At 36.4% G+C, this 72,089-nt stretch overlaps 1 protein-coding gene across 13 annotated transcripts; it reads right to left on the bottom strand.

Moving 5' to 3' along the window:
* Positions 1 to 12,470: 12,470 nt before the first annotated feature.
* Positions 12,471 to 54,885, bottom strand: LOC127262443 (uncharacterized). 13 transcript variants are annotated; one of them, XR_007841134.1, is made up of 8 exons: positions 54,640 to 54,885; positions 54,363 to 54,502; positions 54,184 to 54,254; positions 52,987 to 53,866; positions 52,809 to 52,864; positions 52,317 to 52,448; positions 13,029 to 13,190; positions 12,471 to 12,592 (listed from the first exon to the last, which is right to left on the bottom strand). XR_007841134.1 is itself a non-coding variant. In XM_051291122.1 (8 exons), the coding sequence occupies exons 5-8, from the start codon at positions 53,180 to 53,182 to the stop codon at positions 51,259 to 51,261; spliced, it is 456 nt and encodes a 151-aa protein (XP_051147079.1). In that variant the 5' UTR covers positions 53,183 to 53,245; positions 53,318 to 53,866; positions 54,184 to 54,254; positions 54,363 to 54,502; positions 54,640 to 54,885; the 3' UTR covers positions 50,982 to 51,258. The 13 variants fall into 13 exon arrangements, 11 of the variants coding, with proteins under 11 accessions (XP_051147085.1, XP_051147079.1, XP_051147083.1 ...); XR_007841133.1 differs by lacking the exons at positions 12,471 to 12,592; positions 13,029 to 13,190 and adding exons at positions 50,982 to 51,300; positions 51,719 to 51,880; XM_051291122.1 differs by lacking the exons at positions 12,471 to 12,592; positions 13,029 to 13,190; positions 52,317 to 52,448 and adding exons at positions 50,982 to 51,300; positions 51,719 to 51,880 and having other exon boundaries at positions 52,987 to 53,245; positions 53,318 to 53,866.
* Between the last annotated feature and the right edge of the window lie 17,204 nt (positions 54,886 to 72,089).

Below are 72,089 nucleotides of genomic sequence, written 5' to 3' on the forward strand. Positions count from 1 at the left end.
AGGAAGGTGAGGGAGGGCGTATGGGAAGGAGAAACATAAAAGGAAAGAAAAAGAAGAAGAAGAAGAACGGAAGACGAAGAAGAACGAAGAGGACAAAGAAGAAAAGGGAAGAAGAAGAACAATGAAAATGAAACAGAGGATACGAACTGGGCGGTGCATTAGGGTTTGTTTAAAAATATTTTAGTTTTAATTTTAATTTTAACTTTAATTTTTATTGTATATAATAGTTTCAATTTTAAATAAACAAATTTTTTTTATTACAATTTGTATATATTAATATATAAATATTATTTATGTATATATATTATACATATATGTGATATATTAATTTAGATTATATTAGATTTACTATGAAATTTCAAAATAGAAGTATTGTAATTGTAACGAAAAAAATACCGCAATAAAAGAAAAATGTTGACCAAATCGAAAAAACCATTTGTTACGAAAATATTCAGAACAAAAAATAGCTTTTGTAACAAAACAATTGTAGCGGATGAGATTTCGCTGGCCCACGGGACAAGCTCTGGATATAAAAAGTATGAATTCTTGCAATATGTAGAATATATTTACCAACGAACATAAATGAACATAATTTTATAATTTTATAAATTTTATAATAAACAAACCCAATTATATATAATCTTACAAAATTTTGTAATAAAATTTTAAATATACGTTTTATTTTTTCATTTATAATTATCTTCTATAATAATAAAATATTATGATAATTTATTTTAAATATTTATATATATATTAAAATATTATATGATAATTAAATTAGATTTTATGATACTAAATATGAAAAATTCTAATATTAAAGTTAAATAATTTTAACTTATGTTTTTTTTACTCTAGAAATATCTGTCAGTTTTGCAATTTTCATATTCTTATACTCACTTATCAATTAAAAATTATACATAATTTATTACCAATTTTCAACATTACTTATAATTTTAAATATAAAAAAATTAGTTTTTTTAAATATTAAAATTTTAAATTTTCATACACATTAAATTTAATGATTAATATTATAAATTTTTTTTACAATTTCGTTTATTGATAAATAAGATAACTTTTTAATTATTAATATAAAAAAACCAAAAATATAAATAATCACATCTATAAGCACTTAGAAAAAAAAAACAATATATATACATATAAAAGATAAAATCAAAAAGATAAAATAGTCTATATAAACACAAAATTGAAAAAAAAAATTATAAAAAGAAACCATTCAATGAAGACCATAAAATTAAAATTATAAAACAAGTTTTTAACTGGATACTTAATTGTGGCAAGGTTAGAAATTTTGGTGGAAAATAACGAGATTGTCTTATTGATCATCAAAACAAGGAGCAACAAGGAGCATAGACAATACAAAACATAATCGATAGACTCAAATCTAAGTAATCTATTCTATGAATAAAATCAAATCCAGATATAAATCAACTAAATCTAAAACTGAATATCTAAAATATCTTAACATCCCCTCAAATTCAAGTGGTATAACAGAAACCAAGTTGAGTTTGATGAGAAACTTGAATATAAACACAAAAAGAAAACATATATAAAATTAGTAGTTGACTCTCCACCCACCGGAGCAAAAAACGAGATGACTCTCCACCGGAGCCGAAAACGACATGACTCCATCGAAGTCGAACACGAGATGACTCTCCACCGGAGCCGAAAATAAGATGACTCAACCGGAGCCTAAAACGATATGACTCCACCGGAGCAAAACACGAGATGACTCCACCGATATAGCTCGAACCGTATAAATTTATTATTTTTAGCGATATCCTCTTCATTCTCAACGGTACATTTATTGGTATTAGTTGATATGTTTGGTACAATATTAGTATACATTTATGTGTGTACATATATAAAATTTTTTGATATAGTCTATGGTATAGAAAATTAGTAATATTTATCGATATTATCTTTCTTTCTAACCATATATATTTATTGATTTTTCAGTATGGTGATGGTATACATCCAGATACATCAACAATTTTAGTATAAGTTTTTATTTTATGAAAATATTTTCATCTACTCTAACCATATAAATTTATTATTGTTATCGATATCCTCTCCATTCCTAACGGTACATTTATTAGTATTAGTTGATATGTTCGGTACGGTATTGATATACATTTATGTGTGTACATACATCAAAAATTTTGAAATAGTCTTGGTATAGAAAGTTAGCAATATTTATCGATATTATCTTTCTTTCAAACTATATATATTTATTGATTTTTCAGTATGGTGATGGTATACATTCAGATACATCAACAATTTTAGTATAAGTTTTTATTTTATCAAAAAATTTCACCATAACCCGATAAATTTATTATTTTTATCGACATTCTCTCCATTCTCAACGGTACATTTATTAGTATTAGTTGATATGTTTGGTACGGTATTGGTATACATTTATTTGTGTACATATAAAAAAAATTTCGATATAGTCTATGGTATGGCAAATTAGTAATATTTATCGATATTATCTTTATTTCTAATCGTATATCTTTATTGATTTTTAAATATGGTGATGGTATACATCCATATACATCAAAAATTTTACTATAATTTTTTATTTTACAAAAAAATTTCCACTCTAACCGAATAAATTGATTATTTTTATCGATATCCTCTCCATTCTCAACGGTACATTTATTGGTATTAGTAGATATGTTTGGTACGGTATTGGTATACATTTATGTGTATACATATATCAAAAATTTAGATATCGTCTATGGTATAGAAAATTAGTAATATTAATCGATACTATCTTTATTTCTAACCGTATATATTTATTGATTTTTCAATATAGTGACGGTATACATCCAGATACATAAAAAATTCTAGTATAATTTTTTTATTTTATCAAAATATCTTCACTCTAACCGAATATTGATTATTTTTATCAATATTCTCTCCATTCTCAACGTACATTTATTGGTATTAGTTGATATGTTCGATACGATAATGGTATACATTTATGTCTGTGCATATATCAAAATTTTTGAAATAGTCTATGGTACAGAAAGTTAGCAATGTTTATCGATATTATCTTTATTTCTAACCGTATATATTTATTGATTTTTCAGTATGGTGATGATATACATTCAGATACATTAAAATTTTTAGTATAAGTTTTTATTTTATCAGAAAATTTCTATCCACTCTAACCGTATAAATTTATTATTTTTATTGATATGCTCTCCATTCTCAGTACATTTATTGGGATTAGTTGATATGTTCCGTACGATATCGGTATACATTTATGTGTGTACATATATATAAAATTTCGATATAGTCTATGGTATAGAAAGTTAGTAACATATATTGAGATTATCTTTATTTGTAACTGTATATATTTATTCATTTTTCATTATGGCGATGGTATACATCCATTGGATTTAATCCATGCTGACATATGCGGTCCGATATTTGTGGATAGGAGGTAACCGCTACTTTCTATTATTTGTGGATGATTTTTGTCGATACATGTGAGTTTATGTTATAAGATCAAAGGATGAAACATTCCCAGCATTCAAGAAATTTAAAGCTGAGGTAGAAAATGAAAGCTCCTACGGGGTGAAGGCACTGCGGACTGACAGAGGAGGTGAGTTCACCTCTAATCAGTTCTCTGAATTTTGCAACACGGCAGGGATCAAACGGCAATTGACTGCCCCCTACACACCATAGCAAAATGGGGTAGTAGAGCGGCGAAATCGAACTATTCTTGAAGTTTCAAGATACTTATTGAAGAGTATGAATGTACCGGAGTTCTTGTGGGGGGAGGCGGTTCGTCATGCCGAGTTCCGACAAAAGGACTTGAGAATAAGACTCCGTATGAAGGATGGAAAGGAAATAAACCAACTCTTCAGCATGTGAAAGTTTTTGGATGTGTCAGACATACAAAAAGGTTAGCAAATCAACTTACAAGGCTTAGTGATAGAAGTGTTGCGATGGTGTATATAGGTGTAGAACCGGGCAGCAAAGCTTATCGTATGTTCAACCCAAAGGAGAAGAAATTGCATGTGGCCCGTGATGTGATTTTTGATGAGAAAACCAAGTGGAATTGGAATGTGGGTGAAGAAAATCAATCCACAGCAAGTACATGGTGGTCGAATGTACAAACCAGCTCAGTACCTGATGAAGAAGCACATGAACATGGCAGTTCCGGTGACAACATTGAGGGTTCGACTCCTCAGATTGATGTGGCAGACGCTCCGTCCCCTTTCATCTCGCCAGTAGAGCAAGCTGGGCCATCAAGTACGACCCCTAGTACAACCAGCACATCGAGCACCTCATATGATGCTAGTCGAGAACTGAGATCTTCTAGTTTTGACCACACACCAGTTTGTGGGTATCGAAGTCTTATAGATACTTATGATGAGTTGCAACCAGTGCAATCTGAATCGGAAGAACTATTGTTTATCGGTGAGGAACCATCGAGTTTCCAAGAGGCTGTTTCTGATCAAAACTGGTTAAATGCGAAGAGGAATGAGCTTGAGTCAATTGAAAGAAACAAAACTTGGAGCCTAACGGATCTGCCCAAAGGACACCAACCCATTGGACTAAAATGGGTGTTTAAATTAAAGAAGGATACTGAAGGTAATGTAACAAAGCACAAGGCTCAATTGGTTGCGAAAGGATATGTGCAGTGGAAAGGGGTGGATTTCAATGAAGTCTTCGAACCAGTGGCTCGATTGGAAACAATCAGAATGTTGTTAGCACTTGCAGCTAAGGAAGGGTGGCAAGTTCATCATCTTGATGTTAAGTCGGTATTTCTAAACGGTGAGTTGTAAGAAGAGGTTTATGTTTCTCAACCTAGGGCTTTATTGCTGTTGGTAAAGAACACAAGGTTTATCGATTGAATAAGGCACTTTATGGTCTGAGGCAAGCACCAAGGGCGTGGAATATTTGTCTTGAAAAAATGCTTAAAGAATTGGGATTTGCTCTGTGTCCCCAGGAACAAGCAGTTTACAAATCTCAGAAAGCAAAAACTGTGTTGATTGTTGGGGTGTATGTGGATGATCTGGTCATAATATGGTCAAGCAAAGAGCAGATTGAAGATTTCAAACAGAGAATGTGCAAGGCATTCGAAATGAGTGGTTTGGGTAACTTGTCTTACTATCTTGGAATTGAAGTGCGTCAAGACAATTGGGGAATCAAAATCAGTCAAAGGGGTTATGCAAAGAAGATACCTCAGTTAGCTGGAATGGGTGAGTGCAACTCTTCAAAGTGGCCGATGGAACCAAGGATTAATTTAACTAAGGATGATGATGGTGTGTCTGTAGATGCCGCTGATTTTCGACGCAGACCTGATCTTGCTTTTACGGTTGGAGTGGCAAGTAGGTATATGCAATCACCGAAGGAAAGTCATCTAACAACAGTGAAACAAATTTTGCGATACATAAAAGGGACAATGAATTACGGTCTGTATGATCAGATTGTTAAATTCCTCGTGGATAACAAATCAGCAATAGCAGTCATGAAAATTCCAGTCTTTCATGGTAGGAGTAAACGTATCGACACAAAGTTTCATTTCATACGTGAATGTATCGAGAAGGGTTTAATGAGTGTGGAGCATTGGAGCATGTGAGTGGAGATCAACAAAAGACTGACATTTTAACAAAACCATTGCCGCAAGTGAAGTTCATCAAGATGAGGTCCCTCATGGATGTTGAAGATCTTCAATGTGCAAATTAGAATTACGGGGGAGAATAAAAGATTTATTTCTAATTTTATTCGGAAGTTGGTTACAGATTTGTAGGAGAAGTTGACGACGGTTTATATGCTTTGTATTTTGGTTTTCGTGGTAGTTTTTCAGTATGTATGTTTTATGTTTTCTGGTCAGTGTTGAATGAAAATTCAGATCATTTAGAAGTATTGATTATTGCATAATTTTCTATATCGATCCAACAATACTTACCTGAGGAGTTGTGCCCAGCAGTAGCGTTGGAGGTCGACCCACCCACAGTGGCGGGGGTAGGGTTGGAGATCGACCCACCCACACCAGCTGGGGTTGAGGTCGACCCACCCACAGCAGCAGGGCAGGGTTGGAGGTCGATTCACCCACAGCAGCAGGGTTGGAGGTCGACCCACCCACATTGGCAGGGACAGGGTTGGAGGTCGACCCACCCACAGCGGCTTGGGTGGAGGATGCACCCTGCAGCCTTAGCATGGGTAACATTCTGAAGACGCATGGGGTTTGCCTTGTGCGCGCCATAGATTGATGAAGAAAATGGGAAAATTAACCCTTCCTACTTTGTAAAGTATCTGTGTAAAAACACCAAGTTCAGGAGATAAGAAATTAGTTCAGAAAACCTCTACAAAAATGGACTTCATATTCGGAGTTCTTTACCTCCGATTAAGAATGGCAAAAGATGAAGAAAGACGCAGGACTTTAGGGTTTAGATCAGAAATTTAGTTCAAAAACCTTTATATAAATGGACCACAGACTTGCTTTTGACCTACGATTAAGAATGGCGAAAGATAAACGAAACGCAGACTTTAGGGTTTAGATCCGGAATTTAGTTCAAAAAATCTTTAAAAAAATGGACCACAGACTTGCGTTTTACCTCCGATTAAGAATGGCAAGAGATGAAGACGCAAGACTTTAGGGTTTACAAAATACTGAGAAGCAGGCATGACCTGGGCCTTTATATATATAAAAATATGTCTTTATCCCAATAGACTAATCTTTCAAAACAAATTTGGCCTATTTAACCCAAGTTTGGATTGGCCCTATTTAGAAATATTAGTATACTCAACATGTGAATAATACACAACTAACAAATTTGGTTCGGCATCTTGCATGATAAGATCCCAGTGGTTGTTATTATGAAAACAACCCCTCGTTCAGTGCAAGTAACATCCAATATTTTTTTTAATACCTGAAAAATATGCCAATAAGTTCATTACATTACATATAGAAGTGATACAAAATAATTATTCTTTAACGGTTACGTCAAAGCAAATAATCAATGAGTTCATTTATGTAGCTACTTACTATAATATGAGCGTAGCGATTTATGGGAAGTGCAATGATCTACACCACCTACCTTGGCATAACATTATGTGATACACATAAATGCTTATAATGCAAGCAAATCGTACAAAATCAGATAAAAACATTTAAAACATATGCAATCTCAAGATCTGGCGCCATTGCCTCTAGAGCCTTTTCTGGAGACGAGGTTTTATTTCCTTTATGTGTGCTATAGCTCAATCTGAAAAATTAAACCTTCCAACATTGAAAAGTTACTCTTATGACAATATGGATTGATAGATCGATTTAACAATGAAAACCACATGAAATGAAATGAAACAAATGTAATGTAATTCAGCCCCTAATAAACCCAAGATGCGACCAAACAACTCGGTAGCCCCTATCCTCTTGCAACTATGGATCTACAGCTATTTCGAAGACAAACCTTAGATTTATTTGACTAAGAGTGGACAAGAACACATTACTCACAAACTCAAAGAACAGTCCAACAAAGGGACGTAGGACACACGGTCAGTCTGCTCGTCACGGGAAACAAGATCACCGGTTCTCAAACTTCACAAGAACCGAGTGAACTTACCTTACTGAGAATATTAAAGAGAAAAGAGAAAGGGAGAAGATATGAATGAGAGAATGATATAAGATATGAGTAAGTAATGGCTGCGCATAACAACATATGTTAGATATATTAGATCAGAATCAATGGCTTGTATGGTTCCTCACCTTGAACACCTTCCCGCGGGATAATTCCCTTCGCTCTCACACGGAAGCACAAAATATAGAAACAAAGAAAAACAAGCACAAGGTTCACTCAACTTAGTGAGATGTGTATTTCTCTCAAACTCAGGTAGTTTACAAATGAGGATGACTCTTCTATATATAGACTCTATAATGGGCTGGGCCTAACACATGTTAAAGTATATTTATTCGGAGAAGCTCTATCTATGTAAAAATATGGATAAGGATAAAGTTTGTCTATTCGGATAGACATCAACTTGGTCAAGGGGCAATCTGGGCATTCCTGGAATATTCTGGAATGTTCCGGGAGGTTACTATTAGCCCATTCGTTCTCGATAGCCTTCTGATTCAATACTCAGCTTGATGTTGGTCATGAAAAGAACCTCATCAGATGGATGTGGATCAGCCAGACAAGTGGGGCCTTAGAAAATTAGCTTGGTTCTTACATTTGGGCTTTGGATAAATTTGGGCCTCAAATATCATACGTCGAAATTAACAATACTCCCCATAGCTATTTGTCTTAAAATTTCATTGAGTGTTTACAGTCTTCATCGCTGAAAATAAAATTACACTCTTACCTAAATAAAACAAAATAGTCAGTAAATAATTTCAAAAATTGCAACACATCATTGAAACTTACAACTACTACAAAAATAGGTACTATGTTAATAATATGTATTACAATATATACTTTTCATGCACGACTCAAATTTAGTAGAATATAATACTTTTCTCCAATTTTTATTAATTCTCTAGCCATTATATCTCTAATGAAGTGAAAATGTACATTAACATGTTAAGTTCAATCATGAAATTCAAAATTCTTACACAATTGAACACAGGACCTACTATTCAAAAAAATAGTAGCAAAATTATGCAGATAACTGATTTCAGGGATTAAGCCCTTGATGAAAAGGTTTTGAGAGATTTTTAAAATATATTTAAGATAAAGTATAACAAATAATATATGTATAAAAATAAAAATAAATATCATAGGTCTTCCTATATAGTAATTCTAACAATATTGTCAAAATTAAAAAATTTCTTTGACCGGTGCGTGTTCAAGTCGGACTAAGAGAATATGAGAATTTGATATGTTTGATTAAAAAAGTAGAATGAATTAATACAATCGAAGGGCTGAAATTAATCTAGCTTCTAAAACATAATTTAGTCCAACTTTAAAAACAATAAAATATGTCTAACAGGGTAGAAATTGGATGAAAAAATGGATAGAAGTGATTGTGAAGTGTAAGCGAGTATTTAAGTGATAGAGAGGACGGAGCAAGGTGTTTTTGTATTTCCAATGACTCATGACTTTATTGGTATTTGACCTAAGGGATTACAACGGAACTTTACATCCATAACCAATAATATTATTTCTAAGCGAAGCCGTGGTCACTGGACCAATATGCAAACACATATGTCTTATTAATCATTATCAATTTGTTTAACTAGTGGCCCTATCTCTCTGATCTTTTTCTTTAATTGAGGTTAAATTAAACTCGTAACTAAGCAGGTAGATAAGGCTCTGTGTACATAATTGCTACCTATACCCTGTTAACAATGCAATGCAGCATAGTCATAGATAGTTAAGTTCCATAATATTATCAAGAATCTAATTTAAACAACTCAAGTGTGAACATGAAGATTTATCCCTAACCACATAAATTATGTCTTTTTAATTTTCTACATTACTCTCGGATTAAGAATTTATTGTATTTTTTCTGTCAGTTTCAAAACAATTAACTCAAAAATTATGAGAAATTGTGATATTTTTCCCCGCTAGTTGCGGCTCATTATTAAGGTATATAATTTCATGACATTAACTCATCCACAGTCATTTCTACTACCGGAATTGGAAATACCACATGAGGAGCATGTGTGATGATGTGGCAACACTAAAGCTTTGATGGACTTTCCAGAGCAAATGTGGGTGTTCAGGTGCACTTGTTCTAGCCTCGGCTTGGAAATTAAAATAATTTATTAAATTCAAGTTTTATTATTATTATTTTTATTTTTCAATTTTTTTTATATTTGATTCTCTCGCCAACTTTCGATAACTGTTGCATTTATCTTGTGTGTTAACTGAGTTCTGCCGAGCATTTCATATCTTCACATGAAATTCTGTTCTAATATTTTCAACATGTCCTATAATCAGTTGACCATTCCGCCATCCATTTTTGTCATTCTTGTAGCATGTTGGAATGGAACAAAACAAGCTCTGCAGCTAACGACACCATCCTTTATACACATTGCATAAATTCCTCTTTGGTGTCAGTATGACAGCGTGACAACACTCAGCATTTTTGTTTCATATGCCAAAAGAAAGAAAAGGAAGTTTGTATTAACTAGATAGGATACCAATTGTTGATCATAGTATTGAGTTTGAAATAGATTCCACTAAGTGATTTTGAGTTCTTGAACAAATAACAATGGGTTTGGTTTGCCCAAAACCTTCATGGATCTAAAATACCAGAGAAATATACAAGGGATTTTGAATTCAATATGGAAGAATAGAACTTATTGAAATCCATCTTCATCTTTCTATATAACTTTTTAAATCAAAGTTAAATTCAACTATTACATAATTTTTTAGATCATAGAATGTCCACTAATGATAAAACCATGTGGGGAATTCTTTGACGAAATTTGTATTAAATGTAAAAAAATAATGAGTGATTGAATGGATGGTATGCCAAAACATCTAGAAGTATTGAGATGTGTAGTCATTTGTGATAAAGTTGACTAAAATTGTTTTTCTAAGGAATAAAAAAACCATTCATGCTAATGATACCTTGGGATTTGGCGATACAGTCATGATTATGAAAATTTTGTGGAGTCAAATTTTTTAAGTGTGAAGGTTCGGTAATTCTTTGAAAGAAGTTAAAGTAACAAAGTGGGAATAGAGAGAATCGAGCTTTTTACATTAGTTTGAGAAGACTGAGCTTCTTAAATGTTGGGTAATGGAGAAAAATCATAAAAAGGTAAGAATCTATTGTTGGTAGGAATGACACTCTTTGGGAAATCATAGTATTTTAGAATTTGACGACTTGATTGATTTCAAGTGCTCATACACTTACAAGAATGAAAGATTTGGTTAGCCAATAAATGATTGGATATGGTTTGGATTTCTCTTAAAGTGGAACTCACTTTAGGAGTCTAACGTTTCCAATATTCTTCACTTTACACAAGAAAACTTTCAGAAAATTCTTTTAAGAACTCTAAATTATTATTTCATTTCAATAAAAGATTAATAACATGGGCTTTTTCTTTTTTGGGCCGAGATAGAAAATTTGCATGTCAAATTAAGTTGGTATGGATTGAGATTAGAATTGAACTAGAATTTTTTAAGTGGAGAACTAAAGTAACGAATTCAATGAACTGTTAAGGAGTTGAATATCAATATCAATTACCAGCAGTATATCTAAACTTTTAGTATATTTTTTTTTTTTTTTTGAAAAAGTCAATCATCTTGAAAATTTCAAATAAACAAAATAGATAATTTTATTTTTTTGCTGTTGAATAATTCTTCTATGGTCGAAGCCTTAACCTAAAGTAGAATCTTGCTGAGATGATGCCCCTAACTTCCCATTTCCGCTGCCGGAATATTTTTTCCGAATATTACTATTTTATAGAGTAGTGACTAAGTGCCGACAAAACCAACAATACTTGCCTAAGTAACTACTGGGACAACATTCATCCTTTCACTCACCTGTTTCTTATAAGCATAAATTCGTTTAATTCATGCTTTAATCACTTCATGAGAGTTTCTCACATCTTCCCCATTGTTTACATTACAAATATCCAACCTCACATTGCTATCACTTATATCCATTAGCTCCGTGTAAATACACAGGTGCTTATACACATCTTGTTCGCTTAACAACTCACAATTTGTATTCGCTTACACGAAGAAAAGCCATATTTCAAATACACGTATACAAATTGCAATAAAGGTTAGTTACTTCGAGATTCCTGGAACATTGGCAATATGGCAATTTACCTATTATTAATTTCGAATATTTATTACTCCCTCCATCCCACTTACCATGTCCACCTTTCCATTTTCGTCCCTTCCACTTATTCTGTCACTTTCCTTTTTGTGGAAAAGTTTTATACTCATTTTAAAAATTTTACTGCAACTTTTTTTTTTAATTTTAATTATACTGATCAGTTATCTTAATCTTAATTTATTATTTTTTTTATTAACAATAATTATTTATAGTAATATATTTTTAATTATTTACTAATTATATTTTTCATAAATTCCTTTATATATAGTAAATGAGACATCATATCTGGGACGGAAGGTGTATAATAAGTTTTGACGAAAAGAAAAATGAACATGCAAATAAACCTTACATGGAAAAAAGAAATGTAGCGGCAACCTAGGTTTTTTTTTTTTTGGGGGGGGGGGGGGGTGGGTGGCGAAGGAAGGTTAAATTTAAGTCTGGTCATGTACTGAGTCAAAACAATTCGAATTGGGTTTGGTGATGCCAAGACCCCAGCCTTGCAAAACGGTGAGGCGAGCAGCCTGGTGCTGCCGGTGCACTGCCAGGACGCCAAGGTGCCATGAAAATCATGACTAAAGTAAAACTAATATTTAAGTGCTATATGTTGCTGATGATCACCACAAAATACGAAATAACATGCTACAACATTTGCATAACATACAACCAACAACATCTTCTATAGAATTATATCAAGACAACATATTCGGTTTACAAATACCATATACAGTTTTATTTATGCAGAATCACACTCTGCAGGTGGTTTCCCCTACTTCTCTCACGACTCACCCTCGTCATGGGGCAAGCAACCAAGAACAATCTGCAATTGAAGGAAATATAATGTCATAAAAGATATATTTCTGGGATGAGTTGGCTACATATATTTAGTTTGGAGTCCAATTTCACAAATACATAGAAGAGAGATCACAACAACACATGAGAAACAAGAAAAAGAAAGAGACACAACACTATTGCATAAAGTGGAACACTTGATGAACAAAAAATTCTTTCAATCAAATATTAACTTGTCACACTAATGACTATATCGAATGTAAGCATTCTATTCTAATTTATTGAATAGTAGATGTATATTTTATTAGTTATGTAGCAACGACTTTAGTCATTAAATTAAAATCAACATCTTTTGCTAAGCTCGGTCATTTTAATTCAGCTACAGTAATTTCTCTATCAGTATTTAATTTTGTCACAAATTTAGTGGTGCCAATCGTAAACCTTCTTTCAAGAAAGGAACTAACCTGTACAGAAGATGCAGCGATCATAGGTCCTGCAACTATACCACCAAATGCCGTTCCATCTGGCTGAAGTAAGGCTGTAGCCAGCCTTCCATCATTGCAACTTTGAAATCCACCTCTAGATGGAACAAAGGAACCGACCATTGAAAGAATTTGAAACGGACCCTATACACACAGACACATAAAAAAATAAAAAATAAAAAATAAAATATTATAAAATAAGGATAGATGACCAACTAGAAAAACATGCTCTGATCAAAAGGTAGCGATATTTATTACTTGAAGATTAAATATTTAATCGTACTTTAAAAAAGTGCAATTCATAGCATAGCATTGAATTGGCCATATAATTGATAAAACATCCAATTCAATGATTAGTGTCATTCCCAAATTGAATATAAGTGCAACCATAAAATTGTTAACATCAAAGGCAAGTAGTAGAATAAAATGTCATTTAAATGGAATATTTTCTGTACGATTGCAGATGGATGAAAAAACATTACAGAAGCACGCAGATAAGCACAAAAATAATTAAATAAACAAAATCTGAGAAAGCACAAGTAAACAAACCAAAGGTACCCTCCTAGCAAACTACAATGAAAAGTCAATATAGATTTAAGCAATTTAGGAAACCTTGTATATTCTGTGTTCCCCATATTCCGCAGGTAGTCGGATTGTGGCGCCTGATAACGTCCCAGTGGTTGTTATTAGGAAAACAAGCCCTGGTTCGGTGGTAGTAGCATCAACAATCTTTGCTAAGAGATCCTGAAAAATATGCCACTAAGTTCAGTACGTTACAAGTGGAAACTGGTAGGAATAAGACAAGATCTCATCAAGGTAAATAAACTATTGTTTAACGGCTATGGAAATATAAATATGTGTCGAAGCATCATCGTCAAAGCAAACAATCAATACAGTTGATTTATGTAGCTACACACTAAATTACAAGTATAGGAATTTATGGCAAGTGCAATGATCTACACCTTCACGACGCATGGCATGAAATTATACAATACAAATATAAATGCTTCTAGTGCAAGCAAATCATACAAAGTAAACAAAACACATGTAATCTCAAGAGTTTGAACATGAGAAATAATCATTATATTGAAATATATAACCTGTCCTTCATTGACTGAGATAATCTTCATTTTGAAGTTTTCCGCGTTGGAAGAATCTGCAAGGACACAATTGTCAGCGGTAGTGTTTAGAGTTGAATCAAATTCTTATAGTTAGATCACTATTTTATAAAATGCAAAGAGATAATAAGTATCTCTCCAAGATTAGATCTTATGCTTACCTGAGGAGTGGTGCTCGGCAGGAGGGTTGGAGGACAACTCACCCACACCAGCTGGAATGGAGGTCGACCACCCACAGCGGCAGGGGCAGGGTTGGAGGTCGACCCCCAACAGCAGCTGGGGTGGAGGATGCACCCCGCAGCCTTAGCGTGGAGAACATTCTGAAGACGTATGGGGTTTGCCTTGTGCGCGCCATAGATTGAGGAAGAAAATGTGAAAATTAAACCTTCCTACTTTGTGAAGTATCTGTGTAAAAATATACGAAGATTGAGGAACAAAGCGAGAAGAAAAGGCAAATATACATCTATAAATTTACAATGCCCCAAATGGCCAAATGAATCGTCTAACACCAAGTTCAGAAGATCAGAAATGAGTTCAAAATATTTCTACAAAAATGGACCAGCAGTTTTTTACCTCGGATTACGAAACGGAGAAGATGAAGGAAGAGGCTGGACTTTAGGTTTTACACAATGCTGAGAAGTAGGCAAGACCTAGGGATGGCAATAGGTAGGGTCCAACCAGACCCAAGACCCGACCCGACGCGAATACAGATGGTTGGACCCAAGATTCGATCCGAACAATACCCGACAACACCCGACCCACCAGGATTTTTTTAAAATTCTTAATATTTAATTTAAAATTGGACCATTACCCAGACCCGACACATTAAAATTTATATATTTTATTCAAAAATATTATAATAAAATAATAAAAAAAAAACTAAAAACATTTTTTTAATACAATTTAATTTTTTTCATATATATAATCGGATTCGGGTCGAGGTAGGATCCACCATTTGACCCGAGACCCGACCCGGACCTGATAAGGGTACACATTACCCGACCCCAAATAAATGGATTGGCCGGAGCCTGTTCATATTAGAAATATCATTATGCCCAACTAATATATTTGATATCCAAGAAATTGTAAAGGCTTTAGCAAAAAAAATGCAAAATATGATTCCACTCTTATAAAATACGAAAAAATTAGATGTAACATGTCTTTGATCCAAGACCCGTGTACAATCCACACAGTGAGCATCAACACTCTTACAACCAATAGAGACGAACAAAAGACATACGCCAAATGCAACTATAAAATTTGCAATCAAGGTTAGTTATGTTTGGATTCCGGGCATGGCACCAAGGGACTATGATATCGCCTAGTTGACATAGTGCCCGCCATGTTGATGAATCGGCCAACTTATCAATTATAAATTTCTAATATTTAATATAAAATACAAAATATAAAATACTACCTAGATCACTGAACTTTTAATAAGTTTAAAATAGAATATCATCTTACTAAAACTATTATTAATATCTATGAAAAACTATTAAAAGTACTCGTGCATAATCAAGAAAATTAGATATAAAATCAACAAAATAAATTGGTATGAAAAGAGAAATAAACATACAAAAAAACCTTACATATACTGACCAACGACAGTAGTGATGACGCGTGGAGAAAACATAGGCAAATAGAACGAGAAGGGAAAATAAATGTACCAGCAACCTCGGGGTTTTCGGGTTTTAAATTCAAGCTGGGTCATGTACTGACTCAAACAATTTAAGTTAGGTTTGGTGATGCCAGGCCGCCGGCCATGTCAAACAGTGAGACGAGCTGTATTGTGATACTGGTGCACTGTCAAGAGGCCAAGCCGCCATAATAACCTTGATTATGCTCTAAAATAATACTAACATACTAATACTATATATTGGTTTTGATCACCAAAAATAATATCTTGAGTCTAAACGAGTGTATTCATTTGAGATTTGATTGGATTTAAAAAAAAGTCTATTGATTTATATAAATTTAAAAAATCCACCAAATCTATGTGGAGTTTGATGAATTTTATATATTGATTATGAATTTTATAAATTTAATTTGATTGTTTATAAATTTATATAAATTTCATATTATTGTAGAATAATTGTGTTATTAATTTATATAATTAGTATAATTTTATATGAAACATATTTTTAAATTTTATAAAATATTTAAATAATTAAATAAAAATACCAACAAATGTAATAGTTAAAATAAAAAATATATATTTTATTAATGATGTATAATAATTATAGCATAATACTATTTTTATATATTAAATTTTTAAACTTTATATATGTATATATGCATTATTAATTTAACAAGTTTGTCTTAAATAGTAATGGAATTAAATAAATATGGAGACAATAATGTCCCATGGTCAAGTGATTTGAGTTTCAAACTCTCTCCATATCTTTTTTAACTAAATTTATTTGGATATTTATTTTTTGATGTAAAAGAAAATAAGAAATAATTAATAATTTCAATTAAAACCATATATTTTTCAAAAAATTTATAATATTTGCTATTATATTTAAAATTTTTAAATAATTATTATTTTTCGCTAGTATATTTTAGCTTTTGAAATAATTATTACTTTATTAAAAGATTATAGTAATATTAATAAATATTATCATAATGTTTATTACTTATAATAATAATAATAATAATTTTAAAAATTTATCAAAATCTCCACACTGTATTATTGTGAAGTGATTTTGGTTCAAATCCTCCCCATATCTTAAGTGGACCCATTTTTATTTTATTTTAAAATATAAAAATTAAATAAAATAAAAAGATTACAAATTGAAAAAGAATAAAATAAAAAAATAAAAATTATCCATATTTCTGCCAGTTCAGCATCACGTGCCCCCATACATGGATAATTTTTATTTTTGTAATAAAATTAAAAAATAAAATATAAAAATATAATTAAAATATAATATACAAATTATTAAAGGCCGCGTGTTGTTGACCTGGTGAATATGTGGATAATTTTTATTTATTTATTTATTTATTTTTATATTTTAAAATTTTAAAATTTATTTTAATTTTTTATATTTTAATTTTTTTAATTTGTATATTTCAAAAAAATGAAAAATAAAAATTATCCACGTGGTGGACATGTGTCCGCCACATGGCACAGACCTGGTCAAAATGTGTCCGCGGGAATGTCATGCAGCTGCTACATAGGCATCGAGGATTAAATGTGCGAAAGTTTTCCATTTAAATGACTATTTTGAAATCGTCTCCAGTTACGGGACTAAAATGATAAAGAAGTCTGGTTAGGCCTATCCTTAAATTTTTGAAATTATTATTATTTTTCGCTAGTATATTTTAGTTTTTGAAATTATTATTATTTATTTAATCAATTCTAATAATATTAATAACTATTATCATTTTTACGCTGTATCATTTAATTTAATTTTAAATAAGAATTTCATAAAATCCATATAATTTTAAAGTACATAATTTTTGAATACCTCATTATTTAAAAAAAAAAATTAAAAGTTAACGTCTCATAATTTTAAAAAGGCAAAATTGCCAATAACTCCCTTGTGGTTTCGAAACTCAGCGTAAATTCCCCCTCTACTTAAAAAATTGCATGACGTCCCCTTATACTTTAAAAAATGTTGCATGAAACCATTTTGTGGTTTCAAAACTCAGCATAAATCCTTATTTTACTTTAAAAAATTGCATGACGCTCACTTATACTTTCAAAAATATTGCATAAAACCCCCTATCATGCAAAACATATAGATAGTAAATCATCTTCTTATCACACGAGGAAAGTTTCATTGTGGTGAGGTTTCATGCAACGTTTTTAAAAGTATAAGGGGGTACTATGTAATTTTTAAAGTACAAGGAGATTTTACGCTGAATTTCGAAACCACAGGGGAGTTATAAGCAATTTTACCTTTTAAAAAAACTTTTAAAATTCTGAATTGAATGCTTTCAAACTTTTTTACGTGATTCAATCTATTTCTCTATATCTCATCCTTGTGGTGGGGTGAGCAACAAAGTCTACAATTGAAGGAAAAGAGGTTACATGTATTTATTTCAGCTTATGATTTCACATAAAGAAGAAAGAGACACGTCATGATCACATATGGTGATAAACAAACTCCCGCCACATTTAATGGAACATTTGATGAATAAGATTTGTCTTCAATTATATATTACCTTGACACACTAATGGCAAAGAAAATCGATGCATGCTATTCTATTTTACCAAATACTTGGATGCATAGATATTCCTTACATAGAAACTTTAGTCATTAAATTGAAATCTAGATATTTTGCTAAACTTTAGTCACCACCCGCCATGCCGAATGCAGGGGAAGCACCACAAGCACCTGCCAATTGGGTGTCTTATGTTCAACATTTGAACAATCAACAAACTTTTTCTATGCAAAACATGTTGCGTGAGCAACAAAATCTCATGCAGAATATGTTAGATCAAGCTCTATCACTCTTCAACCCACCCAGTCACCTTCAAGGATGTCACTATCCAGGTTACAAGCAAATTTTCCGGGGCCTTCTTATGTAGACAACACCCTTCCAAGTGTCACTACTATGGTCGATAGAGGAAAGACTCCTCTAACATACCCAAATAATGTTCCACTAGGTGTCAGAGCTGAGCCAACCTTCCCCAGAGAAGAGAGAATGGGGGACAGACGCATAATCACATTTCTGTTTTCGACCATATTCCACCCAGGGTGGATCCGGAGGACATCGCTCAAGTTCTGCGGGTGCATTTTGGAATGAACAGACCGGCATATCAGAGGCATTTTCAGAAAGAATCATCAATGAGCATCCCCTCCCGAGGAATTATAGGCCACCTGATTCCACTCCTTCTCAGGAGAAAATGGAGCATCGACCGTTGAGCATGTGGGACGTTTCACGGCTCAACTTAGCTAAGTGGGCAATAATCCGTTTCACAAGTTCGAGTTGTTCGGATTGTCTCTCACAAGAACCACTTTCTCCTAGTTTGCCAATCTTCCACCAAGACAGTTGCAAACTTGGGAAGATTTGGAAGCGGCTTTTCATGCTAGGTTCTTTAATCCTCTTCCGACGGTTTCACTCACAGACCTGTTGGAGATTAGGCAAATGCCGGAGGAGACCGCCTACCAATTCATAGAGCGGATACGACTGATGAAAGGACGTTGTCCAACAGTCATTGAGGAGAGCGAAATGACCAATTTGGTGGTCAGGAATATGCATGCACGACTATGGGAGGCTTTAACTGCCCATGATGTTCGAGATCTGGCCAGTTTAGCATCCAAGGCAGGGAGGTTAGAATCCCTCTTGAGAGAAAAGGATCACAACTTCCGGCGGAACAAGGTCCAGCAGATGGCCAGTGTCGATACGGAGATGTATGCACCAGACGATAAACAAGGGAAAGGTGTTGAAGAAATGGAGGCGGAGATTGTAAACGGCAAGCCCTATGTATGTTCCAAACTAAAACCCCTCCCAGGGGCAGAAGATCGGGAACAACCAACATTTGATGCATCCAAAGCAGATGAGATCTTCAATATTCTGCTAGTGGATGGGCAAATTCGTATCCCAAAGGGACAACGGTTAGCGATGAAGGAGGAAATAAAGGGAAGGCCGTACTGCAAGTGGCATAACTCTTTTACGCATTACACTAACCAGTGCACGCACTTCCGACAGGAAATTCAGAGGGCTATCAAAGTTGGGAGATTCAAATACGTGACAATGGGAGTAGAACAATAGCCCTTCCCGAAAGTAACTAAACAGTAATCTCTGTGTGTTCTTCACAAAGCACACAAAGAGATGATGAAAGAGATACCAAACGGAGGGAGCGTAAGCCAAAAGAGCGAGAGCTTGATCAGGATGATAAGTTCAAGATCTGCGAAACCAGGGTTGCAGAGAAATGGGTCAAAAAGGATGGCTCCTTCAAAGTGGAATTGAAGGACAAAGTGGTGGTTCGAGATCGACCAACACGTAAGCCACAACCAGTCCATGATAAATGGAGTCGGAATAGGAAGCCTTTACCCGTAGATATAGATCCCTGATTTCTAGGTATGAATTGTACGAAAATCTGTAACGCTAACGCAGGTATGCAGCTCGGCGCGGGAGGCGAGCAGACAGAGGGAAGGAGAAGAAGAAGGCATCACCCAAAAGGAAAAACTCGAGCGACCAACTACAGGAACGTTGGGAGATCGAATGGCCTATCAAGAATGCCAGGTGTTTCCGATGTCAATTCTACAGAGGGATCAACATTGATCCCGAGATAGAAGCTGATGAAGAAGAGGCGCCTTAGATAATCTTTGGGACGATTATCCCAAAGGAGACCAGGGTTTTACGTAGCAACATAGTAAAGACCGACAAAACCGGGTTCGAAGTTAGGATGACAGGTATGCGGTGGTTCGAAGAAGAAGATGAGCCTATCTGGGCAGGTCTGAAGGAAGAGGAACCAGAATGGGCAGCAATGGTTGGTAGTCCCGGACATACACACAACAGTCCCCCACCTATGGTTTTTCCACCCATACCAGAAGGAGCGATCCCACACTTGAAACCATTATATGTTAACACTCACATCTATGGTAGCCGATTAATAAGGTTTTCATTGATAATGGAGTTGTATTCAACGTTATGCCTCTCAAAACTTTGAAGAAATTGGGAAAATAAATTGGTGATCTGTCTCCAGTAGATATCGAGATGACTAGCTTCACGGGGCAACCGACGAAACCAGAAAGGATGATGGTGGCCTCTATTGAGGTCGGACCGAAGGTGATTTGAACTGTGTTCTTTGTGGTAGATGCCAACACCACTTACTCGATTCTGTTAGGGCGAGATTGGATTCACGCTTCCAAATGCGTGTCTTCTTCTCTACATCAGCAGATCATGTTTTGTGAAGGAGATCAAGTGTTCAGAATGGATGCCAGTACTAATCCATTCGGCTCCACAGAAATTGTGGAAGAATCCGTACTTTATTCTGAGTATGTACCTCCGATCTCACAAACAGCTTTGGTAGATGAATATCCTTGGAAGAGCTGTAAGCTCACTGCGCAGGGATATGTTTTACATTAGAAACATTTTTCTTTTTTGTGGCTCTGTTGTTAGCCAAAAATGTTAAAATTATTAAAGTTTAATTATGGAAGAAATGGGTGAATGCGGCTTGTTGATTAGATAGTTTTATTTAAACCAGTTAATGGTTAGACTAAATGGCGAGGAAGGTTTCAGCAATAATGTTGATGGAGGAGAAGGCTTTCACTGGCCTGACCTGCTGGAGAAAATATAACCTTCCTTGTCAACCCAAGATCCGCTTATTGAATACAATGTAGGGACCGAATAGATACCCAAGATAGTCAATGTTAAGGGTTTGTTGTCTAAAAACCAGCAGGAACAAATGGTGTCGGTAATTCGGGACCATATGGAGTGTCTGGCATGGGACTATTCTGAAATGCTCGGATTGGCTCGCGATTTAATAGAGCATAGGTTGCCTATTAAAAAGGGGTTCAAGCCATATAAGCAACCACCAAGAAGGATTAGCCCAGAGTTACCTCCACAAATCAAAGGAGAAATTGAGAAATTGTTGAAAGTAGGGTTCATTCGACCCTGTCGATATGCAGAATGGTTAGCCAACATTGTCCCGGTAACCAAGAAGAATGGAAAGATTTGGATTTGCATTGACTTTAGAGATCTCAATCTAGCTACTCCTAAAGATGAGTATGTAATGCCCATAGCTGATATGTTGATCGATTCGGCAACAGGACACCGAATTTTAAGCTTGATGGATGGTTATGCAGGGTATAATCAGATTTTGCTGGCAGAAGAAGATATACCGAAAACCGTGTTCAGGTGCCCAAGAGCCCTGGGGATCTAGGAATGGACGGTTATGCCGTTCGGTTTGAAGAATGCTGGGGCAACCTACCACCGGGCAATGAATACTATCTTTCACGATTTGATTGAGCAGTCAATGGAGGTGTACATTGATGATGTGATCATTAAAGTCTACTGACGTTGATACACATTTAGGCGACCTAAGAAATGCTTTCCTGCGGATGAAGCAATACAACCTTAAGATGAACCCAACAAAATGCGCTTTTGGAGTTTTGGCAGGAAATTTCCTGGATTTTTTAGTGCATGAAAAGGGGTTAGAGGTTGATGCAAACAAAACTAAGGTTGTTCTGACAGTGCGACTCCCTCGGTCGGTCAAAGAAGTGTAAATTTTGTTGGGTAAAGTAAATTACCTGAGGAGGTTCATATCAAATGTTGTAGGAAAGTTAAAACCCATCAGAATGTTGCTAAAAAATAAAGCAACTATTTCTCTTGGGGTCCGGAGCAGCAGGAGGCATTAAAAGAGATTAAGAAGGCATTAACAAAACCGCCAGTGCTGGTTTCCCCAAGAGGAGACCGACCTCTTAGACTTTATGTGGCAAACAACTTTGATATGGTGAGTAGTCTGCTGGCGCAAGAATGGGAAGACGGTAAAAGAAAGGGCTATTTACTACTTAAGCAAAACTCTAGCAGGGGCGGAGCTGAATTATACCATGCCCCAAAAAATGTGTTATTCTTTAGTCTTTGCATGTACTCGATTGGAACACTATATTCTGCCAAGAGAAACCGATGTGGTTTCCAAAGTGGATCTTATCAGATTGATTGTGCACAGACCAACCATGCAAGGAAGGTTAATGAAATGGGTGATCAGATTGGCTCCCTTTGCATTGCGACATCGACCTATCAAGGCAATGAAAGGGCAGGTAGTGGCCGATTTATTGGCTGAATTCACGAACAACGAACCAACAGAAAACAAAATGGTACCCTATATAGGTTCTAGTCCTTGGAAAATATTTTTTAATGGTTCTCGTTCAAAAAGGAGGTCAGGAGCAGTAGTTATATTAGAAGGACCGGGTGCCCGGAAGATCAGTCTGCAACTCCAAATGGAGGAGATGACTCATAACTCTGCAGAATATGAAGCACTGATTTTGGGTCTTGAGGTACTCGTGACTAAAGGAGCGCAGACGGTTATGATTTGTGGAGATTCTCAATTGGTTATCAATCAAGTATTAAGACGGTACGCTTGTAATTATCCTCATCTACGTCAATATCGAAATTTGGTAGATTGCATGTTATATAGAACTGCGGAAGTGGTTATTGAGCATGTACCAAGAACAGAGAATCGACAAGCAGATAATTTGGCTCAAAATGTGTGTCAGCAAATAATTATTGGCAATATTGATACGAGTACTCATTGGAGAACAGAAATTATGGTATATCTGGAATCACAAAATTTTGCGACTCATGTGGGTATTCGATTGAAAGCATTACGCTTTCAACTTATTGAAGGGGTTCTGTATAAGCGAACCTTCGAAGGAGTATTATTAAGGTGTTTGGGACTAAAAGAATCCATCAAAGTGATGGAAGAAGTACATGGTGGAATTTGTGGAGCACACCGAACAGGATTGAACATGCGATGGGCTATTCATCGTTTGGATTTTTATTGGCCAAAAATATTTGATGATTGTATCAAATTTGCTAAACGGTGTCAGGAGTGCCAAAGACATGGCCCGTTATACCATCTGCCAGCAGTGGAACTCCAGGCAATGATTAAACTGTGGCCATTCAAAGCCTGGGCGTTGGATCTAATAGGGAAAATTCATCCGGCTTCAACAAAGCAACATTCGTTCATCTTGGTAGCTACTGACTACTTCACCAAATGAGTAGAGGCAGTCCCTTTAAGGAATGCGATACAGAAAAAAGTGATCGAGTTTGTGCTTAATCACATTATTTATCAGTTTGGAATCCCTCACACTCTTACGACCGATCAGGGTTTGATGTTTACCGGGGAGAAGTTTATCGAGTTTTTGGCCTAGTTCAACATCAAACTACATCATTCTTCGCCTTACTACCCACAGGCTAATGGATTGGCCGAAGCAGCAAATAAAATCTTCATCGGCATTATAAGGAAAATGGTGAAAAGAAATCCGAGGAAATGGCATACATTGTTGCCTCAGGCGCTGTGGGCCCATCGAAATAGTAGGAATACTTCTACTGGATTTTCTCCCTACCAGCTCACGTTCGGGCAAGATGTTGTACTTCCTGCGGAATTTATTGTATCTTCACCCAGAATAGTTAATACAACAGGGAATAATGATGAGGCGTATGTACAAGGGATCTGGCGACGACTGGAGGAGGTGGACACGGATTGATTGAATGCTCTGAATCAAATGGTTAAACAAAGTGAGATCAGAGCTAAGCATTATGGGAAAAGAATATCTCCTAGAGTTTTTACAGAATGAGATTTGGTGTGGAAAACAATTCTGCCAACATTTAAGAAAGTGGATCAGTTAGGTAAATGGTCCCCCAATTGGGAAGGTCCTTTCATCATTCACAGAGTGATTGGAAACAGAGCTTTTATTATTGTGAATCAGGAAGAGAAGTTGGTACATGAGAATATAAATGCTAAGTATCTGAAAAGGTATTTTCCTTCCTTTTCAGAACATTGTCATTAATTCTTATTACAAGAGATCTAAGAACCCTTCAAGGGTTCGAACCCACAAGAATGGGTTTTTATTCATTATCCGAAAAGGTGACACAAACATGATCATCTTCTTGTTCAGAGGCTTTGTCCCAACTCGCGGAAACCATTTTAGGTTCCTCGTCCAAGAGATCATCTAGGTCGAGACGATGACGATCCCATTGGTCTTCCATTTCTTGAAGATCTTGTTCGGTTCGAACTTTCATATCTTGTAAAGATTGACTTTCCCGTTCAACAAGTACACGCAGCCTGGAGAGTTTTGATCTTTGCTGATAGAAAATATTGTTCCATCTGAGATCAGGGAGAATGGCCAGGACATAATGGTTTATCATATCCAAATGATGATCAAGATCAGATATGCGAGTCAGAATGTCGGTGAGGGGTTCGTAGCTAGTGGATACACACTCCATTAGGCGAATCATTTGATGTATGGTTTTCCTACCTTTGCCAGAGAACTTAAATTTAAAGTCAAGTTTTTTTAGCACCTGTATCATGTCCTCAGCATGATGACCTATGGGGTGTTACCCATAACGAATGGTTGCAAAGAACCCTTCCAATTGGAGGAAGGTACACGAATGCGAGGAGAAACCATTTGGAACTAAGGGCAAGATTGTGGGTATTGATGATGTTCGTAGTGAGAAAATATGAATTATATATACATGTTGTAGTGCTTAAATTGTTGACTTAGTGAAGGAACAAAAATCACGGATCTGTGTTCTGAAGAATAGATTACAAGACTAAGTCTTAAAAGCTATATATATACACAATTATGGGGATAGAAGGGCCCTAAGGGCGGCTCGTAGGTCGGCCCACTTCAGCTCCGACCAGATTACCCGAAGACGCTGATAGGCCTTCTGATGTCCTCTGACGAGTCTCATCCGTATGCTTGATTGTAGTTGATCGTAGAGACTCGTCCGTGTTTGGCGGTGTTGTTGCATCAGGAGACCTCTTTCCTGGATGCTGCCATCCAGGGACTCCAACTGTTGATTAAGGCACCTGAGTTCTTCCGTCTTCTGGGAGATCTCAGCAGCCAGCGTTTGGCGCGACTGTTGGAGTTTGTTCAGCGTAGCCTTGTCGTGATCAAGGTCTTCATTGACCTTTTTCAAAGATGCTTCGAGGCTAGCTAGATCAGCGGTCAGCTAAGATGACGTGGCCTCGAATGATGGAGTTTGGATCAGAGGCAGTTCAGTTTGAAGTTCTGTGATCCTTTCCATCATCCGATCGAGGATGGGAGGAGCTTCCGACTCCAGTGGGTGCTGTACTAACAAGTCTATCGCGACCTGAATCAAAGCCTCAAGGTTGGCTGGACTCAGGTCGGCGAAAGGCAAGTCAGCACAGCGTGCTACGATTGGTCGGGCGGGAGTCGAGAGAGTAACTCGGGCCAGTATACTCATCTCTTGGGCAGCCTGAAATGAAAAAGTGTTAAAGTATAAAGGAACAGAAATGAACTCACCGAAAATAGATACAGTGTTGAAATCTACCTGATTGAAAACGGTTGTTGCCTCGGAAGTAGCCATGACCCGGAACGCCATAGGAGTACCATGGCGAGTCGTCGGGCCGATGGCCGACTCGTCTATTGGTTGCAGACGATAGGCAGCAACCAGCTCCATACCCTGAAAGGAAGTGTTATTTAAGGAAAAAAAACAAAAGAATCAGAGGTTAAAGATGAAGGAATACTAACGAAACCCCGTTGGATGAAATTTACTGAAACTTTGCCAGACTTCGAGGAAGAGATCTCTTCGATGTCGTGAGGTGGTGGGATCGGTTGGACTAGTTGGAGAGCTGCTGGAGGTCCCTCGCCCACGGGTTGGGCGGCTGGCTGCAAAGGCAGCGCAACGATTTGGTCAGGCGGTACCGCAACTTGGTCGGGCAACGCCACAACTGGGTCGGGTAATGCAACAATTGATCGGGCACCGCCGCGACCGCATATGGTTCCTGGTTGAAAGTAATGATAGACGAGTTAGAGATTTATAAAAGGAATCATGTGGGAATACTTTGATAGTTACCTGTGATGGTTGAGGAGCAGGTGAAGGCAATACTGGAGGAGAAGTTTGCCTGTCCTCCGGTTCCTCCGGCTGACGGATCATCGGCAGTTCCCCCTCTGCAACAATGGGGGTCGGTTGAGGAGCAATTGATAAAGGACTTGAGTTGATCTGTAGAAAGGAGAATTGAAATTAGTGGTGAAGTTGAATAAATGTTTTCTTAGAGGTATTAGAAAATACTTTACCTCAACCTGCAGAGGGGTCGGTAGTGTGGTGGTCGGTCGCCCAGCGGTCGGAAGGTCTTCTGGTGGACCGACCGGTTGAGTGGGTAGTGGTTCGATGGGTATGTCGGATGAAGCAACGGTTGGTTGGTTGGCAGTTGGGGTTATGGCTGGCTGAGGAGAATCCAGAGTAATGGTCGGTTGAGGATCGATCGGAGTAATGGTCGGGTGGGTTGCGGTCGGTTGAGAGACAGTCGGGGCAGTGGTCGGTGGGAGCGAAGGGGCCTTTGAATAAAAAATATTAAAATGAAAGAGCATACATTAAAGGAAAATGAACTTGAAGGAAGAGAACTTACCGAATTGCTCCCTCAAATATTTTGGCAGTCCACTTGTGTCTATCGGGGAGATATTCCTCGATTGCCTGCCTATCGATGACGGGGGCGGCTTTCTTTTTCTTCTTTGCTCCAGACCCGCCCTCGGCAGGAGCCTGGATCTTCCTTCTGGGGGCAACGGCAAGTCGGGGAGAACCCAGCGCCAATGCTGGGGGTGGAATCAGTTTTCCAACTAATTGGTCGATTGGGGGAGCAATAAAAGACCAAGTGGCTGACCACCAGGTCGAGAAAGCCTCATCCGCCGAAGGTTTAAGGCGGAAAGGTAAGTAAGAACAGGAGGTAATGTAGTCGGTGAGTTGGGAAAGGTAAGGCGGGATAAGCTCGGGGATCACAAGCCCTTCTGGGCTTTAAGGAATAAGGTGAGGTCGGGCTAGTGGTCCCGGCAGACCCTGACAGCAACCGAACTGTCGGGCTGAAAATTGGGGTTGATAGTTGAAGGTATAAAAAGATCTGTAGTTTTTCTTGTCCGACCTCTTACTGGAAAATAGATATCGGGGTTTCAAAGCTGAATCCCAGGAAAAGAAATAGGTCGGATGGGGAAGAGGATCGGGATAAGGTCGGGGATATGAAGTGTCGGGATTAAGCCAAAAAAGTTCGGTGGTATACTGTACAAGGGTTTGGTAGGCATAATAGCGAGAGTTGCTACGGTCCTCGGTCAAAATTTGGGTGATGACGGGGTCGGATGGATGGAGGTTAGAGGAGCTAGGGGTTAGTTTGGCTAAGGCAAGACCTATCGACCTTTAAGGGTTCGGGCTAATAGGTAGTCGGCCAAAGAAAGCATTCGGAAAATATAGGCGCAGCCACACCTCCAGGAAACAAAATGGTCCCGAAGCAGTTGTGTCCCCTTTTTTGGTATCGGTTAGGCGGGTGCTCACTCGGGATAAGCCCTAAAAAAGGTTAGCTAGAAATAAAGTTCCTAAAGAGAAAAGTTGGCCACTGGCCAGATGAATGGCCAGATAAATATTCAACTGTGAAGAAAGAATGATATACCTGTGAGGACGGAATGAGCTTGGAAGGAGAAAGAATGATATACCTGTGAAGAAAGAAGAAACTTAACTAAATATTCAACTGTGAGGTTATATGGAAAAGCACAAGGAAAAGAAAATGTACCTGCATAGCCAAAAAAGAAGGAAAGCTGTGTGTTCCAATTCGGAAACGGGGGTGCCTTCCTCGCCCAAAAACTTACTAACAAAGCTGGTCCAACCTCTTTCTTTCTCGGCCAATTTGGCAAGTGCCCAACCAGCATGGTCGGGTGAAGGTTCCCAACCCTCAAAAGAAACCAGAACGGGATCGTCGCTCACTATGGGTAAGTGGGCGATGATGGGCACGTCCATAAGGGTCGGGCCAATAGGTCCAGTAGGAAGAAAGAAAACTCCCATCTATGAATGCCAGAAGGACGCCATTGCCAACAGGGCCTTGTTGTGAAGGTGAAGAGGTTGAGTTGAGAGAAAGATGGCCTTGTCAATGCCCTGACTCCTCCGTTGTTCTTCGAAGTGGGGGAGAAGTCTCGCATACCATTTGTGGTAAGCGTCTTTGGGATCAGTGAGGTGAGTCCTGATTCTGTCCGGGAGTCTCTTCGGCTAGAAAGCAACATCATTTATGGCCATCGGAGAGACTTGAGAGATGACGGATTTCATGCGATCGACATCTTTGGCAGTGGTGCAGTAGGGGCGAATGGTAGGGGTAAGGACCCTCGAAGCCACAAAAGACACCGATGGGTCAGTCCCGTTGAATGGGAGACCAGGGACATATTTGTTGGTCATTTGCGAAGGATATGCAAAAAACGAAAGAGAAGAGGTTTTGGGGGATATTTGCTGGAGAGGAAAGGGAGGATTTCAGGATTCTGAGTGTGTGAATATGGAACAGTGAGAGAAGGGTTTTACATAAACCCCACGATGTGACATAAAACAGTGTAATACTTCAATGGCGACGCTTAGGAGTCGGGCGGAATGAGGTGACGCTTAGGAGTCGGGTGGGATGAGGCAAGTTATTGAGTGAGGAAAACCAATGTGTAGGATTTTCGAGAATAGGCCTATAAATTAGACTATGGATTGGTGTATACTTCAATGGGCCTGTCAATGGCAGTAGAGTCTTAAATGGGTTTGAGTACAAGCCCAATGGTCAAGGCGTTATTAAGAAATGGGCTTTTTCTGGAGAACCTGTGACTAGGTGATCGGTGGATACAGAGGTCGGATAAGGAGAGGTTGGACAAATGAAAGGGACACAGTAGGCATTTAGGTCGGTTGGCAAGGAGGTCAGACAAAGGGAAGTCGGGCGAAGAAAGATGAGGTGGCCGATGCGAAGGTCAGACAAATGGAAGACGGGCAAAGGGAGACGAAGCAGTGGACGTGCAGGTCCGATGAGAAGCAGTTCCAAGGCAGTTGGAAGAAGTTACAACTGGCAATCGGATATGAAGGCACAACCTGATAACGACATTGGGGCGGTTGACATGGGTTGTTAAATAGGTCTTTGCACGACCTAAAAGGGGGATCTTCAATCGACATCAAATTCAGTGAATTTCTTTTGGGATCATCCTTTTACTTTTACCGTATGTAGTATTTCTTTTCAATTTTTCTTATGTATCGTACGGTGTCTAGGGATTCTTAATCTCATGTATTTATTTAATCAAATTCGAAGATAATTTCTATTTTCGAATTTTACTTTTTATTGTTAAAAATTTGCATCAACATGGATATTTATTTTTTGATGTAAAAGAAAATATGAAATAATTAATAATTTCAATTAAAACCATATATTTTTGAAAAATTTGCTAATATTTGCTATTATACTTAAAATTTGGAAATTATTATTATTTTTTCCTAGTATATTTTAGCTTTTGAAATTATTATTATTTTATTAAAAAAATTATAGTAATATTAATAAATATTATCATAATGTTTATTACTTCTAATAATAATAATAATAATTTAAAAAATTTATCAAAATCTCCTGATAATAAGAGATTACACACTGTATTATTGTGAAATGATTTAGGTTCAAATCCTCCACATATCATAAGTGGTCCCTTTATTTTAGTGATCATTTTTAATTTTTATTTTATTTTAAAATATAGAAAATAAACAAAATAAAAAGATTACAAATTAAAAAAGAATAAAATTAAAAAATAAAAATTATCCACATTTCTGCTAAGTCAGTGTCATGTGCCCCATACATGGATAATTTTTATTTTTATAATAAAATTTAAAAATAAAATATAGAAATATATTATATAGACTATTATAATAAAATTAAAAATATAATATACAAATTATTAAAGGCCGCGTTTGTTGACCTGGTGAGTATGTGGATAATTTTTATTTTATTTATTTTTTAATTTTTATACTTTTAAATTTTAAATTTTATTTTATTTTTTTATATTTTAAATTTTTTAATTTGTATATTTCAAAAAATGAAAAATAAGAATAAATAAAAATTATTCACGTAGCGGACATGTGTCAGCTGGAATGTCACGCAGCTGCTACATAGGCATTAAGGATTAAATGCGCGAAAGTTTTCCATTTACATGACTATTTTAAAACCGTCTCCAGCTACGAGACTAAAATAATAAAGAAGTCCGGTTAGACTTACCGTTAAATTTTTGAAATTATTATTATTTTTTGCTAGTATATTTTAGTTTTTAATATTATTATTATTTATCTAATAGATTCTAATAATATTAATAAATATTATCATTTTTACCCTGTATCATTTATTCATAATTTTCAACAAGAATTTCATAAAATCCATAGAATTTTAAAGTACGTGATTTTTGAATACCTCAATATTTAAAAAGACAATTAAAAGTGAACGGCTCATGATTTTAAAAAGACTTTTAAAATTCTGAATTGAATGCTTTCAAATTTTTTTAGGTGGTTCAATCTATTTCTCTATGTCTCATCATTGCGGTGGGGTGAGCAACAAAGTCTTCAATTGAAGGAAAAATAATGTAATAAATTACATATTTCTACAATGAATAGGTTACATGTATTTATTTCAGTTTATGATTTCACAAAAAGAAGAAAGAGACACAACATGATCACATATCGTGATAAACAAACTCCCACCACATTTAATGGAACACTTGATGAATAAGATTTGTCTTCAATTAAATATTACCTTGACACACTGATGGCAAAAAAAATAGATGCATGCTATTCTAATTTACCAAATACTTAGATGCATAGATATTAGTTACATAGAAACTTTAGTGGTTAAATTGAAATCTAGATATTTTGCTAAACTTGGGGATATTAATGCTGCTTCTGGAAAGGAACTAACCTGCAAAGGAGATGCAGAGATAAACAAACTCAGGCCGCAATCGATGGCACACTTGATGAATGAAAATTGTTTACAATCAAAGATTCCCTTGACACACTAATGGATAAGCTAAATGTAAGCATGCGCTTCTAATTTTCCGAATAATTACATGTACAGGACGAAATCATACAATTCTATTTTTGACGAAACCCTGCTTTAACGATTATAGAATTAACTTGTACTGGAGCTGCAGCTATCATGGGACCTTCTACCATACCACCGAATTGACTTCCATCAAGACGACATAAGGCTGTACTAATCCTTCCTTTGCTGCCTCGTTGAATCCCATCTTTCTATAGGTGCCTTCATGTCCCACCCAAGCATTGTCCATTTTGGGGCTTTTTAAATTTCCATTGCTACACAGACCCATAGCTGCACAGCCCCCGTTCTTATAGGCTACGTCGATCATGCATACTTTTTATCACCACACTTGTAGGATGAAAAGATGACATAATCCCGCGGCATCATCCCCTTTTCCTTCACAAATCCGTCCCTGCCTAGAGTGAAGACAAAGCTCTGGCTGCTTTTCCAGCAGCAGTACCGGCTCTGATCATGCCAAGGAGAGCTTGGGTGCTGAACTGACTCTGAAAGTTTGGCTCCTTGAGAGTGGTGTCCGTCCACAGGAAGTGCCAGGGCTGCAGAGTCGGTTGGCGGCGCCATCATATGCCATAGCGGCTTCAGTTTCGGATTTAAAGGTTCCTAGCCGGATGCGCTGATGGTCTTCATATATCTGTGCACCCCAGTGCCCATTGATTTGGCACACCACACCTGAGTTTGGAAGCTGAGGCTACTGCAGGCTGGGAACCGCTGCCGGAGTCAGATATGTCGCCGGTAGACAAGCTTTTTGCAGCGGTGTTGGAAAAAAGGCTCTCAAAGTCCGTGACCGGTGTTGAAAAACTTGGGCATTTTAATTCTGTTACAAAAATTATTGAATCAGTAAATAATTTAATCATGACTTTGGCTATGCCAATCAACAACCTTCTTTCAAGAAAGTAATTAACCTGTAATGGAGCTGCAGCTATCATGGGACCTTCTACAATACTACCAAATGGAGTTCCACATTGATATAATGTGAAACAAACCCTATACACACACAAAAAAAAAATTATAATTAAGGATAGACAACCAACTAGGGAACCATTTTCCTAATCGAAAGGTACTAATAATTATAACTTGAAGATTAAATATGAAATTATATATATATATATTTTTTTAAAAAAAAGGTAAAATTCAAAACACTCAATTAAACAATTAGTGTTATTCCAAAATTAAATATAAGCACAACCTACAGAAGCACACACACAACAAAAAAGTTAAATAAATAAAATCCGAGAAAATACAAGTAAGCAAACCAAAGGTAACCTCCTATCCAAAAACAATAAAAATCAATACATAGATGTAAGTAAATTTAAAAACCTTATATATTGAGGGTTCTCCATGTTGCAAGGGCAGGGAGATTGTGGCACAAGATAACGTCCCACGGGTTGTTATTATAACCATTATTTTTCTTAATATATCCTGAAAAATATGCCAATAAATTCACTACATTACTCGTAAGAATGAAATATAGTTTAACTGCTATGGAGAGATAAACATATTATGGACCATCATTGTCAAAGTAAACAAACAATGTAGTTCATTTATGTAGCTACAAACTAAACGAGCATTGTGATTTATGGTAAGTGCAATGATTTACAGCTTCACGACCGTGGCATAACATTACACGGTACATATATATAAATGCTTATAATGCAAGAAAATCATACAAAATAAAAACGAAACACATGCAATCTCAAGAGTGGGAATATGAGAAGTTGCCAGTATGTTGAAATATATAACCTTTCCTTCATCGACTGTGAGAATATACTGTTTGAAGTTCTCAGAAGAATCTACAATCACAATTTTTCAGGATTAGTGTTTAAGGTTTGATACTCATATCACAATTTAAAATACACAAAGCAATAATAAAAATCCTTGGATGATTAGATCTTCTGCTTTCCATTGAATAATATAAATTACCTGAGGAGTTGAGCTTGGCACTGTGGGTGGTCGATCCAAAGAAACGGAAGCGAGTTCTTATCATCTCACAAACTCCAACCGATGAAAATAATATAATATACTTTCTGTGACTAGGTCCACTGGGCAGATATTGAAGCAGAGTTTCCTCAGCCACCAATCAAGCGGCCAGATCCGCCGTACAGGAGGTATGCATGCGCGTTGAGGTATTTATAACCTGAGAGAACCCTAGGGTTTGGTGCCCAGCAAAAAGTCATGGCGGCCCCAAACCAAACTTAAACCCTAATTTCCTAATTATGCTGTTTTCATTTTTATATTTAAAAAGAGTATAAATGTATTATAAGAAAAATTGGGCTTGAAGTTGATCAGTTTGCGCTTGGCTTGGAATTAAGCTCATTTATTAAGTCCAAAAGTTGCCCAAATCAAAAATATATTAAGAAACAAGTTCGATGTGTGTAGGAGGAATGTGTAGCCATGAGATGGAGTTAAGCCAATAAATTAAGATTGGAAAATCAATTATGCCTCCACCTAGGTCATAGAAAGAAATTAATTGGAGTTTGTTATTTTTGTTAATTTTGTTGTGCTATTCCCACCTCAATCGATTGTTGGGGCTGTTTGGTGCGATTATTTGTTTGAGTTTGATAATTGCCTTTATTTGCTCATTTGTTGGGCACTGTACGTGGGACTCTATTCGATTAATGAAAATTTTCCCGCCTCCGCCCGCGGATGAAGATATTTATACTAAACCCCATAGATTGTTTCTCTTTAATTTTTACATTACTATCAAATTATAGATTTATTGTATTTTTGTTATCAATTTTACTACAATTAACTTAAAAATTGTGTGAAATTGTAAATCTTTTTCGGCTAGTCGGAGCTTAGTATTAAGGTATATAATTTTAGATAATAACTTGACCATAGTCATTATTTCTATCTACTGGCATGAGAAAATGGCATGTGAGGGCACTGCGATGACGTGGCAACACTAAAGATGAGGTGGAGATATAATAAAAATATTTGGAATATTGGATCATATGCTTTCCACTGAATAATATTAATTACTTACGTGTTGAGCCAGGCAGCAGGTTGGGAGCTCAACCCACCCCTAGCCGCTCGGGTGGAGGATGCAGCCCAAAGTCTTACCATGGGAGACACAACACGATCACATTCAGTGATAAAAAAACTCCGGCCACAATCAATGGCATACTTGATGAATGAAAATTATTTTCAATCAAATATTCTCTTGACAGACTAATGGCTAAGCTAAATGTAAGCATGTGCTTCTAATGCTTCTAATTTACCCAATGATTAGATGTATAAATATTATTTCCATAGCAAATTTAGTCACAAGATTGAAATCCACAGCATCTTTTGCTAAACTTGGGCATTTTAATGCTTCCTGAATAAGCAATTGATTTTATCACATTTACTGATGCTAATCTAAAACCTTCTTACAAGAAAGCAACAAACCTGTACAGCAGATGCAGTAATTATGGGTACCTCCACTATACCATTGAATTGACTTCTATCAGGACTAAGTACACATGTAACCTCCAGGACCTCAAGGAACAGTCCAAGAATACAAGCCCCAAATTAACACTACCTCTCTTATTTTTTCTATTTGCAATGGAAACACCCGAGAAGTACTTCTCTGCATATCTTTTGGGGAGGGCGACTCAGTTGAACTTCCCCAAGTCACTTTGTGTCAGCCCATTTTTCAAAAGCTGCTTTTTGCAGATCCCAGATAATGATACGGAGCTCGGCGAAGTAGGGTGTCGATTGCTATCTTGACTCTGCAAAAAATCAGAAAACCTTGCAGTGTAAGACCCATATCTGATCATGCGAAGGAGAACTTGGGTGCTGAACTGGCCCTAAAAGTTTGTCTCGTTGAGAGTAGTGTCCGATTACGGGAAGTTCCATCAGAGTCGGATGGCAGCGCTATCATATGCCGTGGCGGCTTCTTTTCAAATTTAAAGGTTCCTAGCCGGATGTGCTGATTGTCAGCATATATCTGTGCTCCCCAGTGCCCATTGACTTGGCACACCACAAAAGACCTAATTCAATGGTTATAGTGTTATTACAAAATGCGAATGCCAATGCAACCCCTGAACGGAGTAACATCAATGGCAAGTAGTTGAATACAATGTCAGTAAAAAAATGGAACATTTTCTTAAAGAGAACAAATTGAAGAAAGAATTATAGAAACACAAACACAAAATAAAATAAAAAGAAATCCGATAAAACACAAGTAAACAAACCAAAAGGTAACTTCCTGTTAAACAGAAATGAAAAATTAATAAGTAAATTAAGAAACCTCGTATATTGTGGGTTAGGCATGTGGAGCAGGTACGCGGATTGTGGCCGTGATAATGTCCCACTAGTTGTTATAGTTGTAGTAATATCCATTATTTTTGTTAATATGTCCTGAAAAATATGCCAATAATTTCACTGCATTAAAAGTTGTAAAGGCTATGGAAAGACAAATATAGTATGGAGAATCTTCATCAAATCAAATAATTAATGCAGTTCATTTATATATGTAGCTACATACTAAATGACGAGCATATCTATTAATGGCAAATACAATGATTTACACCTTAAAACACTTAAAACACATTGCAATGTAGAAGAGTTTGCTTAAGTGAAATTATGAGTATGTTGAAATATTTAACTACTCTTTTTGTTGACAGTGAGAATGTGTTGTTTGAATTTTTTGGTATTGGTGGAACCTGCAACCCAATTTGTCTAGAGAGTTTAAGGTCCCAGGAAATGAGTATACTTAGATCCCAATTTAGAAAATGCAAAAACATAAAAGAAATCTCTGGAAGATTGGATTTAAGATTTACATTCAATAATATTACCTAAGGATTTGAGCCTGAGTTTCCTGGTGAGCGCCATAGTCATCTTTATGGGAGCTATCTTTATGCTTCTCATTGTTCAACACGCAAAATTAAACCTTTAAATTCAAAGTTATAATCTATGTAAAAAATCAAATAAGAAAAATAACAATTCCCAAAATGTTCAAACAAACCATCCAAGGAGATACAAAGTCCAGAAGATAACAAATTTAGATCAAAAAAGCTTTACAAAATGGAGCACAAATTTAAACTTTTCATATGCGGAATTTGCAAGGATGAAGCACATGACTGTAGAATTAGGGTTTATAATTATTTTGATAAGAATGTGAATCTAATAAATAAATATATATATATAATTCAACGTTGAGTAATGTTGAAAAATAATAGATTTTTTATTTAGCTTTTTATAATGAAATATATCGGCCCACCACTGTCGTATATATATATATATATATATATAAAACAATAATAATACGTTTGAATGGGTGTATTTGTTAATGAATTTTTAAATGGGTTGGTGGGCTTGTTTAATAAAAAAGTAATTATTTAATTAAAGTCTTATGATATCAAGAAAATTATTATAAGTGCTATCCAACTATTATTATTATTATTGGTAAATATTTTTAAATGATAAAATAATCATTATTATTTTAAATTTTATAGTTTGTTCAAGTAATTTTAAAAATTATTTTTAAAAATTGTTTGAACAACATTTCCTTTAATCTTATATAATATTTTTCATACAAAGTTAAAAATCGTTTCTAAAATTTGGTGTCATTTCTAATAATTTTAACTTTACTTAGATATCTCTATAATTAGTTCGATTCACTCTAAATAGTTTGAGTGAAAAGCTCTGCGCATCCAAAACATTTAAAACAGGACCGTTTATCTCATGTTTACCATATCTTTTATTACAATTATATAACATGTTATAATTTTTAAAATGTTCAAGTATAGAGAACATGAAGAGCGTGGCCTATGGTGAAGCAGATGATGTCATATCATATAGTACTATTTATGATCTAAGGGAAAATTGCCACATCCAACTTCACGAGAAGCAAATATTATTTCTATTAATTAAACGCTATTTTCAAATTAAAATATATACACTGTTATACACATCATTCCATATATATAAAAAATTAAATAGTTAATCCTTTCAGCATTACACAAATCACATAGATGAAATACATTCACTACACATCTTCAGCTCAACCAGATACCCAATGTGCAATCCAATATGAGAACAATAAAAATGCACACGAACATGTTTGATCAAACATCTATATACAAGCCACACAATCATCATCAACACACTGTCTCCAGTAGAAACAAAAAAGGTGAACATCATATCGCTTAGTCGACACTGAGCCAACCATGTCAACAATTTAGCAATTTAGCAACTTACTAATTATACAATATAAAATACTAGCATTAAATCAAACTTTTAATAACTTTAAAATAAAATATCTACATTTAGAAAGTCAAACTACCAAGCATCACGTCTGTTGGCAAAAATCAAATTTTCCTATAAAATTCCTTGTCAAGGATGATTGGTAGATTCCAAGGTATGTCAATGCAACTTACCAGTGGTGTATCATTAGCAAAAGATAATGCAAGTTGATGTAGAACAACCAGCAAAAATGTGCTGTATTAGATTGAAACATCAAATACAATATTTTTACAAACATTTAAGACAGAGAGCAAGAAAATGTAAAGCAAAGAAAAGTATAAAATTAACATTTTAGAACATGAGCATCATATACAACAAACAACAACGTCCTCCAGAATAAACAGCATCCTCCAGAATAAATATCAAGAGAACATTAAGTTTACAGCAACACAACTACAACACTCTCAATTTACAACAAGTTATCAAAGTGCTAAATTTTCCCTCCATCATAGTTCATCCTGGGACGAGCAAGAAAGTTTGATCTGCAATTGAAGGAAAGAATAGAACATTCACATGAAACATAAGAAAGGGACACATCATGATCACGTACCGTGATAAACAAACTCCCACCACAATCACCGGCACACTTGACGAATGATTTTTTTTTTTAAAATCAGATATTCCCTTGACACACTAATGGATAAGCACTCTTCTAATTGTATTAGATGTATAGACATTATTTACATAGCAACTTTAGTCACTAAAGAGAAAATCACATCATCTTCTGCAAAACTTGGCCATTTTAGTTCGTTGGGGTTTGAATTTTCGGTTTGACTTTTGTATAGTAAAAAAAAATTGAATTGATATAATTATATTATGTGATATAAAAAGTATTGATACAATATTTTTAAATTTAAAATTAAAATTTTAGTATAATATAAAAAAATAAGTGTTTGATTTAACATTTTATGGAAAAACAAATTTGATAAATAGTATAAGTCAACAAAAATATTTCAACCAACCGCACGAATAATTTTATAACAAATTTAGTGATTCAAATGCAAGACCATCTTTCAAGAAACGAACTAACCTGTATAGCGCTTGCAGCAATCGTTGGACCTTCTACTCTACCACTGAATGCTCCCCATCAGGACAAAGTAACTTGATATTCATCCTACCCTTTTTGCCACTTAGAACCCCATCCTTAAATGGAGCAATTGTACCAACCATTGAAACAATTTCGAACTGACCCTACAAAAAGATATATAATTATAATAAAAGGAATTAGATAGATGAATAAATAACAAAAAATCTGATAAAAATATAAGTAAACAAATTTAAGCTTAACCCCAATCAAACAAGAATGAAAAAACAATATAGGTGTCAGTAAATTAAGAAACCTCATATATTGAGTGTTCCCATTCTTGCCCATAATGGCAGATTGTGGCGAGCGACGAGATCCCACCGGTTGCATTCACGAAAACAACCCCTGGTTCTATCGTCGCAACTTCCATTACTTTTATGAATATATCCTGAAAAAATATTCCTAGAAGTTTAGTACATTAGAAGTGGAAGGATAGGAGCTTTCATCAAGGTAAATAAAGCATAGTTTAACGGCTATGGAGAGACAAATGTACGACGGAGATTAATCATCGTCAACATAAATAATCAATGTACTTCATGTATGTAACTACATATTTATTACAAGCATACTGATTAATGATAAGTGCAATGATCTACTCCTTGACGACACGTGGTATACCATTATATGACACACGTATAAATTTTCACGATGCAAGTAAAGTCATACAAAACTGATTAAAACATTTAATACTCATGCAATTGTCAAGAGTTTGCATATGAGAAATTATTAGTATGTTGAAATATTTAACCTCTCCTTTGTTGTCATTGAGAATATGATGTTTGAATCTTCTGAAATCGGTAGAACCTGCCAGCACAATGTATTAAGAGTGTGTAACGTTCAATCAAATTGGTATACTTTGATCACAATTTCAAAAATGCAAAGATATAATAAAAATCTTTGGAAGATTAAATCTTATGTTTTACATTTAATAATATTTCCTGAGCCAAAGTTTCCTAGCATACTGGCAGGTCGACCCAGCCACAGTTGTTGGGTTGGAGTATGCAGCCGGCGCCATTGCCTCATAATCCTTTCTGGAGATAAGGTTATTTCTTTATGTGTGCCATAGTTCAATCCGAAAACTTAAACCTTCGAAGACTGAAGAGTTATTGTAATTACAATATGAACTGAAAATAAATTTTAACTAAGAAAACCACAAGAAATTGAATAAAAAAAAAAAAATGTAATGTAAGATAGTAAAGTAAGTTTTCATTAAAAATCAAAACCACTTAGAGTTAACAAAGTGTATAGTGGTTCAGCCCCTAGTACACCAACGTACAAACGATTCAAACAATAGATGACAAGAACCAACACCGAAAGATGCGACCAAACAACTCACTAGTTCCTATCCTCTCGCAACTATCGATCTACTTTTGAAGACAAACCCCACACCACTCACAAAATCAATCAAACAAAGGGATGAAGAAGACATAATCAGTCTCCGCGTCACCGGAAACAAGATCACCCGTTGTCAAACTTCACAAAACACGTATAAACAGCTAGGAACTGAGAGGACTTACCATAGAGAGAGGATTAGAGAATAAGAAAAATGAAAGAATAACCACTGAGAGAGAATGAAAGATGATAGAGAAGATACGAATGAGTAATGACTGCGCATATACAACATATATATATATATATGTATTAGGTCGGAATCAATAGGTAACAAAAAACCCTCCATCGGACCTATGTGGATTAATCTCGAAAGTGGATCCATGGGCATTAGAAAATTTGCTTGGTTCTTACCTGGCCTTTGGATCAATTTGCACTTCAAATATCACATGTCAAAATTAACAATCCTCCACCTAGTTTTTGTTCATACAAGTGTTTAGGGTCTTCATCGCCAAAAATAAAATAAAATTCCTGTGTAAATAAAACAAAATTGTCAACAAAGAAATTATAAAAATTGCATTCATGATTTAAACCTACAACTACACATAAAATTAGTAGTACATGTTACTCATATGTATAACAATATATAGCCTTCGTGAATGACTTGAATTTATTAGATAATAATACTCTTGTTCCAATATTATGAGGATTAAATTGGCAAGGAAGTTTCTGTTAGTAAATATGTAATATTGAAAATCGAGATGCTTTAATTCGAATCAAATAACATATCAGATTAAGACGATTTAAGTTTCGCGTTGCACGCGGTCTCCTTCAAGAAGATAATACACATTTTTTTTTTATTTTTCCGATTAAAATTTGAAACACTCAAAATTAAATAATCAGATAAAATGAAATTTAAAATAATTGGAAATTTTCTTATTGCTCCCAGCGTACGAGCTCCCACAGCCCCAAGGCCCAAGGCCCAATCTTGACTATATATATATATACCCAATTCCAAACCCAAGTCAAAGCCCAAGCCATTATCTCATCCAATCCATTCCCAATTGAACAATAAATGAGAATAAATGCTTATAAGAAGGTGGTGGTTTGTTTGTTCTTCCCATATAGGACAAGGCCAATTTCTATTTATTTATTTATTTCTTTCTTTCTTTCTTTCTTCTCATCTTTCACACACCAACAATCCCCCACATGAAAGAGGAAATGACGTTTACTCGATAAAAGAAGAGCGAATTCTGCATAGGATAAGTAGGTTTCCCTTTGAACTTTCCTTCAGAAGCACGTAGGTTTACCAATTGTCCAGTGGACACGTTATCCTTGAACTGTTCAGTTTCTTAGTAAATGAACTACACAGCGACACAGAATCCACATTCCTAGTTCGGTTCTCATTATTTGGTCCATTTTGACCATGAAACACATCTTGGTTTTGCAAGAGTTTCTAAAGAACTGATCACGTGAAGTTCTCCTTTGAAGCGACCTCACTTCTCTTTTACATAGGTGATCTATCTAAGTATCCAAGTAATACAATACTCATTTAGTAATCATTAAAGCACTTATTTGCTATCCTGTCTACTCTGTCACTGTTTGTTGACAGGAATTGGTTGAGGCTATTAGCCTCCGTAGTGACGCACATAAGTTTAATAGGCAAGTTGTCCCATTGAACCTTGTTCTTGGGATCTCCAATCTTTTTAGGTTGGGTTTCCTTTATAAGACTTATATTTCGGCAGCCTTACTCCCCATTTCTCTAGTCAATTTGTACAGTGCATCACGATTTAACCCTTTGGTTAGCGGATCCGTTAGGTTATCCTTTGACACAACATAGCCTATCGTAATAACCTTAGTTGTGATCAGTTGTCTTATGGATTTGTGTCGAAGGCGAATATGTCAACTCTTTTCATTATACATTGTACTATCTGCTCTGTCAATAGCAGATTTACTATCGTTGTAAAGAGTTATGGCAAAGACTGACTTCTCCCATTTTGGAATGTCCTCAAGGAAGTGGCGAATCCATTATGTCTCTTCTCCAGCTTTGTCTAAAGCAATGAACTCAGATTCCATTGTAGATTTGGCAATAATTTTTTGGTTTGAGGATTTCCAATATATTGTTGCACCAGCTAGTGTGAACACATATCCACTAGTTGATCTCGAATTAAGTGTGTCAGATATCCAATTGGCGTCTGAGTAGCCTTCTACTACAGCTGGACGTCTGTTGTAGTGCAGCCCGTAATCTCGAGTGTACCGTAAGTACCTAAGTACACGAACTATGGCTTTCCAATCTCACGACTAGGATTACTTGTATATGTACTCAACTTGGTTATAGAATAAGCTATGTCGGGTCGAGTGCAGATCATTAGGTACATTAAGCTTCCAATTATCCGAGCGTATTCGATTTGGGATGCACTGTCTCCGCGATTCTTGGATAAATGGATACTTGTGTCAAGCGGAGTTCTCGCTATTCCTGTATCATTCTTACTGAATTTTTTGAGGATTTTATCTACATAATGAGTTTGACTCAAAATTAGACCATTTGCGGTTCTGTTGATCTTAATTCCTAAGATCACATCCGAGACCCATGTCCTTCATGTCAAATCTAGAATTTAGCATGTCTTTGGTAGACTTAACGATATATTCGTTGCTATCAATGATAAGTATATCGTCTACGTAAAGGCATATTATCACGTAACCTGACTCAGTTGTCTTTACGTATATACATTTGTCACATGCATTGATTCTGAAACCGCTATCCATCATGGTATGATCAAATTTTTCATGCCATTTCTTTGGAGCTTGTTTAAGTCCATGTAGTGATTTCATAGTAGATCTATTCATCAAGATCTTCATTTAAGAATAATGCCGTTTTTACATCCATTTGATGCACCTCAAGATTCCGCAGAGCAGCTACCGCAAGGATCATCCTAATGGATGTTATTCTAGTGACATGAGAATATGTGTCAAAGTAATCTAGGCTTTCTCGTTGCCTGTAGCCTTTGATTATAAGTCTAGCCTTGTATTTGTCTATTGTACCGTGTGGTTTTAATTTTCTCTTGAATATCCACTTTGATCCAAGAGGTTTCGAACCAGGTGGGAGATCCACAAGTTCCCAAGTGTGATTCTGAAAAATAGAATCAATTTCACTTTTTACAACTTCTTTCCAGAGAGGCGCTTTAGCAGACCTCATAGCCTCAACATATGTTTGAGGCTCGTTTTCAAGGAGATAGGTGAAATATTCATTTCCAAATGACTTTTCGCTTCGTGCTCGTTTCCTTCTTCTGAGCTCAGGTTGCTGACCTGGTTCAGATTCAAATTCAAATATTTCCATTCAATCTTAGTCTTGCTCCTCAGTTTGGTGTTCTCGGTTGACCGAACTAGGTTCAGTGCCTGCCTTTGCAGGGAACACATTTTCAAAGAATGATACATTATTTGATTCCATTATCATATTCTTTGGGATATCCGAGATTTTTGAATCGAATACCAAGAATCAATAGGCAATACTGTTATGTGCATATCCTATGAAAATGCAGTCCACTGGCTTGGGACCGATTCTCACACGTTTGGGAGGTGGCACCAGTACCTTAGCTAGACACCCCCACACTCCAAGGTGTCTGTAAGATGGTTTTTAACCTTTCCAAAGCTCATAAGGGGTCTTCTCCACCTTTTTCTGAGGTATTAAGTTAAGCAGATAATTACTGCTTAAAATTACCTTCCCCAACAGGTTTTGGGGTAGTCAACAACTTAACAACATTGCATTCATCATTTTTTTTAATGTGCAATTTTTGCATTCAACAACGCCGTTTGATTGAGGTGAGTAAGGTGGAGTTACTTCGTGAATTATTCCATTTTGTGCACAAAAATCACCGATAGGAGTTTCAGATTTTCCACCTCTGTCACTTCGAATTCGTTTAATTCGTTTGTTAAGTTGGTTTTCCACTTTATTTTTGTACAAAACGAATTTACTTAATGCCTCGTCTTTGCTCTTAGGCAAGTAAACATAACAGTATTTTGAAAAATCGTCAATAAATGTGATAAAGTATTTATTACCACCACGCGTTTGTACAATTTTCAGATCGCATACATCACTGTGAATCAATTCGAGTGGTTCAGTTTCACGATGAATAGTTTGGAAAGATGATCGAGTTTGTTTTGCTTCAACACAAATTTCACATTTTTGTTTATTTAATTCGAATTTTGGAATGTGGTTCGTGTTAATTAATCGATGAATTAAATCATAATTAACATGACCCAATCGACTATGGCATAAAGTAGAGGACTCAACAATATAAGCAACAGACTTATTATTATTATTATTATTTTCAATAACTATCATAATACATCATTTCAAAAGTCCATCCTCTATATATCCTTTACCCACATACACTTTTGATTTACGCAAAACAAAATTATCACCATTCATATTAATATTAAAGTCGTGTTTCATCAAGAGCATCCCCGAGACTAGGTTCTTCGTCATCGCTGGTATGTAGAGGACATTAGTCAACGTCACGACTCTTCCAGATATCATCTTCAGAAGCACCTTTCCTCTTCCCTTGACTTCTGCAGGAGCAACATTCCCCATGTACATCGTTTCTCCTTCGACACGCTCGAATGAGGAGAACTGATTCCTATCCATGCAGATATAGCGAGTTGCTCCCGTGTCTAGCCACAATTGTTTCTTGTTTGATCCCACCAGATTTGCCTCAGAGACAACACATGTCAGGTCGACTGGCTCTTCATCTTTAGTAACGACGTGTGCCTGATTCGTCTATTTCTTTCTTTTCGGCGCCTTGCAATATATCGAACGGTGTCCGACCTTTCCGAAATTAAAACAGGTGCCTTTGAAGGTACTCTTTGCCTTTTCAACACCGCCAGATGGCTTCAACTTCTCTTTTCCTCTGTCCGTTAGCTTTCAGTTCTTTCGAGGCTGCTCATTGTTCCTCGGAGCTGTCCTAAAATGGGAGCCTTGGCCTTTGTGCTCGAGTAGATTGGCCTTGCTGCCGAGTATCAGATGTCCCCTACTTGCTAGGTTTGATCTATGCTCCTCTTTAGTTTGGAGACGATTAATCAGTCTCGTCATATCAATTTCCTTTAGTTTGTGTTTCAAGTAAAGTTTGAAATCACCCCAGCTATGTGGTAATTTTTCAATTATCGTCGCAAGTTGGAAAGCTTCACTAAGATCCATCCCCTCAGCCTGGATCTCATGCAAAATACGCTGAAACACATCGAGCTATTTCGTAAAGCTTTTTCCATCGACCATTTTGAAATCCAGAAACCGACCGACGATAAATTTCTTTGCACCAGCATCCTCGGTTATGTACTTTTTCTTCAGCATTTCCCACAGTTGCTTAGTCGTTAATGCATGCCGGTAGACACCGTAGAAGGAGTTGCTCAGGCCGTTCAGTACATAATTGTTACATATAAAGTCTGAACGATTCCAGAGTTTCAGAATTTGTGTTTTTGTTCTTCCGAGGATCCTTCAGGCACAACAGGTGCATCCTCCGTCAGCCAATCTGCCAGATTTAGCGTGGTCAGATAAAACATCTCCTGTTGCCATGTTTTAAAATTCTGCCCGTCGAATTTCTCTGGCTTATCGGCTGCCGCAGGAATAGGCTGCCTGAAAGTTGCAGCAACAGGCTGCATTGCATGGTCCGTAACAGCAACAGGTTGTATACCCTCCAAATTGTCTAGTTGTTGTCCGGCAGACACAATGAGACTCTGCACAAGTCCTACAACCATATGCTGCGGACGAGGCAAAATAGCAGCAAGTTGTTTCAGTCGGGCATCAACAGAATGCCGTTTCTGCAGTCCAGCAACAGGCTGGTTGGAGGTCGCAGCAGCAGGCTGTGTCCCCTTTATCGCGGCCTTGAAGGCCTGTTCGTATGTTGCTTTCGCAGCCTTTTCCATAGCAGCCCTTCTGGCCATCTCGCGCGCTTCACGCCTGGCAGTAGCGATTTCAACGGCTTCACCGGTTGTGTGGGGTGGTTGAGATAATGGAACAATAGGAGCGGGAGTGTGAAATTCGCTGGAATTTACCTCCTTATTCTTGTCTCTGTCAGCAGCATTCTGAATGTCATCATTCAGATTGTTCAGATTTCTGTCAGGATCGTTCATCGCGTCGATCATCGCTTCATCTTTAAGTACGATCTGGGCAGTCGCGATTTCATTATGGATATAGGAAATTTCGTCAGCCATCTCAGATTTCACTTCAAGATAGTTAGTAAATATGTAATATTGAAAATCGAGATGCTTCAATTCACTTCAAGATTTCACTTCAAGATAGTTATTTCATTATGGATATAGTTGCACGCGATCTCCTTGAAGCAAATTCGGCCCGCCACCGATTGCTTCTCAGGATAAAATAAATCGATTAGGGATTTACAATCCCACAACAAACTGAACCAAGAAATGATATAATTTTTTGGAGAAGAAATTAATAGGAAAGGAAAAACAGAGAGTCGAGAGCAGATTTTTTATTCACGTTCAGGTTTTTATTGGCTGTGTTCTTTAATTTCAGAAGAAGAATATTAAATCACGTGGCCACTGAAACCGTAATCACCTCCACATATTTCAATATTTGTTGTAACATTTTTTTATTTTTCCGATTAAAATTTGAAACAATCAAAATTAATTAATCAGATAAAATAAAATTTAAAATAATTGGAACTTCTCTTATTGGGCCCAGCCCACGAGCTCCCACGGCCCTATGGCCCAGGGCCCAATCTTGACTCTCTCTATATATATATAACCAATTCCAAGCCCAAGCCAAAGCCCAAGCCATTAACTCATCCAATCAATTCCCAATTGAACAATAAATGTGAATAAATGCTTATAAGAAGGTGGTGGTTTGTTTGTTCTTTCCATGTGGGACAAGGCCAATTTCTATTTATTTCTTTCTTTCTTTCTTTCTTTCTTTCTTTCTTTCTTCTCCTCTTTCACACACCGACAATCCCTCACATTGAAAGAGGAAATGACTTTTACTCGATGAAAGAAGAGCGAATTCTGCATAGGATAAGTAGGTTTCCCTTTGAACTTTCCTTCAGCAGCACGTAGGTTTACCAATTGTCGAGTGGACACGTTATCCTTGAACTGTTCAATTTCTTAGTAAATGAACTACACACCGACACAGAATCTACATTCCTAGTTCGGTTCTCATTATTTGGTCCATTTTAGCCATGAAACACATACTGATTTTGCAAGAGTTTCTAAAGAACTGAGCATGTGCAGTTCTCCTTTGAAGCGGCCTCACTTCTCTCTTACATAGGTGATCTATCTAAGTATCCAAATAATACAATACTCACTTAGTAATAATTAAAGAACTTATTTGCTATCCTCTCTACTCTGTCACTGTTCGTTGGCAGGAATTGGTTGAGGCTATTAGCCCCCGCAGTGACGCACATAAGTTTAATAGGCAGGTTGTCCCATTGAACCTTGTTCTTGGGATCTCCAATCTTTTTAGGTTAGGTTTTCCTTTATAAAACTTATATTTCGGCAAGCTTACTCCCCATTCCTCTAGTCAATTTGTACAGTGCATCACGATTTAACCCTTTGGTTAGCGGATCCGCTAGGTTATCCTTTGACGCAACATGGTCTATCGTAATAACCTTAGTTGTGATCAGTTGTCTTATGGATTTGTGTCGACGGCAAATATGTCGACTCTTTCCATTGTACATTATACTCTATGCGCTGTCAATAGTAGATTTAGTATCGTAGTAAAGAGTTATGGCAGAGACAGACTTGTCCCATTTTGGAATGTCCTCAAGGAAGTGACAAATCCATTATGCCTCTTCTCCAGCTTTGTCCAAAACAATGAACTCAGATTCCATTGTGGATTTGGCAATAATTTTTTGGTTTGAGGATTTCCAATAGATTGTTGCACCAGCTAGTGTGAAAACATATCCACTAGTTGATCTCGAATTAAGTGTGTCAGATATCCAATTGGCGTCTGAGTAGCCTTCTACTACAGCTGGACGTCTGTTGTAGTGCAGCCCGTAATCTCGAGTGTACTACCTAAGCACACGAACTATGGCTTTCCAATTCTCACGACTAGGATTACTTGTATACGTACTCAACTTGGTTATAGAATAACCTATGTCGGGTCTAGTGCAGCTCATTAGGTACATTAAGCTTCCAATTATCCGAGCGTATTCGATTTGGGATGCACCATCTCCACGATTCTTGGATAAATGGATACTTGTGTCAAGCGGAGTTCTCGCTATTCATGTATCATCCTTACTGAATTATTTGAGGATTTTGTCTACATAATGAGTTTGACTCAAAATTAGACCATTTGCGGTTCTTTTGATATTAATTCCTAAGATCACATCAGCAAGACCCATGTCTTTCATGTCAAATGTAGAATTTAGCATGTCTTTGGTAGACTTAAGGATATATTCGTTGCTACCAACGATAAGAAGAAGAAGATTAAATCACGTGGCTACTAAAACCATAACCACCTCCACACGTTCCAATATTTTTTGTAACATTTTTTTTATTTTTCGGATTAAAATTTGAAACGGTCAAAATTAATTAATTAGATAAAATAAAATTTAAAATAATTGGAAATTTTCTTATTGGGCCCAGCCCACGAGGTCCCACGGCCCCGAGGCCCAAGGCCCAATCTTGACTCTATATATATATATACCCAATTCCAAGCCCAAGTCAAAGCCCAAGCCAAAGCCCAAGCCATTATCTTATCAAATTCATTCCCAATTGAACGATAAATGAGAATAAATATTTATAAGGAGGCGGTGGTTTATTTGTTCTTTCCATTTGGGACAAGGCCAATTTCTATTTATTATTTTTTTTTTCTCATCTTTCACAGGCCAACAGTTTCTCCAATTTTATTAATTTCTTAGCCACTATATCTTTAATGAAGTGAAAATGTACATCAACATGTTTAGTTCTGTCATGAAACACGAGATTCTTACACAATTGATACTAAATCTAGTATCTAAAAAAATAGTAACAAAATTATGAAAATATCTGATTCGGAGATTAAACCTTTGAACGAAATCTTTTAGGATATTTTCAAATATATTTAAGGTAGAATATAAAAAAAAATGATATATGTATAGAAATAAAAATAAGTATCATGCATGTTCGTATAGTAACTCTGAAAATCTCATCAAAATAAAAAATATCTCTTTGATTGGTGAGTATCAAGGTCGATCTCAACGAATATGCCAATATGCTATGTTCAAGAGTGACACAATCATGATTATGAAAATTTTCTGGAGTCAAATGTTTTTTAAGTGTGAAGGTTCAGTAATTCTTAGAAAGAAGCTAAAGTAACAAAGTGGGAATAGAGAGAATCGAGCTTTTTACATTAGTTTGAGAAGATTGAGCTTCTTAAATGTCAGTTAATGGAGAAAAGTCATAAAAAGGTAAGAATCTATTGTTGGTAGGAATGACACTCTTTGGGAAATCATAGTATTTTGGAATTTGACGACTCGATTGATTTCAAGTGATCATACACTTACAAGAATGAAAGATTTGGTTGTGCAATAAATGATTGGATATGGTTTGGATTTCTCTTAAAGTGGAACTCACTTTAGGAGTCTAACATTTCCAATATTCTTCACCTTACACAAGAAAACTTTCAGAAAATTCTTTTAAGAACTCTAAATTATTATTTCATTTCAATAAAAGATAAATAATATGGGCTTTTTCTTTTTTAGGCTGAGATAAAAAATTTGCATGTCAAATTATGTTGGTATGGATTGAGATTAGAATTGAACGAAATGTTTTGACGTGGCATCATAGGTTTCAGTGTATGACTAACCATAACCTTTTAGCATTTAAGTGGAGAACTAAAGTAACGAATTCAATGAACTGTTAAACAGTTGAATATCAATGTTAATTACCAATAATATATCTAAACTTTTAATATAATTTTTTTTTTTGAAAAAGTCAATCATCTTGAAAATTTCAAATATAAAAAATAGATAATTTTAGTTTTTTGCTGTTGAATAATTCTTCTATGGTCGAAGCCATAACCTAAAGTAGAATCTTGCTGAGATGATGCCCCTAACTTCCCATTTCCACTGCTGGAATTTTTTTCCGAATATGACTATTTTATAAAGTAGTGACTAAGTGCCAACAAAACCAACAATTCTTGCCTAAGTAACTACTGGGACAACATTCATCCTTTCACTCACATAAATTCGTTTAATTCATGCTTTAATCACTTCATGAGAAAGTTTCTCACGTCTTCCCCATTGTTTACATTACAAATATCCAACCTCACATTGCTATCACTTATATCCATTAGCTCGTTGTAAATACACAGGTGCTTATACACATGTTGTTCGCTTAACAACTCACAATTTGTATTTGCTTCATTTATTGGTCATAGTGGAACACTGATTATAGATGTAACACAGGTTTGATCTAACAACCATGTACATTCCACAAAGGCAGCATCAACAATCTAACCGCCAATATAGACGAAGAAAAGCCATATTCCAAATACACGTATACAAATTGAAAATAAACCTTACAGGGAAAAAAGAAATGTAGCGGCAACCTAGGTTTATTTATTTATTTTTTTTTTTTTGGGGGGGGGGGCAGGAAGGTTAAATTTAAGTCTGGTCATGTACTGAGTCAAAACAATTTGAATTGGGTTTGGTGATGCCAAGACGCCAGCCTTGCAAAACGGTGAGGCGAGCAGCCTGGTGCTGCCGGTGCACTGCCAGGATGCCAAGGTGCCATGAAAATCATGATTATAATGCTCTAAACTAAAACTAAAATTTAAATAATATATGTTTCTGATGATCACCACAAAATACAAAATAACATCCTACAACATGTGCATAACACACAACCAACAACATCTTCTATAGAATTAATATCAAGATAACATATTCGGTTTACAAGCACCGTATACAGTTTTATTTATGCAGAATCGAACTCTGCATGTGGTTTCCTTTACTTCTCTCACGATTCACCCTCGTCATGGGGCAAGCAACCAAGAACAATCTGCAATTGAAGGAAAGATAATGTCATAAAAGACATATTTCTGGGATGAGTTGGCTACATATATTTATTTTGGCATCCGATTTCACAAATACATAGAAGAGAGTTAAGAACAAGACATGAGAAACAAGAAACAGAAAGAGACACAATACTATTGTATACAGTGGAACACTTGATTCTTTTCAATCAAATATTGTCACACTAACGGCTATGTAGAATGTAAGCATTCTATTCTAACTTATAGAATAATTAGACGTATATTTTATTAGTTATGTAGCAACTTTAGTCTTTAAATTAAATCCACATCTTTGGCTAAGTTAGGGCATTTAAATTCAGCTACAATAATTCCTCCATTAGTAATTAATTTTATTACATATTTAGTGGTGCCAAACGCAAACCTTCTTTCAAGAAAGGAACTAACCTCTACATAAGATGCAGCGATAATAGGTCCTGCTACGATACCGCCAAATGAAGTTCCATCTGGCCGAAATAAGGCTGTACTCAGCCTTCCATCATTGCCACTTTCAAGTCCACCTCTTGATGGAACAAAGGAACCGACCATTGAAAGAATTTGAAACGGACCCTATACACACACGCACAAAAAAAACAAATTATAAATAAAGATAGATGACCAACTAGAGAAACATGCTCCTAATCAAAAGGTACCGATATTTATTACTTGAAGATTAAATATTTAATTATACTTAAAAAAAAGTGCAATCCATAGCATCACATTGAATTGGCCATATAATTGATAAAACATCCAATTTAATGATTAGTGTGATTTCCAAATCGAATAAAATGGTTAGCATCTAAGACAAGTAGTTGAATAAAATGTCATTTAAATGAAACATTTTATGTAAGAGTGCAGATGGATGAAGCAACATTACATAAGCGCGTAGATAAACAGAATATAATTAAATAAACAAAATCCGAGAAAGAACAAGTAAACAAACCAAAGGTACCCTCCTAGCAAACTAGAATAAAAAATCAATATAGATGGTAGTAATTTAGGAAACCTCGTATATGCTGGGTTCGTCGTATTCTGCAGGTAGTCAGATTGTGGCGCGGGATAATGTCCCAGTGGTTGTTATTACGAAAACAATCCCTGGTTCGGTTGTAGTAGCATCTACAATTTTTGCTAATAGATCCTAAAAATATGCCAATAAGTTCAGTACATTACAAGTGGAAAGTGGTATGAATAAAACAAGCTCTTATCAAGGTAAATAAATTATTGTTTAATGGCTATGAAAAGATATATATATATATGTCGAAGCATCATCGTCAAAGCAAACAATCAATGCACTTGATTTATGTAGCGACATACTAAGTTACAAGTATAGCAATTTATGGCAAGTGCAATGATCTACACATTCATAACGCGTGGCATAAAATTACACGATATACATATAAATGCTGGTAGTGCAAGCAAATCATACAAAGTAAACAAAAACACATGTAATCTCAAGAGTTTGAACATGGGAAATCATTAGTATGTCGAAATATATAACCTCTCCTTCATTGACTGAGAGAATCTTCATTTTGAAGTTTTCGGCATTGGAAGAGTCTGCAAGGACAATTTGTCAGGAGTAACATTTAGGGTTAGATCAAATTCTTATAGTTAGATCACTATTTTATAAAATGCAAAGAGATAATAAAAATCTCTTGAAGATTAGATCTTATGCTTACCTGAGGAGTTGTGCCCGGCAGCAGCGTTGGAGGTCGACCCACCCACAGCGGCGGGGGCAGGGTTGGAGGTCGACCCACCCACAGTGACTGGGTTGGAGGTCGACCCACCCACAGCGGCTTGGGTGGAGGATGCATTCCGCAGCCTTAGCATGGGTAACATTCTGAAGACGTATGGGGTTTGCCTTGTTCGCGCCATAGATTGAGAAGGAAAATGGGAAAATTAAACCGTCCTACTTTGTAAAGTATCTGCGTAAAAACACTAAGTTCAGGAGATCAGAAATTAGTTCAGAAAACCTCTACAAAAATGGACTTCATATTCGCAGTTCTTTACCTCCGATTAAGAATGGCAAAAGATAATGAAGACGCAGGACTTTAGGGTTTAGATTAGAAATTTAGTTCAAAAACCTCTACAAAAATGGACCACAGACTTGCTTTTGACCTCCGATTAAGAATGGCGAAAGATGAACGAAAGGCAGGACTTTCGGGTTTAGATCAGAAATTTAGTTCAAAAAACCTCTAAAAAAATTGGACCACAGACTTACTTTTTACCTCCGATTAAGAATGGCAAGAGATGAAGGAAGACGCAAGACTTACGGGTTTACAAAATGCTGAGAAGTAGGCAAGACCTAGGCCTTGATACATGTATATATATATCTTCATCCCAATAGACTAATCTCTCAAAACAAATTTGGCCTATTTAACCCAAGTTTGGATTGGTCCAAGCCTATTTATAATAGAAATATCAGTATACCCAACATGTGAATAATACACAACTAACAAATTTGGGTTCGCCATCTTGCATGATAAGATCCCAGTGGTTGTTATTATGAAAACAACCCCTCGTTCAGTGCAAGTAACATCCAATATTTTTTTTTAATATCTGAAAAATATGCAAATAAGTTCATTATATTACATATAGAAGTGATAGGAAATAATTATTCTTTAACGGCTACGGAAAGAAAACTATATGACAGAGCATTATCGTCAAAGCAAATAATCAATGAGTTCATTTATGCTACTTACTATAATATGAGCGTAGCGATTTATGGATAGTGCAATGATCTACACAACGTAGCTTGGCATAACATTATGTGATACACATAAATGCTTATAATGCAAACAAATCGTACAAAATCAGATAAAAACATTTAAAACACATGCAATCTCAAGATTTGGTATATGAGAAATTATCAGTACGTTGAAATATATAACCTCTCCTCCGTTGACCGTGAGAATTTTCATTTTGAAGTTTTCCGAATTGGAAGAACCTGCAAGTACAGTTTGCATACTTCGATCACAATTTTAAAGATACAAAAAGATAATAAAATTCTCTGGAAGATTAGATCTTATGATTTCCATTGAATAATATTAATTACTAGAGGAGTTGGGCCCGGCAGCAGGGTGGGAGGTTGACCCACCCACAGCCGCTGGGGCGGAGTATGCAGTCGGCGCCATTGCCTCTAGAGCTTCTTCTGGAGACGAGGTTTTATTTCTTTTATGTGTGCTATAGTTCAATCTGAAAAATTAAACCTTCCAACATTGAAAAGTTACTCTTATGAAAATATGGACCGATAGATCGATTTAACAATGAAAACCACACGAAATCAAATGAAACAAATATAATTTAACTCAGCCCCTAATAAACCCACTTACATACGATTTGAACAAGATGACAAGAACGACACCCAAAGATGCGACCAAACAACTCGGTTGCCCCTAACTCTTGCAACTATGGATCTACAACTATTTCGAAGACAAACCTTATATTTATTTGACTAAGAGTGGACAAGAACACATCACTCACAAATCACTCAAAGAACAGTCCAACAAAGGGACGTAGGAGACACGGTCAGTCTGCTCGTCATGGAAAACAAGATCACCGGTTCTCAAACTCTATAATGGGTTGGGCCTAACACATGTTAAAGTATATCCGGATTAGCACTATCTATGTAAAAATATGGATAATGATAAACTCTGTCTACTCGGATAGACATCAACTTGGTCAAGGGGCAATCTGGGCATTCTTGGAATATTTTGGAATGTTCCGGGAGGTTACTATTAGCCCATTCGTTCTCGATAGCCTTTTGATTCAATACTCAGCTTGATGTTGGTCATGAAAAGAACCTCATCAGATGAATGTGGATCAGCCAGACAAGTGGAGCCTTAGAAAATTAGCTTGGTTCTTACACTTGGGCTTTGGATAAATTTGGACCTCAAATATCACATGTCGAAATTAACCGTACTTCCCCTAGCTTTTTGTCTTAAAATTTCATTGATTGTTTACGGTATTCATTGCTAAAAATAAAATTACACTCTTACCTAAATAAAACAAAATAGTCGGTAAATAATTTTCAAAAATTGCAACACATCATTGAAACTTACAACTACAACAAAAATAGGTACTATGTTAATAATATGTATTACAATATATACTTTTCATGCACGACTCAAATTTAGTAGAAGATAATACTTTTCTCCAATTTTTATTAATTCTCTAGCCACTATATCTCTAATGAAGTGAAAATGTACATTAACATGTTAAGTTCGATCATGAAATTCAAGATTCTTACACAATTGAATACCGGACCTACTATTTAAAAATAGTAACAAAATTATGCAGATAACTGATTTCAGGGATTAAGCCCTTGATGAAAAGGTTTTGCTAGATTTTTTAAATATATTTAAGATAAAGTATACAAATAATATATGTATAAAAATAAAAATAAAAATAAATATCATAGGTCTTCCTATATAGTAATTCTAAAAACATTGTCAAAATTAAAAAATTTCTTTGACCGGTGCGTGTTCAAGTCGAACTAAGAGAATATGAGAATTTGATATGTTTGATTAAAAAAAAAAGTAAAATGAATTAATACAATCGAAGGGCTGAAAATAATCTAGCTTCTAAAACATAATTTAGTCTAACTTTAAAAACAATAAAACATGTCTAACAGGGTAGAAATTGGATAAAACAATGGATACAAGTGATTGTAACGTGTAAGCGAGTATTTAAGTGATAGAGAGGACGGAGCAAGGTGTTTATGTATTTCCGGTGACTCATGACTTGATTGGTATTTGACCTAAGGGATTACAACGAAACTTTACATCCATAACCAATAATATTATTTCTAAGCGAAGTCGTTGTCACCGGACCAATATGCAAACACATATGTCTTATTAATCATTATCAATTTGTTTAACTAGTGGCCCTATCCCTCTGATCTTTTTCTTTAATTGAGGTTAAATTAAACTCGTAACTAAGCAGGTAGATAAGGCTTTGTCGTACATAATTGCTACCTATACCCTCTTAACAAGGCAATGCGGGCATAGACATAGATAGTTAAGTTTCATAATATTATCATGAATCTAATTTAAACAACTCAAGTGTGAACATGAAGATTTATCCCTAACCACATAAATTGTGTCTTTTTAATTTTCTACATTACTCTCGGATTAAGAATTTATTGTATTTTTTCTGTCAGTTTCAAAACAATTAACTTAAAAATTATGAGAAATTGTGATCTTTTTCCCCACTAGCTGCGGCTCATTGTTAAGGTATATAATTTTATGACATTAAGTCATCCACAGTCATTTCTACTACCGGAATTGGAAATAGCACATGAGGAGCATGTGTGATGATGCGGCAACATTAAAGCTTTGATGGACTTTCCAGAGCAAATGTGGGTGTTTTCAGGTGCACTTGTTCTAGCATCGGCTAGGAAATTAAAATAATTTATTAAGTTTTCTTATTATTATTATTATTTTTCAATTTTGTTGTATTTGATTCTCTCGCCACTTTTCCATTAATGTTGCTTTTATCTTGTGTGTTGACTGAGTTCTGCCGAGCATTTCAAAATTTCACATGAAATTCTGTTCTAATATTTTCAACATGTCATATAATAAGTTGACCATTCCACCATCCATTTTGGTCATTCTTGTAGCATGTTGGAATGGAACAAAACAAGTTCTACAGCTAACGACACCATCCCTTATACACATTGCATAAATTCCTCTTTCGTGTCAGTATGACAGCGTGACAACACTCAGCATTTTTGTTTCATATGCCAAAAGAAAGAAAAGGAAGTTTATATTAACTAGATAGGATACCAATTGTTGATCATAGTATTGAGTTTGAAATAGATTCCACTAAGTGATTCTGAGTTCTTGAACAACTAACAATGGGTTTGGTTTGTCCAAAACCTTCATGGATCTAAAATACCAGAGAAATATACAAGGGATTTTGAAGTCAATATGAAAGAGTAGAACTCATTGAAATTCATCTTCATCTTTCTATATAACTTTTCAAATCCAAGTTAAATTCAACTATTGCATACTTTTTTAGATAATAGAATATCCACTAATGATAAAACCATGTGGGGAATTCTTTGACAAGATTTGTATTAAATGTAAAAAAATAATGAGTGATTGAATGGATGGTATGCCAAAACATGTAGAAGTATTGAGATGTGTAGTCATTTGTGATAAAGTTGACTAAAATTGTTTTTCTAACGAATAAAAAAGACCATTCATGCTAATGACATACCTTTTTAACGATACCTTGGGATTTGGCGACACAGTCATGGTTATGAAAATTTTGTGGAGTCAAATGTTTTTAAGTATTAAGGTTAGGTAATTCTTTGAAAGAAGCTAAAGTAACAAAGTCGGAAAAGAGAGAATTGAGCTTTTCACATTAGTTTGAGAAGATTGAGCTTCTCAAGTGTCGGTTAATGGAGAAAATTCATAAAAAGGTAAGAATCTATTGTTGGTAGGAATGACACTGTTTGGGATAAATCATATTATTTTGGGATTTGACGACTTGATTGATTTCAAGTGCTCATATACTTACAAGAATGAAAGATTTTGTTGTGCAATACATGATTGGATATGGTTTGGATTTCTCTTAAAGTGAAACTCACTTTAGGAGTATAACATTTCCAATATTCTTCACCTTACACAAGAAAACTTTCAGAAAATTCTTTTAAGAACTTTAAATTATTATTTCATTTCAATAAAAGATTAAAAATATGGGCTTTTTCTTTTTTTGGGCTGAGATAGAAAATTTGTATGTCAAATTATGTTTGTATGGATTGAGATTAGAATTGAACGTGGCATCGTAGGCTTCAGTTTATGACTCACCATAACCCTTTAGAAATTTTTAAGTGGAGAAATAAAGTAACCAACTCAATGAAATGAACTGTTAAAGTGTTGAATATCAATATCAATTACCAGTAATATATCTAAACTTTTCATATATATTTTTTTTAAAAAAAATAAAAAATCAATCATCTTGAAAATTTCAAATATAAAAAATAGATTATTTTATTTTATTTTTATTGTTGAATAATTCTTCTATGGTCATGCCATAACCTAAAGTAGAATCTTGCTTAGATGATGCTCCTAACTTCCCATTTCCACTGCCGGAATTCTTTTTCCGAATATTACTATTTTATTGAGTAGTGCCAACAAAACCAATAATACTTGCTTAAGTAACTTCTGGGACCACATTAATATTCATCCTTTCACTCACCTATTTCTTATAAGCATAAATTCGTTTAATTCATGCTTTATTGTCATTCAAAAGTTGAATCACTTCATTGGTGTTGGCTACGATGAGAAAGTTTCTCACGTCTTCCCCATTTTTTACATTACAATTATAGATTATAGATGTAACACAGGTTTGATCCCACAACCAATTAATGTACATTTCACAAAGTCAGCATCAACAATCTAACCGCCAATATAGACAAAGAAAAGCCTATTTCAAATGCACGTATACAAATTCCAATAAAGGTTAGTTACTTTGAAGTTCCAGGACCGGGACCATCGGATTATCATATCGCCTAGGTGACACGGTGCCAAATATGGCAATTTACCTATTACAAATTTTGAATATTTATTAGTATATTATTAAAAATGGTAAACCTTAGATTAGTGAACTTTTCATAAGTTTTAAAAAAAAAATATAACCGTACTCAAACATCACCATCAAAATACAAATTAACTTAAAGTGTTGGAAACATAATTATTAATAGGCAAAACAGCAAAAAAAACCCTCGTTGTTTACCAAATCTGCTGAAAACCCCTCGTAGTCCTAAAACTCCAAAAAACCTACTTGTGGTTTGTAAAATATTGCAAAAAATCCCCCCTCCGTTAGGATTTAATGGAGGTTGTATATCACGCGCCTAAAATGCGATTTTTGGTCCATAGAGTGATATATTTCTGTATAAAATTACTAAAATACCTTGTCTACTTTTTACAACAACTTTTTCTTCCTCGTTCTTCTTCTTCCTTATTCTTATTCTTTCTTCTTCTTCCTCATTCTTTTTTCTTTATTTTAAATCCGTTAACACAACATAAATTTTACCAAATTTATCACAATTAATTGACCGGAGATGGAGATGAGAATGCGTAAGTTATTATTCACCATCGATTTATTCTTCTGTTTTACCAAACCTAGAAATACTTCTTCTTCTGTTTTTACCAAACCCAAAAATCTAAAAATTCAATTTGACATCAAAATTTGAAATCAATATAAGAAGAAAAAAAGATCTTGCTGGCAGTTGCAACACGAAAGAATTAGGAAGAAAAAATAGAGAAGAAAGAAAATTAGGGAAAAAGAGATAGAGAAAAAAAAATTGGAAAAAAAAAATTCTGATGTCCAGCCCCTTCTTTCTCCTCTTCTTCTTTCCCTTCTCTTCTTTATTCTCCTTCTTTTCTTCCTTTCTTCTTTCCTGCTCCAGTCGTTTATGCCCGTTATCTTCTTTCTTTTCTTATTCTTTTGCAATTCTTCAATCTTCAAAGAACAATTGGAGATGAAGAAGAAGAAAAAAAATTGAAGGAAAAAGAAGAAAAGAAAGAAACGGGTGAACTGCTATGGCAAAAAGAATTGGAGAAGAAGAAGAGAAAAATTGAGGAAAAGAAGAAAAGAAGAAAAGAAAGAAGCGGGTGGAACTGCTATCGACTGAAAAAGAATTAGAGAAGAAGAAGAGAAAAATTGAGAAAAAGATGTGTCAAGAAGAATTTGGGGAAGAAAAGAAGATGGAAGAAAGAAGTTGTGGAGAAGAGAAGAAGAAAGAACATAAGAGAGAGAAACCACAGAGGCATAACGGTCTGATAAAGTCTAAAATTTAACAGCGTCAGTGTGATTTAAAAGGGGGCGAGTGTGCAACGTTTTACAAACCACGAGTAGGTTTTTTGGAGTTTCAGGACTACGGGGGGTTTTCAGCAGATTTGGTAAACCACATGGGGTTTTTTGTTGTTTTGCCTTATTAATATAAATAAATACTATAAAGTTCTCAACTCAAGAAAATATGATGAAATCAACAAAATAAGTTTCGACGAAAAGAAAAATAATCATGCAAAGAAACCTTACATACAAATAACCTTTAGTACTGACCAATAATTGGCAGTGGTGGTGGGTGGAGAAAACAGAGGCAAAAAAGAAATGTAGCGGCAAGCTAGGTTTTTTCTTTTTTTTTGGGGGGGGGGGGGGGGGGAACTGAGCCAAAACAACTCTCGTGATGCCAAGACGCCAGCCTTGCAAAACGGTGAGGCGAGCTGCCTGGTGCTGCCGGTGCACTGCCAGGACGCCAAGGTGCCATGAAAATCATGATTATAATGCTCTAAAGTATAACTAAAATTTAAGTACTATATGTTGCTGATGATCACAACAAAATACGAAATAACATGCTACAACATGTGCATAACATACAACCAACAACATCTTCTATAGAATTAATATCAAGACAACATATTCGGTTTACAAATACCATATACAGTTCTATTTATGCAGAATCACACTCTGCAGGTGGTTTCCTCTACATATATTTATTTTGGAGTCCGATTTCACAAATACATGGAAGAGAGATCACAACAACACATGAGAAATAAGAAAAAGAAAGAGACACAACGCTATTGCATACAGTGGAAAACTTGATGAACAAAAAATTCTTTCAATCAAATATTAACTTGTCACACTAATGACTATGTCGAATGTAAGCATTCTATTCTAATTTATTGAATATTAGATGTATATTTTATTAGTTATATAACAACTTTAGTCATTACATTAAAATCAACATCTTTTGCTAAGCTCGGGCATTTTAATTCAGCTACAGTAATTCCTCTATCAGTAATTAATTTTATCACAAATTTAGCGGTGCCAATCGAAAACCTTCTTTCAAGAAAGGAACTAACCTGTACAGAAGATGCAACGCACTACAAAAAAATAGTATATTTGTAATGGAATTCCGCTCCTAAAGTTCACGTAGCTAACGTAATTTCATCCCTAATTCCTTCTCTAATATTATTAGTAACGGAAAAAGTGGATTTAGAAACGAAAATATCTCGTTACAGAATTGATATTTTCTTGTAGTGGCGATCATAGGTCCTGCTACTATACCACCAAATGTTGTTCCATCTGGCTTAAGTAAGGCTGTAGTCAGCCTTCCATCATTGCCACTTTGAAGTCCACCTCTAGATGGAACAAAGGAACCGACCATTGAAAGAATTTGAAAGGGACCCTATATACACAGGCACATAAAAAAACAAAAAAAAAAAATACCAATTACAAAAACATGCTCCTTATCAAAAGGTACCGATATTTATTACTTGAAGATTAAATATTTAATCGTACGTGCAATTCATACCATAGCATTGAATTGGCCATATAATTGATAAAACATCAATTCAATGATTAGTGTCATTCCCAAATTAAATATAAGTGCAACCATAAAATCGTTAACATCAAAGGCAAGTAGTAGAATAAAATGTCATTTAAATGGAACATTTTCTGTACGAGTGCAGATGGATGAAAAAATATTACAGAAGCACACAGATAAACACAAAAATAATTAAATAAACAAAATCCGAGAAAGCACAAGTAAACAAACCAAAGGTACTCTCCTAGCAAACTAGAATGAAAATTCAATATAGATGGTAGTAATTTAGGAAACCTCGTATATTCTGTGTTCGCCATGTTCCGCAGGTAGTCGGACTGTGACGCGTGATAACGTCCCAGTGGTTGTTATTAGGAAAATGACCTTTGGTTCGGTGATAGTAGCATCAACAATATTTGCTAAGAGATCCTGAAAAATATGCCACCAAGTTCAGTACATTACAAGTGGAAACTGGTAGGAATAAGACAACATCTCATCAAGGTAAATAAAGTATTGTTTAACGGCTATGGAAACATAAATATGTGTCGAAGCATCATCGTCAAAGCAAACAGTCAATGCAGTTGTTTTATGTAGCTACATACTAAATTACAAGTATAGCAATTTATGGCAAGTGCAATGATCTACACCTTCACGACGCATGGCATAAATTACACGATACAGATATAAATGCTTCTAGTGCAAGCAAATCATACAAAGTAAACAAAAACACATGTAATCTCAAGAGTTTGAACATGAGAAATCATCATTATGTTGAAATATATAACCTCTCCTTCATCCACTGAGATATGTTAGAAAATAAACATATAATCAAATATGTTAGCAAAAGCGGAATTTAAAAAAACCTTCAGCCATTGCTAAAAATTAAATTTGTTCTTAATAATCTCTTCTTCAAGCCAACGGTAGATTGGAACCGTGGAAAGATGGTGTTGCCAAACTCTGGAACCCTTGGGGGGATGTTGCCAAACTTTGGAACCCTGTGAAGATGTTGCCAGATCCTGGAACCCTAGGATGATGTTGCCAAACCCTGTCTCTGAAATAGCGATGGTGTATTCTGATTTTCTGAGAGTAGGTTTAGTAACCCGTATGTGAGAGTATTTATAATAAAAAAGAGAAACCGTCCATCACGATTTTTCTGCCACTTCTCACGTATATTTTGAATGTGATAGACTTAATGGGAGAAAAGTGGGCCACAATTTTAGGTTAGTTTAATTATATAAGATAATTCAAAAATAATCAAAATTCAAATATGATTAATTAATTAATTAAACTAATATTCTCCCACTTTGTCCACTCAAACTATCACAACATAACGAGAAACCTTACATACGAATCATGGCGGTAGGTCTTCTATAAACGAATGTTACCTTCCATGTATCACGATATGTCAAGCATCTCAAACTAAATTCACAATCTTAATGAATAAATCATATATTTATTCCGAGTTAAACATAAGCGATTTTTCTCAATAATAAACAAATATGTGCACAATAAAACGAGAAAACATCAAACTGAATAAGAGTCTCAAATAACAATGTGTGCTAATAAACTACATTGTAGTTACAAGTCCCATACTTGCTACGTGATCCCTGAAACTCTTTAGTGGCATGCCTTTAGTCAAGGGATCAGCAAGCATCAACTCTGTACTAACGTGTTCAATGACCACTTTATTTTCCTTGACACGTTCTCTTAAGGCTAAATATTTGATGTCGATGTGCTTACTTCGACTCCCACTCTTATTGTTTTTATCCATAAGCACCACAGCAGAGTTGTCACAGTACAACTTAATCGGTCTGGAAATAGAGTCAATGACTCTAAGCTCGGATATGAAACTCTTCAATCCTACACCATGCGAGCTAGCCTCGAAACATGAAACAAACTCAGCCTCCATAGTGGAAGTAGCAGGGATAGACTGTTTCGCACTTCTCCAAGAAATAGCTCCACCAGCCAACATGAACACATAACCCGATGTGGATTTCTGAGTGTCAATGCAGCCAACGTAGTCCAAATCGGAGTAGCCAATCAGTTCTAGGACATCAGTTTGTCTATACATGAGCATAAAGTCCTTCGTACCTTGAAGGTCATCACTTTCTTTGCAGCTTTCCAGTGGTCAACATCTGGATTACTCTGATATCTCCCTAATACTCTAACAACATATGCTATGTCAGGCCTGGTGCAAACCTGAGCATACATAAGACTTCCTACTGCTGAAGCATAATGGATCTCAGCCGCCAGCGTTTGGCGCGACTGTTGGAGTTCGTTCAGCGTAGCCTTGTCGTGATCAAGGTCTTCATTGACCTTTTTCAAACATGCTTCGAGGCTAGTTGGATCAGCGGTCAGCTGAGATGATGTGGCCTCGGATGATGGAGGTCGGATCAGACGCAGTTCATCTTGAAGTTCCGTGATCCTTTCCATTATCCAATCGAGGATGGGAGGAGCTTCCGAATCCAGTGGGTGCTGCACTAACAAGTCTATCGCGACCTGAACCAAAGCCTCAAGGTCGGCTGGACTCAGGTCGGCGAAAGGCAAGACAGTACAGCGTGCTACGATTGGCCGGGCGGGAGTCAGGAGAGTAACTCGGGCTAGTATACTCATCTCTTGGGCAGCCTGAAATGAAAAAGTGTTAAAGTATAAAGGAACATAAATGAACTCACCAAAAATAAATACACGGTTGAAATCTACTTGATTGAAAATGGTTGTTGCCTCAGAAGGAGCCATGACCCGGAACGCCATAGGAGTACCATGGCAAGTCGTCGGGCCGATGGCCGACTCGTCTGCTGGTTGCAGACGATGGGCAGCGACCAGCTCCATACCCTGGAAGGAAGTGTTAGTTAAAGCAAAGAAACAAAAGAATTAGAGGGTAACGATGAAGGAATACTAACCAAACCCCGTGGGATGAAATTTACTGAAACTTCGTCAGACTTCGAGGAAGAGATCTCTTCGATGTCGTGAGGCGGTGGGATCGGTTGGACTAGTTGGAGAGCTGCTGGAGGTCCCTCGACCACGGGTTGGGCGGCTGGCTGCAAAGGCGGCGCAACGATTTGGTCAGGCGGTACAGCAACTTGGTCGGGTAACGCTACAACTGTGTCAGGTAATGCAACAATTTGATCGGGCACCTCCGCGACCGCATCAGGTTCCTGGTTGAAAGTAATGATAGACGAGTTAGAGATTTATAAAAGGAATCATGTGGGATTACTTTGATAGTTACTTGTGATGGTTGAGGAGCATGTGAAGGCAAAACTGGAGGAGAATTTTGCCTCCCTACCGGTTCCTCCAGCTGGTGGATCATCGGTTGTTCCCCCTCTGCAACAATGGGGGTCGGTTGAGGAGCAACTGATGAAGGACTTGAGTTGATCTGTAGAAAGGAGAATTGAAATTAGTGGTGAAGTTGAAAAATGTTTTCTTAGAGGTATTAGAAAATACTTTACCTCAACCTGCAGAGGGGTCGGTAGTGTGGTGGTCGGTCGCCCAGCGGCCGGAAGGTCTTCTAGTGTACCGACTGGTTGAGTGGGCAGTGGTTCAATGGGTATGTCGGATGAAGCAACGGTCGGTTGGTTGGCAGTCCGGGTTATGGCTGGCTGAGGAGAATCCGGAGTAATGATCAGTTGAGGATCAATCGGAGTAATGGTCGGCTGGGTTGCAGTCGGTTGAGAGATAGTCGGGGCAGTGGTCGGTGGTAGCGAAGGGGTCTTTGAATAAAATATGTTAATATGAAAGAGCATACATTAAAGGAAAATGAACTTGAAGGAAGAGAACTTACCGAATTGCTCTCTCAAATATTTTGGCAGTCCACTTGTGTCCATTGGCAGGGATGCTAGATATTCCTCGACTGTCTGCGTATCGATGACGGGGTCGGCTTTCTTTTTCTTCTTTGCTCCAGACCCGCTCTCGGCAGGAGCCTGCCTCTTCCTTATGGGGGTAACGGCATGTCGGGGAGAACCCAACGCCAATGGTGGCGGTGGAATCAGTTTTTCAACTAATTGGTCGGTTGAGGGAGCAATAAGAGACCAAGTGGCTGACCACCAGGTCGGGAAAGCCTCAGCCGCCGAAGGTTTAAGGTGGAAAGGTAAGTAAGAACTGGAGGTAATGTAGTCGGTGAGTTGGGAAAGGTAAGGCGGGATAAGCTCGGGGATCACCAGCCCTTCTGGGCTTTGAGGTATAAGGTGAGGTCGGGCTAATGGTCCCGCCAGACCCTGACAGCAACCGAACTGTCGGGCCAAAAATTGGGGTTGATAGTTGAAGGTATAAAAAGATCTGTTTTTTTTCTTGTCCGACCTCTTACTGGAAAATAGATATTGGGGTTTCAAAGCGGAATCCCAGGAAAAGGGATAGGTCGGATGGGGAAGAGGATCGGGATAAGATCGGGGATATGGAGTGTCGGGATAAAGCCAAAAAAGTTCGGTGGTATACTGTATAAGGGTTTGGTAGGCATAATTGCGAGAGTTGCTACGGTCCTCGGTCAAAATTTGGGTGTTGACAGGGTCGGATGGATGGAGGTTAGAAGAGCTAGGGGTTAGTTTGGCTAAGGCAAGACCTATCGACCTTTGAGGGTTCAGGCTAATAGGTAGTCGGCCAAAGAAAGCATTCGGAAATTATAGGCGCAGCCACAGCTCCAGGAACGAAAATGGTCCCGAAGCAGTTGTGTCAGCCTTTTTGGTATCGGTTAGGTGGGTGCTCACTCGGGATAAGCCCTCAAAAAGGTTAGCTAGAAAATAAAGTTCCTAAAGAGAAAAATTGGCCACTGGCCAGATGAATGGCCAGATCGACCTGGGAGGAAAAACGAGCTTGGAAGGAGAAAGAATAATATACCTGTGAAGAAAGGAAAAACTTAATTAAATATTCAACTGTGAGGTTATATGGAAAAGCGTAAGGAAAAGAAAATGTACCTACATAGCCAAAAAAGAAGGAAAACTGTGTGTTACAATTCGGAAACGGGGGTGCCTTCCTCGCCCAAAAACTTAGTAACAAAGCTGGTCCAGCATCTTTCCTTCTCGGCCAGTTTGGCAAGTGCCTAGCCAGCATGGTCGGGTGAAGGTTCCCAACCCTCAAAAGAGACCAAAACGGGATCGTCGCCCACTATGGGTAAGTTGGCGATGATGGCTACGTCCATAAGGGTCGGGCCAATGGGTCCAGCAGGGAGAAAGAAAACTCCCATCTGTGAATGCCAGAAGGCCGCCATTGCCAATAGGGCCTTGTCGTGAAGGTCAAAAAGAGGTTGAGTTGAGAGAAAGATGGCCTTGTCAATTGCCTGCCTCCTCAATTTTTCTTCGAAGTGTGGGAGAAGTCTCGCATACAGTTTGCGGTAAGCGTCTTTGGGATCAGTGAGGTGACTCCTGATGCTGTCCAGAGTCTCTCCGGCTTGAAAGCAACATCATTTATGGTCATCGGAGAGACTTGAGAGATGACAGATTTCATGCGATCGGCATTTTTGGCAGTGGTGCAGTAGGGGCGAATGGTAGGGGTAAGGACCCTCGAAGCCACAAAAGGCACCGATGGGTCAGTCCCGTCGAAAGGGAGAGCAGGGACATATTGGTTGGCCATTTGCGAAGGATATGCAGAAAAAGAAAGATAAGAGGTTTTGGGGGATATTTGCTGGAGAGGAAAGGGAGGATTTCATGATTCTGAGTGCGTGAATATGGAAGGATGAGAGAAGGGTTTTACATAAACCCCACGATGTGACATAAAATAGTGTAATGATAGCACTGTTCTACAAACCCCTAAACGTAACATCTCACACAGTCCGAGAAGTGAGGCTTAGGAGTCGGGCGGGATGAGGCAAGTCGCTGAGTAAGGAAAACCAATGTGTAGGGTTTTCGCGAATAGGACTATAAATTAGACTATGGATTGGTGTATACTTCAATGTGCCTGTCAATGGCAGTAGAGTCTTAAATGGGTTTGAGTACAGGCCCAATGGTCCAGGCGTTATTAAGAAATGAGCTTTTTCAGGAGAACCTGTGACTAGGTGATCGGTGGATACAGAGGTCGGATAAGGAGAGGTCGGACGAAGGAAAGGGACACAGTAGGCATTTAGGTCGGTTGGAATGGAGGTCAGACAAAGGAAAGTCGGGCGAAGAAAGATGAGGCGGCCGATGTGAAGGTCGGACAAATGGAAGACGGGCAAAGGGATTCTTAATCTCATGCATTTATTTAATCAAATTCGAAGATAATTTCTATTTTCGGATTTTACTTTTTATTGTTAAAATTTTGCATCAACATGGATATTTATTTTTTGATGTAAAAGAAAATATGAAATAATTAATAATTTCGATTAAAACCATATATTTTTGAAAAAAATGCTAATATTTGCTATTATATTTAAAATTTTGAAATTATTATTATTTTTTGCTAGTATATTTTAGCTTTTGAAAATATTATTATTTTATTAAAAAAATTATAGTAATATTAATAAATATTATCATAATGTCTATTACTTCTAATAATAATAATAATAATTTTAAAAATATATCAAAATCTCCTGATAATAAGAGATTACACACTGTATTATTGTGAAGTGATTTAGGTTTAAATCCTCCCCATATCATAAGTGGACCCTTTAATAGTGATCATTTTTAATTTTTATTTTATTTTAAAATATAGAAAATAAACAAAATAAAAAGATTACAAATTAAAAAAGAATAAAATAAAAAAATAAAAATTATCCATATTTCTGCTAGGTCAGCGTCATGTGCCCCATACATGGATAATTTTTATTTTTTATAATAAAATTAAAAAATAAAATATAAAAATATAATTAAAAATATATTGTATAAATTATTATAATAAAATTAAAAATATAATATACAAATTATTAAAGGCCGCGTGTTGTTGACCTGGTGAATATGTGGATAATTTTTATTTTATTTATTTTTTTATTTTTATATTTTTAAATTTTAAATTTTATTTTATTTTTTTTATATTTTAAATTTTTTAATTTGTATATTTCAAAAAATGAAAAATAAGAATAAATAAAAATTATCCACGTGGCGGACATGTGTCCGCCACATGGCGCTGACCTGCTCGACATGTGTCCGCGGAATGTTATACAACTGCTACATAGGCATGGAGGATTAAATGTGAGAAAGTTTTCCATTTACATGACTATTTTAAAACCGTCTCTAACTACGGGACTAAAATAATAAAGAAGTTCGGTTACGCTTACCCTTAAATTTTTGAAATTATTATTATTTTTCGCTAGTATATTTTAGTTTTTGAAACTATTATTATTTATTTAATAGATTCTAATAATATTAATAAATATTATCATTTTTACCTTGTGTCATTTATTCATAATTTTCAACAAGAATTTCATAAAATCCATAGAATTTTAAAGTACATAATTTTTGAATACCTCAATATTTAAAAAGACAATTAAAAGTGAACGTCTCATGATTTTAAAAAGACTTTTAGAATTCTGAATTGAATGCTTTCAAATTTTTTTTTACGTGGTGGTTCAATCTATTTCTCTATGTCTCATCATTGAGGTGGGGTGAGCAACAAAGTCTGCAATTAAAGGAAAAAGAATGTAATAGATTACATATTTCTACAATGAATAGGTTACATGTATTTATATTAGTTTATGATTTCACAAAAAGAAGAAAAAGACACAACATGATCACATAGGTGATAAACAAACTCCCTCCACATTTAATGGAACACTTGATGAATAAGATTTGTCTTTAATTAAATATTACCTTGACACACTAATGGCAAAGAAAATCGATGCATGCTATTCTAATTTATCAAATACTTAGATGCATAGATATTAGTTACATAGAAACTTTAGTCATTAAATTGAAATCTAGATATTTTGCTAAACTTGGGGATTTTAATGCTGCTTCAGGAAAGGAACTAACCTGCAAAGGAAATGCAGAGATAAACAAACTCAGGCCACAATCGATGGCACACTTGATGAATGAAAATTGTTTACAATCAAAGATTCCCTTGACACACTAATGGCTAAGCTAAATGTAAGCATGCGCTTCTAATTTTCCGAATAATTACATGTACGGGACGAAATCATACAATTCTATTTTTCACGAAATCCTGCTTTAACGACTATAGAATTAACTTGTACTGGAGCTACATCTATCATGGGACCACCGAATTGAATTCCATCAAGACGACATAAGGCTGTACTAATCCTTCCTTTGCTGCCTCGTTCAATCCCATCTTTCCATAGGTGCCTTCATGTCCCACCCAAGCATTGTCCATTTTGGGGCTTTTTAAATTTCAATTGCTACACAGACCCATAGCTGCACAGCCCCCGTTCTTATAGGCTACATCGATCATGCATACTTTTTACCACCACACTTCTAGGATGAAAAGATGACATAATCCCGCGGCATCAACCCCTTTTCCTTCACAAATCCGTCCCTGCCTAGAGTGAAGACAAACCTCTGGCTGCTTTTCCAACAGCAGTACCGGCTCTGATCATGCCAAGGAGAGCTTGGGTGCTGAACTGGCTCTGAAAGTTTGGCTCCTTGAGAGTGGTGTCCGTCCACAGGAAGTTCCACGGCTGCGGAGTCGGTTGGCGGCGCTATCATATGCCATAGCGGCTTCAGTTTCGGATTTAAAGGTTCCTAGCCGGATGCGCTGATGGTCTTCATATATCTGTGCACCCCAGTGCCCATTGATTTGGCACACCACACCTTTGAGTTTGGAAGCTGAGGCTACTGCAGGATGGGAACCGCTGCCGGAGTCAGATATGTCGCCGGTAGACAAGCTTTTTGCAGCGGTGTTGGAAAAGAGGCTCTCAAAGTCCGTGACCGGTGTTGGAAAACTTAGGCATTTTAATTCTGTTACAAATATTACTGATTCAGTAAATAATTTAATCATGACTTTAGCGATGCCAATCGACTGTTGGGGAAAGCTTTGTAAGGTCAATCGATGTTTCGAAGGCGACTGGGCAGAATAAACATGTGAAGCCCATATACATTCGAGCTTTAATGGAAGAACGACCAGTGGGTAGAGTACTGATAGACGGCGGTACATTTGCTAACGTGATGCCGTTTCAAACATTCAGAAAATTAGGAAAGACAATGGATGATTTAATACCAGCCTCAGTACAAGCCACATATTTTATGGGAAACACGTACAAGCCAGCGGGAATTGCTACCGTTGAGGTGCAAGTTGGCACAAAGAAGTTGCCCTCAGTGTTTTGATAATAGACAGTCGCCGTCGTATGTAGGATTGTTGGGGCGAGATTGGATTCACGCTCGCGAATATGTCCCGTTGACTTTGCACCAGAAGTTGTTGTTTTGGGATGGCGGAGGTTCAAGAGGTGGAAGCGGAGAAAGATCCATTCGCAACGGAGGTCATAGATATAGATGCAACTTTCTACTATTCGAAGATGATTCCATTGTCGGAAGTGATCGCTCCATTCCTAACGAGGGAAATTATGAATGTGTGTTTAGTGATAACCAGTTTAGAATTCAAGCGAGGGCCGATCCACGGCCTTTGAGTAAAGAAGATTATGATGAATTTCGAATGCGAAGAAATTCAATGTGAGCCGCCCAGAGCAGGCTCCATTGCGAACTCAGAGCCGTTCAGAGCAGGTTCCACAGAAGGCAGTGAGTAGCTCAAAACAGGCTCTATTGCGAGTTCGGAGCCGTCCAGAGCTGACTCCTTGGAAAACCTTGGGCCGCCCGAAACAGGCTTTGTTACGCAACATCCAGAGCCAGCCAGAGCAGACCCCGTGGAAGGAGCAGAACAGCTCAAAGGAAAGTCCATTGGCAGTTCAGAATCATCCAGGGAAATTTCTGGTGAAGTAGAATTACCATCACCCGTGCACAAAACATATCCAGCGTTCCAGATCCAAGATCCGCTGGAGGATGTTGATTTGAGTACCGATGGATTTCTACGAATCACCAAGGTTAATGCATTTTTAACATCATAAGATCGAGCCGCCTTGGTAACACTTATAAAGAAATATCGGGATTGTTTCGATCAGAATTACGATGAAATGCCGGGTTTGGCTCGAGAACTCGTGGAACATCGACTACCCATAAAAGTCGGATACAAACCCCACAAGAAGCCGCCGTGAGGGTTTAACCCATATGTGTACCCAAAGATCAAGGAAGAAATTCAGCGGCTCTTGGGGGCAGGATTCATCCGGACTTGTCGATACCCAGAATGGGTGGCCAATGTCGTCCTTGTACTCAAGAAAAATGGCAAATTGTGGGTATGCGTCGATAATCGCAATCTGAATTTGGCAACACCCAAAGATGAATACGTTTTGCCTATCGCCGATATGTTAGTGGATACAGCCGCCATGAACGGGAGTCTGTCGTTTATGGATGGGTATTCTAGCTATAACTAGATTTTCATAGCTGAGGAGGATGTTGCAAAAATGACATTCCGATGCCCAGGGGCCCTTGGAGTATATGAATGGGTGGTGATGTCGTTTGGGTTGAAGAATGCTGGAGCGAC

The sequence above is a fragment of the Andrographis paniculata genome, unplaced genomic scaffold (assembly GCF_009805555.1).
Source record: "Andrographis paniculata isolate CXL003 unplaced genomic scaffold, ASM980555v1 Contig65END, whole genome shotgun sequence".
NCBI lineage: Eukaryota > Viridiplantae > Streptophyta > Magnoliopsida > Lamiales > Acanthaceae > Andrographis > Andrographis paniculata.

Coding starts and splice junctions, on each gene's coding strand:
- LOC127262443 (XM_051291128.1), bottom strand. CDS start 53,182: ATGGCGCGAACAAGGCAAACCCCATACGTCTTCAGAATGTTACCCATG. Junction 52,865..52,986: donor TGCCGGGCACAACTCCTCAG/GTAAGCATAAGA, acceptor TTGTCCTTGCAG/ACTCTTCCAATGCCGAAAAC. Junction 51,881..52,808: donor TCTCAGTCAATGAAGGAGAG/GTTATATATTTC, acceptor GTGTGTGTATAG/GGTCCGTTTCAAATTCTTTC.